At 38.2% G+C, this 72,089-nt stretch overlaps 5 protein-coding genes and 1 pseudogene across 6 annotated transcripts; 2 read left to right on the forward strand and 4 right to left on the reverse strand.

Annotated features, from left to right (window-relative positions):
* The first annotated feature begins 1,105 nt into the window (after positions 1 to 1,105).
* Positions 1,106 to 3,716, forward strand: LOC121801340 (annotated as a pseudogene).
* Positions 3,717 to 20,752: 17,036 nt separating this feature from the next.
* Positions 20,753 to 23,759, reverse strand: LOC121801377 (phospholipase A1 PLIP2, chloroplastic-like). The gene is made up of 5 exons (XM_042200857.1): positions 23,131 to 23,759; positions 22,304 to 22,825; positions 22,142 to 22,201; positions 21,547 to 21,963; positions 20,753 to 21,465 (listed from the first exon to the last, which is right to left on the reverse strand). Exons 1-5 carry the CDS (start codon positions 23,632 to 23,634, stop codon positions 20,911 to 20,913), a joined length of 2,058 nt encoding a protein of 685 aa, XP_042056791.1. The 5' UTR covers positions 23,635 to 23,759; the 3' UTR covers positions 20,753 to 20,910.
* Positions 23,760 to 27,318: 3,559 nt separating this feature from the next.
* Positions 27,319 to 29,353, reverse strand: LOC121800649 (pollen receptor-like kinase 5). Its single transcript, XM_042200173.1, has 2 exons — positions 28,729 to 29,353; positions 27,319 to 28,547 (listed from the first exon to the last, which is right to left on the reverse strand). The coding sequence occupies exons 1-2, from the start codon at positions 29,351 to 29,353 to the stop codon at positions 27,319 to 27,321; spliced, it is 1,854 nt and encodes a 617-aa protein (XP_042056107.1).
* A 1,606-nt stretch (positions 29,354 to 30,959) lies between these two features.
* Positions 30,960 to 39,145, forward strand: LOC121798557 (lon protease homolog, mitochondrial-like). Of its 2 annotated transcripts, XM_042197621.1 has the most exons (20): positions 30,960 to 31,415; positions 31,516 to 31,581; positions 32,100 to 32,276; positions 32,365 to 32,430; positions 32,661 to 32,702; positions 32,781 to 32,903; positions 33,483 to 33,581; positions 33,951 to 34,016; positions 34,108 to 34,194; positions 34,347 to 34,386; positions 34,554 to 34,725; positions 35,011 to 35,135; positions 35,701 to 35,831; positions 35,920 to 36,024; positions 36,168 to 36,281; positions 36,767 to 36,934; positions 37,594 to 37,695; positions 37,854 to 38,030; positions 38,166 to 38,687; positions 38,765 to 39,145. In XM_042197621.1, exons 1-20 carry the CDS (start codon positions 31,116 to 31,118, stop codon positions 38,936 to 38,938), a joined length of 2,856 nt encoding a protein of 951 aa, XP_042053555.1. In that variant the 5' UTR covers positions 30,960 to 31,115; the 3' UTR covers positions 38,939 to 39,145. The 2 variants fall into 2 exon arrangements, with proteins under 2 accessions (XP_042053555.1, XP_042053556.1); XM_042197622.1 differs by lacking the exon at positions 30,960 to 31,415 and having other exon boundaries at positions 31,526 to 31,571.
* Positions 39,146 to 57,235: 18,090 nt separating this feature from the next.
* LOC121798515 lies at positions 57,236 to 58,791 on the reverse strand. Its single transcript, XM_042197560.1, has one exon. It carries the CDS (start codon positions 58,539 to 58,541, stop codon positions 57,498 to 57,500), a length of 1,044 nt encoding a protein of 347 aa, XP_042053494.1. The 5' UTR covers positions 58,542 to 58,791; the 3' UTR covers positions 57,236 to 57,497.
* Positions 58,792 to 70,630: 11,839 nt separating this feature from the next.
* Positions 70,631 to 71,387, reverse strand: LOC121799485. Its single transcript, XM_042198873.1, has one exon. The coding sequence runs from the start codon at positions 71,334 to 71,336 to the stop codon at positions 70,857 to 70,859; it is 480 nt and encodes a 159-aa protein (XP_042054807.1). The 5' UTR covers positions 71,337 to 71,387; the 3' UTR covers positions 70,631 to 70,856.
* Between the last annotated feature and the right edge of the window lie 702 nt (positions 71,388 to 72,089).

The raw sequence follows: 72,089 nt of genomic DNA on the forward strand, positions 1-72,089 counted from the left end.
ACCACATAATATGAATGCATGATATACACATTGCCAATATAATTATTATGCTACACCCAAGCATTAAAATTTGCGCACACACATAAATAATGGGCGGGTCCTAATTCTTGAAAAGTAATAATAATTGATACAATACATTAACTTGCACCATATAATAATCAATTCTTTTACCTACGGAATCTAAATGATTCATTTTATTCGTTATTTATTACATTATCAACAAGGCAAAAAAAACAGAGCTACTATAAGCTCATAAATTATTGCGTGGCCGTATGATCACATAATAAATCAATGGTACAATAATTCGACATTCTTTCGTTATATCTATCTACATTTCGATGTGGATTTTTGGATCTTTTAATGTGGTTAGAAGTTGAAGTTGAAAGTTGATTAAGAATCAGGCATAATTATAGAACTAATTATTGAATTCTGAAATTTGAGGCAATGTACTGGCAATTCAATTAATAATTGTCTGTTAATCCGCAAGATCAGGGGGTTAATTGTTGGGGATTAATCCGCAAATAACTAAATATTGATTCAATTATTTAATTCAATCTACACAAATAACCCTAATCGTGTTTACTGACTCTAATTCAGTACCAAATGGATATATTTATATCATACAAAATATCAAAATAGAGGAGAAATGTAAAAAATGAAGGAGATCATCTATTACATTTGGTGCTACATCTCCTACTACATATATCCAGAGATTATTAACACAATGATAATCCATGTTTTATTTGAAGAAAACTACTCCTAAAATACACTCCTTCGTATTTGTTTACACAAAGGCATGGAGAAATATCCAATCAGTAAATAACATAAGGTGGTATATAGAAATGCCAAAATTTATCTTTTATATATATAGTATGAGGCAGAGTTTGAAATGTCTGGTAAATTTTGAGAAAATTAACAACACTGCATGGTGATGAAATTTAATAAATCCACAATTAATTCCACCATTGCATGTGAATTCCGAAACAGATTTACATTGTTGAGTCAAAATCATATATAGTGGCCTAACTTCAAATTAATACTACTAGATGTATATTCTCATTCTATAATTTCCAAACATAGAACTAAAAATACGGATTGTGTAGCTAATTAAATAAAAATCGATTTGATATAGGTTAGGAATTTTCAGAGGTTATTAATATTTCGTAGGCCATAGACTGTAGAGTAGCTAATTACCCCTGTCTCTGTCTTCGTCTCTCTCTCTCCAATTTAAGAGAGAGAGAGAGAGAATCTGATGCCAGCGATGAAGTAGAAGGCTGAAAGCTTTCTGTGTAGCTGACATTTGTTGTTAAACTCCTATCCTCCTCTTCTCTCTCTTCTTCATTTCATTTCATTTCTCTCAGATTTGCAAATTCCTCCCTCTCCATACGAGGAGGGTAAATCCTCATTAAAATGCGACTACTTTTTCACCCATATATAACCCACCCAAATCCTCACCGTTAATTCTTCCAATTCACCAATGGCTGTTGCATCTCCATCTCCCGCCACCGCCGCTGCCGAGAAGAAACACTGGTGGCTCACCAATAGAAAGGTACACATATTACATACGCCTTCATCAATTTCTCCTCTCCGCTACATTTTTTGGTATTTGATTTCGGAAATACTAATGCAGATGGTGGAGAGATACGTGAGGGAAGCCAGGATGCTGATCGCCACGCAGGAGCAGAGCGAGATCGCGGCGGCGCTCCGCCTCCTCGATGCGGCGCTTGCGGTGGCGCCGCGCATGGAGGTTGCGCTCGAGCTGAAGGCGCGGAGCCTGCTCTACCTCCGCCGCTTTAAGGAGGTGGCCGACATGCTCCAGGAATACATTCCTAGCCTCAAAATGGTGATCTCTGAAGACACATCGACCACCGGTTCATCCGATAACTCGTCGACTCAGTTGTCGAGGGAACGAGTCACGCTCCTTTCCTCCGGCGGCGCCTCCGAGCCGGCGTGTACGTGCTTCTCTGTTTCCGATTTGAAGAAGAAAGTTATTTCCGGTTTGTTTAAGAACGTGGAGGAAGCTGGCCACTGGAGGTATCAATTCATAATTGCATTTTGTATTTTTTTTATGAATCGATAATATAAAATAATACTGCTCCGTTATGAAAGGTTGATACAGTAATAGCTTCTAGATCACGCGAAACCACTGGCCGCCATTAATTAAATCTCACCAAATACACTGATCAGATGCAATAATTTATTCAAAAACCGAGTTGGTTGAGTTACAGGTTGACTCAATTTTTGATGCATTTCATCGAACAGGTACTCGGTGTTAGGCCAAGCATGCTGCCACCTAGGTTTAATGGAGGACGCATTGGTGCTCCTCCAGACCGGAAAACGCCTCGCCACGGCCGCGTTCCGCCGCGAGAGCATTTCTCTTTCCGACGACATCTTCTCCTCCATCAAGCACCCCTTCTCCGGCGAGAATCACCAGCCGGAAAGGCCTCCGAAGACCGAATTCGAGAGCATCTCGCACCTCCTCTGCCACATCAAGCTCCTCATCCGCCGCAAGACGGCCGCGATCGCCGCCTTCGACGCAGGGCTCTACTCCGAAGCCGTTAGACACTTCACGAAAATCCTTGACTGCCGCCGAGGCGCGCCGCAGGGGTTTCTGTCAGAGTGCTACGTCCACCGCGCCTCGGCCTTCCGATCGGCCGGACGAATCGCAGAGGCCATCGCCGATTGCAACAGAGCCCTAGCGCTGGAGACGTCTTGCATTGAGGCGCTGGCCATTAGAGCAGCATTGTTCGAATCGATTAGGTGCTTGCCGGATAGCCTCCACGATCTGGAGCATTTGAAATTGTTGTACAATTCGATTTTGTGTGACCGGAAATTGCCGGGGCCTGCTTGGAAGCGGCAGAAGGTTCAGTACAGAGAAATTCCAGGGAAATTGTGCTCGTTGGCTGCTAAAATCCAGCAGCTGAAGCAGAGGCTCGCCGGAGGAGAGAACGGAAATGTGGATTATTACGCGTTGATGGGATTGAGGAGAGGTTGCTCGAGATCGGAATTGGAAAGAGCTCATTTGCTGCTGATGCTGAGACACAAGCCGGAGAAATCATGTAATTTCATGGAGAAATGCGAATTCGCGGATGAGAAAGATGTGGATTCAGTGAGAGATGGGGCGAAAATGTCTGCATTGCTGCTTTACAGAATGATTCAGAGGGGTTATACTAGTTTAGTGGCAACGATTTTGGAGGATGAGGCGCAACGAAAGAAGGCGGTGGAACCTGTTCCGGTAGCTATAGGGGGGATGTTTGTGGCGGGAATAATATGGTAGCGACGACAGCATTTCAAGGTGTGTTTTGCCGGGATTTGGCGACGGTTGGAAATCTACTTTCGCAAACCGGGTTCGGTAATTGTATCCCGGTAAAATACGAGGCACTCAGTTGTTAATCAATGTGCATTGAGCACAGCCAAAACAGAATTAAAAGTCTATGCAGGACTACGTGGCAGTGGCAATGTGTTCGGACCACTGGATTTTTATTCGGAAGCAAAGATACCATGCTAGGTGATCTGTGAACAGACTATGCTAGGTGATCTCATCCAGGGGGGGGGAAGTTTTGCTACTAGCTTGTACTATGTCGTTAGATCATTTATTTATTACAATTGTGATTGCATAACAATATAATTTTGGTGTATGTATAGATGATATTATGTGAATGATGATAGAGGTAAGGTGATATGAGATGAGATGAATTTGTTGATTAGGTCTAAAATTAGTTGCATGTCGTTGTCAGTGAACATGACACGCAATTTTATAAACCTCAAAAAATGGGAGGTGGGGAATTAATGAAAGGAGTAGAGGATGGGTGAGCCATTATTACTGTTGCCAAGTGCCAGACTACACAATCATCACTGGTTTTGCATGACAGCTTTTATTTATTACTCTAACAATATCTCCTCAAAAAATAATTTCAGATTACAACGTCAACAAATTGCCAATTGCGAGCATTTGCAACGGTGGTGGACGTCCGTTCGTACCAGTGGCACGAAAGATGTCGTCTGCCGCTGCACCTTCGCCGCTGGCACGGCGCTGCTCAATGCATCGAGCACGTCCGTGCCAGCGAGCAGATGACGGGCCGGACGTGATTGGGCAAGGCATTTGAATTTTTTTTTAAAAAATCGGTTTTTAATTAAAAAAAATTGATTAAAAATAAAAAAAATATTTTCCCACTTCTCAAAAAAAATATATCCGTTTTCTACCCACTTTTAATTTTTTTCCCCCAAAAATACACATTTTCATCGATAAATACCCCCACTTTCACACCCAAAAATTCACGCCACACTACATAATTCTCATCTACATTCTCTCATTTCCATTCTCATCTACATTATCTCATCTCCATTCTCAATCTTTCTTCCACTCATACAACTTAACAATGTCCGGCCAAGGCGATCACCCTCCAGGCTCCCACGGTTGGAACCCCGATTGGTTCGGTTTACAACCGTTTCCTAGTCCAGAAATGGAATATTTGGCCCCTCCTCAAACCCAAAGTTCGGGCGTTCCAGGTGGCTACCGGCCTTACCCGATCAACGACCAAGATGCCCCCGAAGGGCTATACGGGTGGACACCCGAACCTAGAGCGAGGTCGACCGCCCTCTCCCAAACTCCGACTCTTCCTACTCGCGGTGTCCGCACATCGTACACTCCGGCGGATATGGAGCAATTGTTCAAGGCGTTCTTGTCAATCTCCGAAGATCCGGAGATTGGCACGAACCAATCCGGTGATCACTTTTGGTGGCGCATTTGTCGCCGGTACAATGAAAACCGGCCGGATGGAACAATCGAGCGCAACCAGAGTATGGTGCGCAACGCCATCTATAGAGCCAACGAAGAAATCCTAAAGTTCCAGGGGTATTACCTCCAGGAAGAGCGGTCAGCGGGGAGCGACCGGAGCGAGGTCGACATCACCAGTTCCGCCATGTCGACCTACCAATTCATGAACTACAAGGCGTTCAAGTACCTCAACATTTGGCAGGAGACGCGGTCGCATCCGAAGTATAGGGGAGGCGTAACATCCTCCTCTAGCGGCTCCTCCAAACGGTCAAGGTCGATATCCCTATCCAACGCCGGCTCCGAAGACGTGGTTAGCCAACTCGCCGGAGTTAACTTGGGTAGCCCCGACGCCAGCCCGAGCGGTTCCCAACACCGACCGCAAGGAAGGAAGAAGGCGGCGGCCAACCGCCGTCGCGCCGCAACTCCATTCGGCGATGCTCCCGAACCCGCTCCCGTTCCCGTGCCCTATGCGCCACCTCCACCCCCACCAACTCGTTGTGGGCGATTTTGGCCAAACTCAATATGGCCGATAGGTCAACTATGACCCCCTCGTAACTTCGATCGCACGAGGCCATGATATTAGGCCTCCAAAAATAATTGGGGGTAGTGCCACCGGATGAATAGTCTTCCACGAGGATATTTTTAGCTTTAATTGTGTAATTTTTAGCTTTTAGTATTTTCATTATGTAATTTTTAATTTTTAGGATTTTAATTATGTAATTTTTAATTTTTAGGATTTTAATTATGTCTTTTTTATTTTATTTGTAATTTGCAATATTATTTCGGTTTTTTTAATGAATTTTAATATTATGGAAATATTTTTATTTAAATTGAATAATAGAATGGTGGGACCTTTGTGCTCGTCTTTGCAGAAGAGCACGGCTGTGGGTGTTGTGCTCTTGCCTAAAAGCAGGCAGAAATAGTGGCGCCGGGCCCACAACCGTACTCGTTGGCAAGAGCACGGTTGTGGGTGCTCTGATGATTTTGGTGTCTCAAATGCTTTCCAAGAATGATTTGTAGTGTGTGTAACATAAATTACTACTTCAATCATATAATTATATGAAATCTAATGTGTTTACTTAGTTCTAGAATCACAGTTAAATTCATTACCATCAAAATTTCATAATTTTGCTATTGAATTACGGAAAAGTGCACATTAATTACACAAAATTATTTTTTGGACTTTCTTGTTGTGACAAGCTAATTATATTGTCCATATTCAAGCTAGGCAACCACCTTCATAAAAATGCTTTTCGCTTTTTTAAAGTGAACTGGTAAAAATATCTAGACTAAAGTCTGTTTTTTGTCCTTAACATATAGCGATTTTTTGATTTTTGTCCAAAATATTATCTTTTGAATTATTCGGTCCCTCACAAATAAAAAGGGTCACATTTGGTCCATTTTGGACGGAACCGTCAAATTTTTGACGGTTTTAATTACCGGGTCACAAATCCGTCACTAATTGGGAGAAATTGATCCGTCACTAATCCGTCACTAATCCGCTAAATCTGCTATTATTCCTAGCAATGCAATAATTCAAAGAACTCATACATCAAACATTCACCCCTTCACACAAAACCAAGAATCAAACGCTTACGATGAAAATCCACCGGTGTAAGGCCGAGAGCTGCCATTGACAAACAACAACAGAGTTAGGAACCCTCTAATCTCGATGCTGGAAGCCGCCTTCGAGTACCTGTCGCCATAAATCTTGGCCAGCAAAATCCGACTCCCTAAACCCTTGAGCACATTCGCAGCCTCAGCAAACCTCGGCATCAATTCAGCACTTCTGCCGCACCACGGCGCGTACCCCAACACCAGCACATACTCATTCTCCTCAATTGCCCTCTTCGTGGTGTCACCGTTGAGCTCAAGAACCACTCTCTGAGCTCTGCTCAGCACATCCGTTTTCTTTCTCTTCGTCGATTGCGATGAGCTCATCAATGTCGCCCAGATCATCATAAGCATCTTCGATTTCTCTCACAATTTTAAAATAGCTAATTATATCATATTTTTTTATTTTTCTTTAATCTTCCTGTTGATTGAAATGGGAGGAAATTCCTGAAGCAGCACTTCACAAACCTTCAAATCGACTATTTGTTGAAGACTCGGGTGGATTGCCCGCTCCATTTCTGCATCCGGAGTTGGGTGGGGTTGAATATATTCAAAGAAATAAAATTAGTGACGAATTAGTGACGGATTTGTGACCCGGTAATTAAAACAGTCAAAAATTTGACGGTTCCGTCCAAAATGGACCAAATGTGACCCGTTTTTATTTGTGAGGGACCGAATAATTCAAAAGATAATATTTTGAACCAAAATAAAAAAATCGCTATATGTTAAGGACCAAAAAGGGACTTTAGTCAAATATCTATAACCAAAGTCAAACTAATATTTATGCATGTGTCCAAATTAAATTACAACTAGATTTTTCTATGGAATTTTATTATGAGTAACTATTTCTTAGTTTGTGGTTGTCCACTAGATCGTTAGAATAGCCAACGTTAGGTTTGGTTTCCGCAAAGCAAGTGACCATTTGGTCATTAATTACACTTTTTTCTACAACATTTCTAATATATTTCATCATTATTTAATTACAGAATTACTAATGTGTAAGATTCATGCACCCAACAAATATAAACAGTTGAAAGACTCCTATCTTAATAAATTTAGGGTTTACAAGCTTGTTATTTGTATTTAAGGGTAAGCAACTCTTTCATTATTTGGTAGCATTTAATCATTTCCCATACCAAAAAATGGCCAATTACTTTTACGAAGTTCACTCCTTTTTTAATCTTTGCCTTTTCTGTTTGTTACATTTTAATTTTAATCTTGCATGTCTTTTTTATCTAGTCTCAATCATTAAGGTGGCGTTCTGTTGTTATGACTAATATCATGAGACTATTCATCTAGGATTAAGTTGTGAGATTATTTTAGTTGGAGAGGGGAGGCTATGTCTAATTATCATGAGACTATCCATCTAGGATTAAGTTGAAGGATTCAATCTTATGAACCAAACATGATACATATTTAATCATGAGATTTAATCTTGCCAACCGAACACCCCTAAATAGATATAGATAGTAATTGGAGTAGATAACTTGATTTAAAAGACGAGAATGTGAAATCTCAATAATCTTGAGAGTTGAGACCTTCATAAATGGAGTTATTTTGGTTTTTCTAATGAAATTTGAAAGGAGAATTAAATGCGTAATAGCAGTACATGTTGAAGTGGGAAACCTGCATTAATTACAATTGAACAAACCTGTAGCTAGATTCTTATATTAAAAAACGGAAAAAGAATAATTTATGTTTCTAAGTATAAGAGCATCCGCAGCGGTGGCGGTTGGCGCCACCGCCGTCCGTGCCAGCGGCAAGGCGAAGAACCGCCGCCGCTGCAACCGCGCCGCTGGCACGGCGCTGCTCGATGTATCGAGCACGTCCGTGCCAGCGGACGCACACGTGTCACTCTCCCATTCGCCAACGGCATAGCCGTTGGTTTCAAACAATTTTTTATTTTTTTTTAAAAAAATCGGTTTTTTATTAAAAAAACCGATAAAAAATAAAAAAAAAAAAATTTCACTTCCCCAAAAAATTATATCCGTTTATAACCGTTTTTCCCCACTTTTTAATGTTTTTTTTATTTTTTTTACCCCAAAAATACACACTTTCATCTATAAATACCCTCAATTTCACTCCCAAAAATTCACACTTTCACTACACAATTCTCATCATCATTCTCTCATCTCCATTCTCATCTTCAATCTCTCATATCCATTTTCATCTTCCTCTCACACCCTACAACACCACTATGTCCGGTAACGACGACAACCCAAGCGGCTCTCACGGTTGGAACCCCGAATGGTTCGGTTCGCAACCGTTTCCTAGTCCGGAAACGGAATATTCGGCCCCTCCTCTCACCCAAGATTCGGGCGTTCCGAGTGGCTACCGGCCATACCCAATCGACGATCAAGGTGCCTCCGATGGGCGCTACGGGTGGACACCGGAGCCTAGGCCTCGCGCCCCTTCCCAAATGCCGAATCCTCCATCTCGCGCCGGTGTCCGCACACCGTACTCACCGGCGGAGATGGAAAGATTGTTCAAGGCGTACTTGGAAATCTCCGAAGATGCGGTGGTTGGAACGAACCAATCCGGCGATCACTTTTGGTGGCGCGTCTCTAGCCGGTACAATGCACACCGGCCGCCGGGAACGATCGAGCGCAACGAGAGTATGGTGCGCAACTGCATCGGCCGAGCCAACGAAGAAATTGGCAAGTTCAACGGCTATTTCATCCAGGAGTCCCGGAATGCCGGGAGCGGCCAAAGCGAGGTCGACATCATCACCGCCTCGCTGAGCACCTACCAATCCATGAACGGTAAGTCGTTCAAATATCTTAACGTTTGGCAGGAGACGCGGACGCACCCGAAGTATAAGGGAGGCATAACATCCTCCTCTAGCGGCTCCTCCAAACGCTCACGGTCGGTAGCACTATCCGACTCCGGCTCGGAAGAAGTGGCTAGCCAACTCACCGGAGCTAACTTGGGTAGCCCCGATGCCGGACCAAGCGGTTCCCGACGCCGACCGCAAGGTAGGAAGAAGGCGGCGGCCGAACGACGTCGCGCCGCGACTCCATCTGCCCCTGCTCCCGAACCCGCACCCTATGTTCCACCTCCACCCCCGAACAACTCGTTGTGGGCCCTTTTGGCCCAACTCAATATGGCCGATAGGTCAACTATGACCCCCACGCAACTTCAAACGCACGAGTCCATGATATTGGGTCTCCAAAAACAATTGGGGTTGGTGCCGCCGGATGCGTAGTCTTCCTCGGGTTATATTAGCCAATAATTATGTAATTTTTAATTTTTAGGAGTTTAATTATGTAATTTTTAATTTTTAGTATTTTAATTATGTAATTTTTAATTTTTAGGATTTTAATTATGTCTTTTTATTTTATTTGTAATTTGTAATTTTTATTGTGGTTTTTTTAATGAATTTTAGTATTATGAAAATGTTGTTGTGTAATTGAATTTTATATTAATTGTGCTCGTCCTTGCGGAAGAGCACAGTTGTGGGTGTTGTGCTCTTGCCAGAGAGCAGGCATGAATAGTACCGCCCGGGCCCACAACCGTGCCGCTGGCAAGAGCACGGTTGTGGATGCTCTAACACCTTAAAACATTAATTCTAAGTGTCTCAAGGGAACATAAGTGGAAGCATCTTAGCTAGACAAAAGCTTAAAATAATTTGTCGGGACACTCTCTTTTGCTTTCTAAGTTATGGTTATTTTTAAAAAAAATTCAACGCAAGTAGTTACGTCTATATTTCTGTGTTCTTAACAGATTAGATTTTTTTAGTGTTATCACCACTAAATTCATGAACCAATTGAAACAAAATTATCATAAGTGCATTTTGTTTTACAGGGTTTTGATCCATACAAAATCATTCTTAATACAAAAATGCAGAACCAAGCATACAAAAGTCATTTTTTGGTCATTGTAAGCTTATTTTTACGTCATTATAGTAAGGATGACATGAAATGATCTTAACACGACCTCAAATCCAAAGTTTATAATATGACCTAAAACTGCTTTACAATGACCCTCCGTGTTTTTGTTTAATTATTGACCATTGGATTGTCAAATCTCATGGTCAGGATTTGGTCTGGATTTTGTATTGAGATCAAGTTTTGTATTGATCATTTTCCTTGTTTTACATATATATATATATATATATATATATATATATATATATATATATAGGGTTGTATTCAAATCCTTTTCCTAATTTTCCTCCTTTTTCCTTCTTCATCTCAACCGTTTATTTTGATCATCCAAAGGCCCAAAATATTCAGCCTAAATATTACATTTTAATCCAATTTTAATCGTGGAAGGGCATAATAGTGAAACAATATCTTGGTGGTTATGGAAATTTCCATGAAATCCTCAATAGAAGATCTTCCGTTTTTTCATTTTTTTCACGCGTGCAGACGCAATTTTTTCAGTCTTTCATCTTTTCAATTATTATTTTAGTATTTGGGACGTTGCAATTGTCGTCTCTCGGCTGCTGGATCCTCGGTTTTTCTGTCTTGTCACGCCGGCGTTGTTGCAATCGTTTTTTTGTCATTAATGGACGAAGGTAATTCATTTGTTGCCGACGGTGTAGAGATCTTTGTTCTCTCAAAAATGGAAGAAGGTAATTAAGCGCCGCGTTCGTTTATTTTTGTATCGATTGTGTTAATAACAATAAAGATCAGTCCGAATAGTCGGTTGTTGGTGAGCAAGTTCGATTAGTCTAATTTAATTGGATATTGTAAATGTGGAATTAATGTATTCACGTTTGTTTGTAGGTTTATGAATCCAATAGTATATGGAGATTATCCAGGAATAATGCGTTCCATTGTAAAAAATCAGTTGCCAAAATTTACAGAGGAGGAAAGCTTAATGTTAAAAGGGTCATTTGAGTTCATAGGATTAAACTATTATACAGGAAATTATGCAGCACATGTCTGCACTAGTTATTGCCTATATAATGCTCAATATGTGAACCTCAATGCATACGAATAAGATGCGCCGTGTTTCGTTATTTGGCACACGGTTATTGTTTATCCTAAGGGTTTAATTAGTTGAGGGGGTTGGGTTTAGTAGCTACGTCTAAAAAAACGGCTACATATAATGCACCAAATGAGTATGCATAATGACATCTACTGTCTGTATAATGCATAAAACGTTGGAGGACGTAATGAAGGACCTCGAGTATGCATCAATCGTTTAGGTTTTTGATGTGCCGTGTTTAGATGTTTGGAAGTCGTTACTTGTTTACCCCAAAGGTTTAATAAGCATAGGGGCGAGGGTATAGTACTTACATATATAAATCACATTTTTTTGTAATTAAAATTTTTTACCGAATAAAGTTATGAAAAGGTGCACGGTTACATATAATGCATCAACTGAAAGTGCATAATGAAATTTATTGTCTGTATAATGCATAATACGTTGGAGGAATTAATGATGGACCGCGAGTATGCCTCATGAATTTAGTGTTTTGATGTGCCGTGTTTAGATGTTTGGAACACGTTACTTGTTTACCCCAATGGTTTAATAAGCATAGGGGCTAGGGTATAGTACTTACATATATATATAACGTTTTTTTGTAATTAAAATTTTTTACCGAATAAAGGTATGAAAAGGTGCACGGTTACATATAATGCACCAACTGAAAGTGCATAATGAAATTTATTGTCTGTATAATGCATAATACGTTGGAGGAATTAATGATGGACCGCGAGTATGCCTCATGAATTTAGTGTTTTGATGTGCCGTGTTTAGATGTTTGGAACACGTTACTTGTTTACACCAAAGGTTTAATAAGCATAGGGGCTAGGGTATAGTACTTACATATAAAAATAATGTTTTTTTTGTAATTAAATTTTTTTACCGAATAAAGGTATGAAAAGGTGCACGGTTACATATAATGCACCAACTGAAAGTGCATAATGAAATTTATTGTCTGTATAATGCATAATACGTTGGAGGAATTAATGATGGACCGCGAGTATGCCTCATGAATTAATGATGGACCGCGCAGTTGGCTTTGATACTCGCAAACAAGCGATGAGGAAGGTCGATGATGTCACAACATGGTATCTCGTAGTATGCAATAGGAAAGGAAGGAAGAGGTGGACGAAGATGACCAGTTGAATGCCCGGTCTGGTTTCAGTATCAAGCGGAGGAAGTCGGACGAAGATGCCCAGTTGAATACATATAATGCATCAAATGAGTATGCATAATGATATCTACTGTTTGTATAATGCATAAAACGTTGGAGGACGTAATGAAGGACCTCGAGTATGCCTCATTCATTTAGGTTTTTGATGTGCCGTGTTTAGATGTTTGGAACACGTTACTTGTTTACCCCAAGGGTTTAATAAGCATATGGGCTTGGGTATAGTACTTACATATATAAATCACATTTTTTGTAATTAAAATTTTTTACCGAATAAAGTTATGAATTTTTTTTACGGGGGCTAGGGTGTAGTATGTTTTAAGTCTAAAAAATGTTGTCCAAATACACGAGCTGCAGTAATTCATTTCGGGTTGCACATGCATAGCGCGTAGGTATTTTTTAAAACAGACATACATAATGTACATTTTAGTGTAGTATAATGCGTAGTTTAGTTTCTATAATGCATTATTTGTAATATGGAATGAATATTTATCCTGACCCGTTTAATTTAAGTTGTGTCGTGTTTCGATATTTGGCGCACGTTTCTTGTTTTCCCTAGGGGTTTAACAAGCCTAGGGGCTAGGGTCTAGTTTGTACGACAGCAACCACGTGATGCATAAAACATGATAAATAATGCATTCAAATAGCCAAATAATATACATAATCACTCAAGTAATGAACATACAAATATTGCATTCATTCTTAAACTCATGTACAACAGCAGTCTAATGATGCATAAAACATGTTAAGTAATGCATAGAATTAGCTAAATAATGTACAAATATTGCATTCACTCTTAGACAGACACATAATGCAAAATAATTAGCAAACAATGCATCCCAAAACACCAATAATGTAAAATTTTAATTGCCTGATAGCACTTTAATGATTAATTGATTTGATCTCCAATGTAAAAAAGAAAATATAAAACTAAAAACACACGGCTTATAATGATAAAAACAACAACTCACCCATATATTCAATAAATCTACCAATGCCTAATACAGTGCAAATACCGACAACTAGTTAATCTCCATGGTAAAAAAACACCTAAAAAATTAAAACCAACCGCCTGATAATAACAAGCGCAGAAATTCACCCGTATACACAAAAATTATCATAATGCATACTATATCACTCAATCTATCAATTAACCCATGAACCTCCAACACCCTAGCCGAAACTTTCACTCGCTCCAGCCCATAATTCTCGACCCACCGTTCGAAGTTGAACTTGACAGGTGTCTCTCTCCAATACCGTGTGGCTTTAGACTGGTTTGCGGCACCTATGGTGTTATGCGCACAGGTAAGGAGTCCTTGCAAACTTGATTCTAAACATCTCTAAGTTTTTTTTCCTTTTGCGCTCAGGCCACAATCACAATCCTTCTCCTTCTCCCCGAAGTACGTCTCCATATGGCGCATGACGTACACCCCCGTCTCCATTGTTACTACGTTGTTCCTCCATGGCATTGTCACCACATGGGTACTGCAGCGTTGTACGAGCCATGCCATTTTCGGTTGTTTGCACTTGGTAAGTGCATCGGCCGTGAATTTTTCCTACAACAAATAGTAAAGGTTTGTAAGCAATCAATATAATGTTAATTTTGTTTAATACGATGCAACAAATCCGAGTAACCGCAGTACGTACCAGAAGTAGAGGGTGTGTGGCCATACTTGGCGCTGAAGGATACGTGAGGTTCTACCAAGTTGTGGTCTATTATATTCATTTTGCCATCTGGGATATCGACATAATGCACTGCATAAATCCGAAGGTGTTCGTCTGCAGTAGAGACGATCGGTCTTTCTTCCCTTGACTTGTGTCTGTTCTACATCACCTGCTGAGGTACTAGGGGCAGCCGCTGCCAACCTATCCCTCAGCTTATGTGCCAACGCTACAGGTATTAAATCATCAACCGCATCGTCGAGTTCAGCTCTTACCCGCTTCTCTGAAAGTGCACAAACACAGAAGAATACATTATGGCTAAAGATATGTACATAGTAAGGTTTACATGTTAATGCAAACAACTTAATTAATCAGATCACATGCATAATAGCATACCACATTCGCATAATGCATTAAACATCACTGATAATGCACTAAAATATTACTGATAATGCATATCAGATTACTGATAATGCATTGTAGTAATTACTAATAATGCACTAAAATATTACTGATAATGCATAACACATTGGCTTACTGAATAAGATCACATGAATGATTGCATAACACATTCGCTTAATGCATTAAACATCACTCATAATGCACTAAAATATTACTGCTAATGCATAACAGACTACTGATAATTCATTGTAGTAATGTTAACATGTTAATGCAAACAACGTAATTATTCAGATCACATGCATGATTGCATAACACATTCGCATAATGCATTAACATCACTTATAATGCACTAAAATATTACTGATAATGCATATCAGAGTACTGATAATGCATTGTTACATAATGGAAATACACACCTTTTCAAAATCCATCTCTACTGCATATTTTATTAAACATATTGCATTAAAAAAAGATCCTGCCTGAGAATATTTAACACTCCCAAGTAGCCTCTGTAATGCAAATTTCAGTAAATATAATGCATAAAATATGTCACATAATGCTTAGTTTATTTAAATTATGCTCCATTTAAAGAAAATATATTACACTTTATAACTAATACACATCATATAATGCAGACATTAACACCAAAAATTGCATGCTTATAGTTCCACAATGCTTTGAATATATCTGTAATAATGAACTCTGTCATGTATAAAGTCACCACACACCACAATATGGATAATGCGGTTTCCAAAAAAACCATATTGAATTGAATCATGCCGATGCAAATTTTACCTCCAGCCTCTGACACTTGAGATAGTGGACGTCCCCTTTTAGGCATTTCCAATCTGGGGAAAACCACAAAAACATATCATGATTCCGGAATTCATGTTTATTTAATCGTGCAAAAATGGGACTGCAAAATCAGGACCGAAAAAACCATAATCACGCCACATTAAGAAAAAACCATTACCAAAGTACAATCAATTTCAAAGATTTATGCGTCTCGGCTTACTCAATGATTCAATTTTACCAGAATGGATCTGCAAAATCACAAAAAATGGAAGGATAAATCACTGTTGAAACATACCTACTAGTAAGGAGTTGTTGTTTCGGAGTAGATGTTAACTTGGATAGTAATTTCCTCCTCAATTTTGGTCGTATAATGCTCGAACTTCATGCGGCGCTGTCGAGGGAGATTTCTAGGGTTTTGGTAGTGGAGCGAGTGGAAGGAGTTCTATGGGTTGTGGCGTAATGAATGAGGAAAGAAGAAGAATGGGATTGTTTCAAATCCCCGTGAAAGCCGCTAGTTCCCAAATATGGCGGTTCATATTCCGTCAATTGTCAATATTACCCCTGTAATGCATATAGCCCCATTGTATAATGCAACACGGAGGTTGATGATGTGAAACAATATGATCCGTCGATTCCCTAGATCTAACGGTTATTATTAAGAAGGAAAAAGGATGTAAGAGGTGAAAAGGAGAATAAGGTGCCCCTATATATATATATATATATGCTTGATTAAATTAATTAAGTTCATGGCCCTTTTAGAGAGTTCGTGGATTTTTCATTATTTAGATATAGATATCTTCGTCGATTTGAATCATTATTTAGCAAGTAATGAATTACTGTAATCATTCTTTGAGGTCTATAATTAGAAGCGACACTATTCTACATCATTATTTCATAATTTATTCAATACTGAATCATATGCTACTTTTCTTCAACTTGGGCCATCAACGAACATAATATTATTCGAATCCATTAGAAGATCACTAAAAAAATTGATCAAAAATTTATAATAAGAGACTCTCATTATCAAAATTCGAATTAATATTCGACCTTGATTTTACACGAGTTTAGTGTCTAGAATTTGATATAAAAAGTGTAAACGAGTGTCCCAACTACAAAGCAAAGCAAGTAGTAGTATATACTAATAAAAAGTGGATATTGAATAAGAGATGTATTTCAGTTAAGGCTACAATTAGTGTGGTAATTAAGCGGCTTATTCCTCAAGGTCTTGGATTTCTTTTACTATTATTCGGTTGATGATTATATTTGACTGTGAGAGCACCGTAAATCAAGGTGAAAAGGAGCACAAATCTAATACTAGTAATTAAAAATTAAGAACCTAGTTGATTTATCCAACAACCAAGAAGTTTACACGGTTCATTAACAGTGTTAATCATTCTAAAGTAGTATAAAATCCATTTATAATCATAATATTTGCTACAAGTTGGCAAATAGAGTAAATGATTTGAGATCTTAACTAATATTGCAAAGGTAAAAAAAAATGTTTTTTCTTAATTTGAGGTGAATTAAATATTCCATCATGTTTCTAGATTAAAAAATATGCACTTCCTTTGTTTCTGGTTAATAGGGACATTTCTTTTTAGCACGAAGTTTAAGAATAATGTGTTAAGAGCATCTGCAACGGTGGACGGACGACGTCAGTCCGTCCATGCCGCTAGCAAGGACGAGCTCCACCTCCGCTGCGCTCGCGCCGCTGGCACGGCGCTGCTAGATGCATCGAGCACGTCCGTGCCAGCGAGCTGCTGACGTGGCGGCACGCGATTGGGCAACGACATAGCCGTTGCCTTTGATTTTTTTTAATTAAAAATTAGTTTTTAATTTAAAAATCGATTAAAAATAAAAAAAATTCCACTTCCCAAAAAAATATATCAGTTTTTTACCGTTTTCCATCATTTTTTAATTTTTTTTTATTTTTTTCCCCCAAAAATACACATTTTCATCTATAAATACTTCACTTTCACACCCAAAAATTCACCTCACACTACACAATTCTCATCTACACTCTCTAATTTCCATTCTCATTCTCATTATCATCTTCATTCTCTCATATCCATTCTCAATCTTTCTTCCACTCCTACAACATAACAATGTCCTGCCAAGGCGATGACCCCCCGCCCTCCCACAGTTGGAACCCCGAATGGTTCGGTTCACAACCGTTTCCTAGTCCGGAAACGGAATATTCGGTCCCTCCTCAAACCCAAAGTTCGGGCATTCCGGGTAGCTACCGGTCATACCCAATCGACGACCAAGGTGCCCCCGAAGGGCGATACGGGTGGACACCGGAGCCTAGGCCGACCGCCCCCTCCCAAACTCCGACTCCTCCTACTCGCGGTGTCCGTACACGGTACACTTCGGCGGAGATGGATAAATTGTTCGCGGCGTACTTGGAAATCTCCGAAGATCCGGTGGTTGGCACGAACCAATCCGACGATCACTTTTGGTGGCACATCGCTCGCCGGTACAATGAAAACCGGCCGCCGAGAACAATCAAGCGCAACGAGAGTATGGTGCGCAACGCCATCTACCGAGCCAGCGAAGAAATTGGCAAGTTCAATGGCTATTTCCTCCAGGAAGAGCGGAATGCGGGGAGCGGCCAGAGCGAGGTCGACATCATCACTGCCGCGTTGAGCACATACCAATCCATGAACTACAAGTCGTTCAAGTACCTCAACGTTTGGTAGGAGACACGGACGCACCCGAAGTATATGGGAGGCGTAACATCCTCCTCTATCGGCTCCTCCAAACGGTCAAGGTCGGTATCCCTATCCGACGCCGGCTCCGAAGAAGTGGCTAGCCAACTCGCCGGAGCTAACTTGGGTAGCTCCGACGCCGGCCCGAGTGGTTCCCAACGCCGACCGCAAGGAAGGAAGAAGGCGGCGGCCAACCGCCGTCGAGCCGCGGCTGCAACCGCCGATGCTCCAGTTCCCGTTCCCGTTCCATATGCGCCACCTCCACCCCCCACCAACTCGTTGTGACAGCTTTTGGCCCAACGCAATATGGCCGATAGGTCCACTATGACCCCCTCACAACTTCGATCGCACGAGGCCATGATATTGGGCCTCCAAAGACAATTGAGGGTAGTGCCGCCGGATGAGTAGTTGTCCACATGGTATTTTTAGCTTTTAATTATGTAATTTTTAATTTTTAGGAGTTTAATTATGTAATTTTTTATTTTTAGGTATTTTTAGTATTTTAATTATGTAATTTTTAATTTTTAGGATTTTAATTATGTATTTTTTATTTTATTTGTAATTTGTAATATTTATTGTGGTTTTTTAATGAATTTTAATTTTATGGAAATGTTTTTGTTTAATTGAATTTTAAATTGAATTGTGCTCGTCCTTGCGGAAGAGCACAGTTGTGGGTGTTGTGCTCTTGCCAGAGAACAGACAGAAAAAGTGGGGTCGGGCCCACAACCGTGCTCGCTGGCAAGAGCACGGTTGTGGGTGCTCTAAGTGGATGGTAAATAAAGTAAAAGGATTACTTTTTGCCAAAGATAAAATAACTCAATTATATTGGAACTTCTTAAAATAGAAAAATGACTCAATTGACGTGGAACAAATGGAGTATTATAGTACTACTCCATATTTCAGTCATAGGTCGAGAATTTTCAGATTTTCAGATTTTAATACCATCTCTTTAGCTTAGAAGATGGAAGGAAAAAGTTAAGACGGATAATTTGGGATTTTGACTTGTTTGGAGTTGGAATCCTAGTGGGTACAACTGTTATACCTGTGTATGCAGTAGATTTATGTATAGTAGTACTTGCTTGCTTCTATAGGATCAATAATCTAATAATTAAGATTTAATTGTTAAGTGTTCACATATAACTATAATTTTGCAATTCCGATATAATTTTTAATACTAAGGGTTGTTTGGTTTGCTAGATTATATCTCGGTATTAAATATATGTATTGTGTTTGGTTCATGAGATTGAATCTCACAACTTAATACTAGATGAATAATTATGTGATAATTAGTTATAGCCACCCCTTCCAATTAAAATAGTCTCACAACTTAATCCTAGATAGGTTATCATTAGATAATTAGTTATCGGTAACCGAATGATACCTTAGAGTCAAAGACAAAACACAATCCTTGTAGCTTTTGAATTGATTTGCCTATAATTTAATTCCTTTAACTTATAAGAAGTAATGTTCTTAAAGAATTAATTAGTTGGTTTTCATATTTCAATCTTTGGGTTGAGATTTTTAGTCTTTAGTTGCTTCACATTTCAAAAGTATCCTATTTAGTTCAGTTAAATAGTCATTCATCTCCCTCTAAATTACATGTCATAACTTTCAATTTTGTAAATTCTATTACCTGACTCTCTGGTGATCATATGTACTCCATTTTGTAATTTCTGTAACATGATTCTCTGGTTATGAAATGTAATATTTTTTTTAAATGATTACTCTTCCTTTTAAAAGCATTTTATTATGCCTTCTGCTCTTTCAGGTAACCTAAGGATTTCTTAATATAATGGGCGATTCCCCACGAATTGTTGTTTTACTATTATGTACTCATAAAATGCTACTAGTATATAAATTAATTCCACACGTGAATATTATGCATAGGTACTAAACTTGGGGATATTACTCTATATATTCTGCGTGCTTTATTTGTCCTGCTTTTAATTATGCATGTATTTGTCTTAAAATTACATCTTATTGAAAATGTGTATATAACCCTTATATTAGATTGATTGTTATTTGTTTGACAGATTAAATAACCGCCTATGTTATTTTATCACGTAAGGCTAGATAGTTATGAGCTACAATAATGCTATCTAAATATGGAGGAGTCTCCAGCTATCATTAAAAAAATAAAAAAAAATAAAAAAAAAAAGAGAAGAAGAAAGTGAAATTTGACTAGAAAGTGGTTGAGATTGCCTAAATTCAGGGCTTTCTTATTAACTGTAAACAGATTAAACGCATATTATTGAAATCATTAGTCTACTATCAACAAAACTAGATATCGCTTTTTACATCTTATTTTAATTATTCCGAGTGTTCTAAAAATAGAGATTTTTGGGGCGATATTCATTTTAATATAAAATTGATTGGAAAAAGAAATAAGAGTAAAAAATAGTGTTTATTGTGAAAAAAAGCAAAAAAATGGGATATAGATTAATCTTGTTGGATGCTGAAATAGCAAAAACGAGACTAAAAATACTCATTCAACCATTATTGATGAAGACAGAGGGGTTTAGCTTAGCCCACTTGTCTGTCTGCCTGCCTTGTTGGATGGATAACTATTATCAATCCACTATGGTTGTTTTATTTATTTGCAAATATAGCTCAGTATTACATTTTTTTAACCACATTGCTATATCAATTAACATTTCAGTGTAGAATCTAATCTGAAGTGATAAAAACACATGAAACCACCCATTTGTATTTCATTTCCAATCCCCTCTTAACTTAAGCTCGTCTCGGCCTAAACAAAGCTTCATCATACATACAGCATGACGTATATCCATTAATCAAGAATTTCATTCATAAAGAATCGTGTTACTGTTGCTTCTCCTTCTCTAACTAATGTTGATGGACCCACAATTTCCTAGAGCAGGGAACATGAGCACCACAAACAGATGCATATGCTGCGACGCAACCAACGTGCTGAACCGTTTCAGCGACTCCCGCCCCGTCCGAACCATGCCCGAGAAATTGAACTGCCCCTGCCCTTGCCCTTGCATAACCAGCCGCCTCACAATCACACCACCACTAGGCGCCACAGCCGGCCACCATACTTTCCGACGCTCTTCCCTCCTAGCTCTCCTCACACGGTTGAGTTCATGCCCAATCACGTTTCTCACAGACTTGAGATACGAGAGCATGTCGTGGTCTCTCTGAATGCTGCCCTCGGAGCCATATGAAGACCGGTCACTCAGTATCTCGAGAGGGTGTGGCGAGTTCAGGAACACGACTTGTGCAGCGTGGACCTGCTTCTCTGCCTCGGCCATGTCTGAAGCTGAGCATGTCAGGATATACAGACCACTGCCCGGAGGAAGGAGGTCGTGGTTGGGAGAGAATTTGTCGTCTGGTTGGAGAATCAGAAGCTCGCCCATTGGCGTGTATAAAAGCTTCTGTTCACATATTGCACAAGCGAGTGATGTTATCAGTTGAAATGTGGCAAATTTCAGATAGTAGGTTAACTAACTAACTACCTGTTTATCAAGGCAGGGATGGTTGCGGAAATTCCCATTTACAGCCTTGAGAAATTCAGCAACGTGGTTCGGGTAGTTGCAAGAGAATGCTCGAGGAACAATGTCTCGATGCATTGTGATCGACCTCACATGATTCTGTGGCAGCCCAAGGTCATGAAGCAGACGATCCCCTCCACACATGATTGATGGTGCTCCATAAGTTATGACTGGAAGCAATGAAGAACGAGGCGCTCCACCTCTAATCAGCAGCATGAGATTCACAAGCACTGATAAACTCCCACCAAGAGAATGCCCCGTGAAACGGAGTTTGGCACGATCTCCATGAGTCTCGAGGTGTGAAAGAATTGCAGGTAACATATGCTCGTAGATCCCTTTTGCAGCCTCATAGATACCTCTGTGCACAAAAACGTTGAATCCCTAAACAAAAAGGTGATAACTCAAATTACTACTCCATATTTACATCAAATCATCAACCAACAAAAATAATTTTGGCAAAAAGGATTCATCTAATTCATCACACACAATATTACCACATAAATTTAACATCGAAATATTTGATTTTTTTTACGAGCTTTAAAGCAGGCTAGATAACTACCTCAAACTGAATCGGCTCGAAAAGTAGATTGGCCTTCCATGAAGCCAGTGACTCAGATCCCTGAAAGAAATGGAATATAATTTTATTGATGATTTAGCAACTTAAATATATAGGAGAGAAAACATATATGATCATATATCCTTATAGGCATATCTGTTCCACCTGTATAACAAAGAATCTTGTTGCAGTTTGATCATCATTGCAAATGAACCACTCGCACGGACATGTGAGGGTCGAGTTGAGATCATCAGCCACAGCCTGCTTTACCTCCTCCTCCGCAGCAACAACTGCTGCCATCGAATCAGTAGTTGCCATAAATGAGGCCATATCATGATTCATCATATTGACACCTGCATTGCATCCACTTGTATCTACCACGCAACTCTCACTCTGCTTCGAATTGGATGATCTCAAGCTAAGAATGACCTTTGTATGAGAATGGAAATAAGAAGCAGCCGAAGCAGCAATCTGGTAAGCTGCAGAAGAAACGCGGTTCCCTTCAGCCTCCGCCTCAACGCCTTCTGCTTCTCCGGATTCATCCCTCTCGGCATCCTCAGCTTGAGCTACTGGTTTTTGTAGGTTTTCAGCTGATTCTTTCTCTTTCTCAATCTTCAATGCCAACTCTTTCTTCTCTATGGATGAAGTCACCAGCTTTAATCCATGATTTCTCAGAAGATTCCCGGGCTGTAGCATCATTCCATATAGCAATTAGAGAAAAATCACACCATAACTATGAGCTAAAATCTACCAGGAATGCAGTTCGATTAGTGTTCTTTTCGTTTGTTTCTTCGTATCTCATCGTCTTTACTCGAACAAATTTCCAACAAAAAATGTGTAGGTTTTCAAGATCGATTGCAATTCATTAAATCCACACAAATATACTATGACCTAGAATCTTAATTCGACCAACATTGCCAAATTGAAAAATGCCTAACTGCAGTGAACCAAATTCACAGATTTAAACAAGTGAAATTTGAAGAAAATCATACCTTGATTTGAGGAATGCAATAAGCCAAGCTTCCCAAATAAGATAACTGAGCATATAATCTCGATTCCGCCAGAGAAACTTTTCGAAGCAGCTTCGAAAACGATTCCCTGTCAAATTCAATCCTCTCATCGTCAACATCGCACACATCACATTCTTCATTCTCAACCTCAACAGAATTTCCACTATTTTCTTCCAATTTCACCCTCGTTTCCGCCCCCTTTCTCAACGAATAGAAATGCAAAACCTTGGAAACCCAATTCTCATTGCCCCTCTCATCCACGGCTTCATCCTTTTCTGCCAAAACCGCGTCGCCCACTGCAATAGCCGGCTCCCACCTGATTTTGGTCCCCGACCATAGCGATCTCAGTGGCGGCAGCCGGAAAGTGAATCCCCAAGGGAAATTTCTCGACGAAACATACGGCCTATCCGCCGCCGCACTCCCGGCAGCATCAATCGGCGGTGCCGTGATTCCGTGAATCCCTGCCTTCAAACACAAAGCATCCATTGGGAAAACCGAATGTGATTATTGATTATATACAAATATATGCCTATACATATAATGTAGATGTGTTTTCAGTGTGTGCGAATGTTTATATAGCTATAGACGAAGGGCGTTGTTAGATTTTAATAACGTAAAATCTCAATAAATGTTTTGAAATTTTGCAGTCTATTCTATTCTAATCTACTATCAATTATCAATGTAGGGATAGTGACACTCTCCCGATTTTTTTTTAGTTCTTCGTCTATTTTTTATCAAATTTATTTATTTGATGTCATTCTTGAGATATTATTTATGATATTTCCAATAATAAGTAATTATTGTAACATCTAAATTACATAGCTAATAAATTTGCGGTTAAGTAGCTTTTGTACGTGCAGAAGGATATTCAAATTTGTAGTTCACCTGATAACTTGAAAAATCACACCTTATTTTTGTGTTTTTGGTTTATATTTGTTCAAAATATAATGCCGTTAATGTAAATTGAATATGGTAGAAACAACAAAATGAGATAATAAAGATATGAAGATATGTTTGCTGTATATCTAAGGTGAGTGACTCACTTTTGTCGGGTACAGAGTGGATATTGCATGAATGCCACGTCATATCTTTTTCCAGATCGAACTACGATTCTACAAGTGGGATATTATAGTATTTTTTTATTACTTTTGATTAAAATACTTGATATTTTTGTTTTTGAAATACAGCTTCTACCGCTACAATATTTTGTACTACTACTTCTAAATTCTTAATACATAGTACATTATAATTGAAGGTGTATCTTTTTTTCTTTTCTTTTTAAATAACGAATCACTCTTTGATTTTATATTGATTGTCTATACATAATCAAGCATTAAAATAAAAATTATTATTAAAAATAGATTAGATGGGACAAATATTATAAAATTTGCTCACCATTCGTGAATATTGAATGCCTTCTAGAGGATTCTAATGGTCAAATTTCATTACTCCCATTTTCCAACTAAAAACTACCGATTGACTACTAGATTAAAATTGATAATTTTTTACACTATATGAATATGTGCGCCATTAATAGATTAGTATTATCATTATGGAGTTGATCCGATAAGAATAAAACAATTTCGTGTTGAGTTCGGAATATTTGCCAATAATAGATTAGTGTCATCATCATCGACGGAGTAGGTCGGATTCTTATTTAGATTGATGAATTTTTCAAAATTACAATTTTAAGATTTGATCTTAACAAATCAAGTCGTTGTCTAATCAAAATCCTACAACAACTCAACCCACAAAATTTACGAGTCATGCGATGTGGTTCAATTACTCAATTAACTATTTATATCGACTTATTTAACTATTTAATTAAAAAAAACTATATATATGTAAGTCAATTTTGGCGTATACTATATGAGAAGATATTAGTCAGTTCTAGTGGACGGCTGCAAATACATAGTAGCGTAGGTAAAGTCTTTCTTCTCGTTCGTATTCTATATGTATTTAACAATATAAAATAATTGATTGTGAAAATGTATAAACAAATAATATCCTACAAGTTGCCTATCTATTAATATCCTACAATTGCATATCTATATGGTTTCATCTCTGAAAAAAGCTTGCGAAGTTCCAAAATGAAGGATTTCGTGTTCTTTATTTTTACCATTAACACTGAAACATATAAGTAGAATTGAGTCCAAAGCAAAATGGATTTATTTATTAATACGACACATAAAAGTTATATAAACTGCATTTGGAAAGGGGGGGCTTTATTTTAATCAGTCCATTTGTTAGATTAGATAGTATACTAATTATATACTAGTATAATTATTTTGCAAGGCTAAGTAAGCAAGCAGTGTAGTAGCTATGAGGTAGAATCGCACTTTTTCTACGCATAGTCATGTAAAAATTCATAGCTTGTTTCATCTCTAGCTAAGGATTTTGCGACCTAGATATGTATGCATTTTCTTGTAACATATAGTACTATATGATTAGGAAACCAGAAATTTGAAAGTCTAAGTCTAGTATATTATGGTATCTCATTATACGATTATCACTAGCCACAAATAACACTCCAACCGTCCATAATTGATCTCCCAAATTCTCCGTCAACCTCGGATTTCTCTCTACTCCTTTTTTTCTTTTTTTTTTTACTAAAGAAAAATGCGCACGATAAAAAAATGGCGAGCCTGAAAAGTACATCAACAAACCAAATAAAAGAAGGAAACAAACATAGCAATACCAACCCCCACAAACCACCAACACTCCCCAAAGTCACAAACTCCAAAAACCTATCTAAACAACAAAACACACCACCCAAAACCCTCAACTGCTCAATCCAAACAACAAAACCTAAAAAATAAATAAACAACCAACACAAGAACACCTAGAAAGCAATGGCGTATTGCAAATTGCAATTTATTCTTAATACATATTTATTTGCATTTCTCTTTCTTATTTACTTACTTCTAGTACTATTATCGAACAATGGCATATGAGCATATCTAGAAATTGATAGTGACTAAAAAGCAATAAAAATATTTAAATAATTAATTTTAATAAAATTATACTCCTTTCCAGTTAAGACGACACATTTCTCAGTTAACACAAAGTTTAAAAGTTGTTTGTAAGTATTAAATAGAGATTAAAAAAATAGTTGAATATTTTAATTGAAAAGTGAAAAAGTGGTTGGGTGTTTTAATCGTAGAGAGAATTACATTATTTTTTATAAAAAATAGAAATGTGTAATCTTTGCAATAAACTAAAAAGAAAAGTGTGTCATCTTAATTGTGCGGAAGGATTACAATTTAAATAAACTTCCTATCGTTTAAGGTCCACATAAGCAAAATAATAAAATCAATAAATTATTACGTATTAAAAATAAGGTAAAATTAAATTATCAATTAAGAAAATAATTATAGAAAACATGGTTATATAGTCATTACAAAAAGTGAGAAAATACTAATAACAACATTCTTGCAATTGAATAATAAAAATATGACTAAAAATTATCTATGATAATGCATATCAAAATTCATTGTCATAACTTGCATGCGCTCGTAAATTCTTAATTGACTTCTCGTAGTTCATAGTACTATGCCGTCTCACCTAAGATAACCTTTTTTTTGTTTAGACCAATTAAGGTGATCAATTACTAAAAATAAAAACATCTTTATCTCTACTTTATTTCCCTTTATTACTTTATTCACTATACTTAACACAAAATACAATTATATAAAATCTCATTCCACCCAATGAAATGGTCATCTTCCTTAAGATAGAGGGAGTACTATGTAATAGTAGTAAATATTAATATATGATCAAGCCTCAAAATTCAATTCTCGTGAAACTATTACTTATAAGAGGGAGTTATACATTTAGTTCTTGGGGAGTTATAAATTTAGTAAAAAAATATCGTCGTACACCCCTAGCAGGCTAGCATTCAACATTTTTAGGATCAAAGGTTCCCCAAGCTTTGGGGGGCAGTTTTGTACATTTGATATTTTATTCGTGAGAAGTGTTTTACAATCCAAAAGCTAGAGACCAAATGTGCAGTATACTCTATTTATAATAAAGTAATAGGACAATAGGTGGAAAATGGACCTTTAATTTTTACTAGTTGAGTTTACATAGCTTAATTGTGTCCAAATACAAAACAGTTGAAGTTGATGGTTTTAGTATAGAAACACCTATTGCATTGCATTGCATTGCATATCACTCCTGCAGCTGCTCAATCCTTTTAAGTGCCTCAGCCATATCTAACCTCTTGTCCAGCTCCTCTTGGCAGCACCGTATTCCAATCTGCAAAAGCTTTTCCATCTCCGTCTCCGCCTCCACGCCCGCCTCCATATCTTTGTCAAACACCCCCACCGCCCCTTTGGCGTTCGCTTCCTTAACGATACCTTTCACCCACCGCGCTAACTCCGCCCCATACTGGCACCCCTGCCCGAGGTGCTTGTCCACGGCCTTCCCCGTGAGCGTCTCCAGTATCAATATCCCCAAGCACCACACGTCCGATTTCCTCGACGTCTGCCCGCTCATCGCATACTCGGGGCACTTGTACGCCACCAGGGCTTGACTCACCTGCGCTGGGTTCACCATCGGGCTCAGGCTGTAGTCCATCAGCAGGGCGTTGTAGTTGCTGTCGAGCAGGACGTTGGACGATTTCAAGTGGCCGTGGGGGGCGTCTAGGCCGGGCAGCTCCGCGTGGAGGTAAGCCAGCCCCCTCACCGTCCCTTTGATGGCTTTCAACCGGCACGCCCAGTTGAGCGGCTTCGGCCACTCCTCCGGTCGTTTCCCGTCGTCGTGGAGGTGCTTCCCTAGGCTGTTTTTGCTGACGAAGTCGAAGACCAAGAGCTTCTCCTCCTTGCGGTAGAGGTAGGCTACCAAGGGTAGCAGATTGGGGTGCTTGAGACTGCCGAGTCTCTTCATGTGGTCGTGGAAGTCATCCTTGGTCAGATTGGTCATCTGCTTGAATCTCTTGACCACCAATGCCTCCCCATCCACCAGCACCGCCTTGTACGACGCCCCGAAGCTCCCGGACCCCAGCACCTCCGCAGAGGCTCTCATCAGATCCTGCAGGTCGAACTTCTGTCTGTCGTTCCTCACGAATGATAGCTTCGTTGCTTGCTGGGGCGACGCGCCTAGCGTCATAGGGCTCCTCCTCTCGCTATAGGGCGATACCATCTCCGATCTCATCATCATCATCATCATCTCCGGTGGGGTCTCCACGTCATCCTCCAGGTTCCACCGGCAACATAATATGAGAAGCAATAGGATCAGAAACAAAGCCAACAGACTGCTGATTACAATTATGGCTATTGTCGCCGGAGATAATCCTTTACGCTTAGAGGGGAAAGGTTTGGTTGGAGAGAGAGGATGAATATTCGGCTCCATGTCTGGCGGGGGCTCACACGTTGGTCCTTCGCACAACGCTATGTTTCCTGCAAAAAACCCAACACATCATATATCATCTATAGGAGATGGTTCATTTCAAAAACACTTCTTAAAGTTAGGACACAAAATCATAGTATCAGTTCACAAATACATTAATATCAGTTGGTATCACAAAACATATCAGTTTTCACTAGTAAATAACACCCCCAATAGCAAACTATATACTACCTTGGAATGAGGAGGGATCTAGCTTGCGCAGAGATGGTGGAATGGGGCCCTGCAGCTGATTTCCGGAGACATCGAAGACCTTGATATTATCAGCGTTAAAAGGCGGTATGCCACCTGAGAACTGGTTGTTGTTGAGGCCGACCTCCACCATCCTAGGCGAGGCCAGTGAAGAAGGGATGGGGCCAGTGAATTTGTTGTTGGACAGATAGACCTTCTTCAAAAAGTTCATGCCACTGAAAGCATCGTCAGGGATCCGATCGGAGAACTGGTTTCCAGAGAGATACAATGAGGTGAGGGTGGGGAGCTTCCGCCAGTCGGGCATGGGGCCTTGGAAGTTGTTATCGGTGAGGCTCAGCGTGTGCAATTGGAGGCCGGCGAGAGCGTCGACGTCAATCTGGCCCTGCAATCCCATGTTGTCGAGCTGCAAACCCCAGACGTAGCCGTTGTAGCACAACACACCCGCCCAGTTGCCAGTGTTGCCCGTGCACGGCTCCGTGGATGGGTTCCAGTCCGCCAGAGCCGGATCCGCGCTCGCTAGGGCCGTTTTGAATTTCAAGAGATCCTCCGCCGCGTTTTCTTGCCCCAGCACGGGTGATGGAGCCACCACCAGCATTACCGCAACCATGCTTATCACGTGTCCTGGCCTCCATAGTATGCAGCGCCCGTCTTGGGCATTATTCATGGTTTGAGAGTAATGTCAGATTCGTATACTTCAACTCGAACAATAGATGTTTGTGTCTAGGAAAATCAAAAGAAATGAAAAAAAGACAAGTGAAGAAGGGTGGCAGTGCCAATACAGGTGATGAAGTCAGATCTGATAAGTCAGACTCGAAGTTTAGGGAGATACTGTAGGTTTACCATCATTTTTCTTTTACTATAATTAGGCCACCCATTTGATCAACATAATTATTTTTGTATTAGTTGATTAATTGTGTTTGTCATTAAGCATAATAAATTAAATGATTTAATTGGATAGACGTAAACTATATTAATGGTAGATGGTAAAAAGAAATGTGTTATATAATGGTTATAACTTATACATATTTTAATTTGAATAATTTATTAGATTATAAATATAATAAATTAATAAATCACCCAGTTCAAGGAACTTTAAACAATTTGAGCATATGGGATAATAAAGATTGAAAAGAAAATCTAAAGTAAAAGGAATGTTTTATTGTAGCAGCATAAAAGCTAATCTAAACCTGTTGTGTTAACAGTAAAAGGGTCTTATGGATATGGTTTAAAAATTAAATAATATCAAGTATCGTCTATTGACGGTCACATTCATTTTTACGAGTATCCAAATTTTGAAATTATTTTAAATTCTTTAATTATAAAAAGTAAAAAAAAACTTTTCTTGCATGTCACAAAATTAAGTGATAATATTAAAGGTCAAATCATATTTAAAAAATTTATCAAATATATATAGTAAAGATATTTATAAAAAATATGAATATGTGATAAGTTTATAAAAAATATATACCCTTGGTATTAAGGGTATTTTCGTCCAGAAAAACTTGGATATAGTAATAAAAAAATATTTCGATTGATATTAGCTCGTAGTTAACAGACCTGAAATGATAGTTTTAAAGTTCACGGACCCAAAATGAGGGTTTGGCAAAATTTGTGGACCAAAAAAAGATAGTTCACTCTATTCTATATTCTGTCAATTAAATATTCTATAATAAATAAATATGAGTAGCTTTGTTAGCTTTGTTGGAGTTCCTACGACTATGGGACGAAATGAAGTGCCTATTAACTGTCGCTCCATAGTGCAGAAGGTTTGTGGGTTATTCCAATAGTTTGATGCAGTAACGATTCACCATGTGCATAGAGAAAGGAATTATTCGGTTGATATTTTATCACATTTTGCTTATAGACGCGACCTTTAGGTCTCAATAATTGGATATTTCATGATAGATTAGATATTTTATATTCTCGTTAGTTTGTTTTGATATTGGCATTTGCCGCTTTTTATTAAAAAAATGAGTAACTTTTTCTATTATACATTAAAAAAATGGTTTTCATTGTTAGTTTTTAACCCGATTTGCTTGATAGATTAACTTGAAATCCAAACATTTGGAGATAGAGTTAGAAAAATGTTAATCTGAAAATTTTGAATGTGATCAATCCGTAATCCAAATTCGGAAGATCTCAAATCCGATTAACCAACCCAATTTAGATCCGGCAAGTGCCCATTTAAAGAAAAATTGAAGGGTAGTTCGGTCAATTAAAAACCAGAGGGTTTATGAATGCAAGGTTTTAACCCCGCTAAACAAGAATACATCGACTTCTTCCCCAAGCTTCTCACCACTCTCTAATGGCGGTTCCCACCCTTTAATTCCAATCAGCTTGAAACCCTAATTCATTACAACTAATTATCGATGTTGAAGACTCTCACCGCCAGGTGCAGCTCGCACGTGGCGTTTGGGGCTAACGCCCGCCGCTATGTTCCCGTCGGAGAGCCTGCATCTCCGTTGCTCCGCCGCATTATCGGACAGAATAAGAGAGGCCTTTATATAATTCGGAGATTTTGCACTGATTCCACCGACGGCTCCGATCCGGACGACGCATCAGTGCGGGTCAAGTCGGGCGATGGCGATGGCGATGGCGATGAAGCCGCGGAATCAAAGTCTTCGTCCGCTATTGTGCCTACTCTTGTTAGACCTGAAGATTGTTTAACAGTTCGTTGCTCTCCAATTTCAGCTTCCATATTATTCTTCATTGACTCCTCACAATTTATCAATAACAATTTTCTTCTTCTGCTCTTTTTTACTTATGCAGGTTGTAGCCTTGCCCCTGTCACATAGGCCATTATTTCCGGGATTCTACATGCCAGTGTACGTAAAGGTGTGATTTTTCACTTGATTCTAGTATTGTGTTATAGCTTAAGTTATGTGTGTTGCTGCTTCTATATGCCAACGCACATTCTTTTGAGTTCTGACTTGTCTTTATTTTGTAAGTATTTTAATACATAGTATGTTGTAGTAGCATCATTTTCTTATGAGTTTAATGGCAAGCAGTGTGTTTTAGTTAACAATTTGTGTTGTTTCTTTTGAGTTCACTTTTTAAAACATGTTGTAAATAGCTTGAGAAACGAAGGGCCACCAAGCAGTTATGACTTCAGTTCTGAATGTTTATAGTTTCCTTTTGTGTGTCTTGTATATACCCTGGTCTTTCTCCCATTCAGTGCTTAATTGGTACCTATTCCAATTACACAACATGGTCAGAATTCTTATGTGGTAGTGTGATAAGCTTCATATGCACGGATTCTGTGGAAGATGTTGCTGAAAAATACACTATCTGGCATGTGGCTCTTCCTCTTTTTTTGTTGGTTGTGAGATAGTAGAATGTGATTGCCTTCACAGGATCCAAAGTTATTAACAGCATTAATAGAGAGTAGAAAAAGGCAAGCCCCTTATGCTGGTGCCTTCCTTGTTAAAGATGAGGAAGGGACTGAGGGTTCAGATTCAGAAAAAAATATTTATGATCTTAAAGGAAAAGATCTATTCAATCGCCTTCATGAAATTGGCACACTAGCTCAGGTAATTTCACACTTTCTGCTGAGCTATGTCATAATTTCATATCCATATAACAGATGACTTTGGATTGACCAAGTTGGTTTGATGACAGATTACAAGCATACAAGGGGATCAGGTTGTTCTCATTGGTCACCGGCGACTTCGAATCTCAGAGATGGTAGGCACAACTCTGTTGATTTTGATTTTATTATTATTCTGTTTGAAGATGGGATATTTACCCTATTACTTAATTTCTCATGCATGTTAATTACATATAGGTGTAAAATTATTGAACTGAAATAGTATTACTTAGACAAGTTGATTGTTGGCTTATATGCACTCACAAACATGCATACTAATATCTCTTTGGGCACGTGCTTCTTGTGACTAAGAGCCTTTCTTATGCAGGTCAGTGAAGATCCTCTGACGGTCAAAGTCGATCATCTTAAGGTATTGATCATATACCATCTGAGTCCCTGACTATTCTACAGAAGTGAAGTCCAGTTTATCTATTGATTCCTGTTTCAGGAAATACCATATGATAAGGATGATGACATTCTCAAGGCTACTTCTTTTGAAGTTATATCAACCCTTAGAGATGTTTTGAAAACAAGTCCACTTTGGCGAGATCATGCGCAGACTTATATTCAGGTTTGTCCACCCCACTGCTCCCCCCTCCCACAAAACCCCTCAAAGGAAGTCACCTTATTCTCTAAAAAAAGAATGGCTTGTGATTTGTTGCATCTAGTTCTTTGTATGTGTTACTTGAAAATCTTGTGAAAAAAAGACTTGCAGGCTTTAGGGGCCCAGTGTATATTAGCTCTATTAGTGTAGTAGCTTAACTCTATAGCTCCTGAAAAAGGTGAAGTTCTCACGTGCATTCCTCACATTGATCACATCTTAAATAGTACTCTATGAACTAGTTTACTCCCTGAGGACCCTGCTTTCACCAGGAAAATTCTGATACATAATACATTTGACTATTTTAGATGTAATTAGTCCACTTATTAAAAAATAAAAATTAATGTTTTCTAGAGACTTAACCTCTTATACCACGGAACTGGAAGACATTAGCCTAGCATTCTCCATCCCTTGTAATGCAGTTCAGAAATCATCATATTACAGCATAATTTCAAATTGGAGTGATGAATATTGTGTATCTAACTATGTATAGAAGTTTCCATTTATCTGTTTTACTACCAGTTCTTTTCCTTTCTGAATTTCCTACAGCATGTTGGAGATTTTACGTATCCTAGAGTGGCAGATTTTGGAGCTGCAATATCTGGTGCAAATAAGCAGCAATGCCAACAAGTGCTTGAAGAACTTGATGTAAGTAGTTTACCAATAATAGCAATAGAAAATCTTCCAATCTAATCTTAAATGGGTTTCCTATAGTGTTGTGGAAGTTGAACGCTTCCCAGAGCTTCTAGTTGGTTTATTAAGGGCCAACCATGCGTTCTTGTCCCTACGAGTATCTTGCATAAACTAAAAAAATATTTAGACCAACAATTTCAACTGAAACAGTAGACAAACTTGTTCTTGATCTTGATGTGGGTGCTCAAGGTGCTAGCAGGAAGAAACCTTGCCCCAAAAGATAACTATTTCACTCAATGCCTCTGGCCTTACATGGATGAGCTCTTTGGAGTTTACTTTTGTTATCACACAAATTTGTAACTTCAGTTCTCCTACTCTATTTAGGTGCATAAACGTCTAAAACTCACCTTGGAATTGGTGAAGAAAGAAATGGAGATTAGCAAGATACAGGTATCACACTCAGCACTATTTCTTAAATTTCTGTGATTTGTATTCTCCTATATTTGATAATTACTTTGCCCTGCTTATTGGTTGTACTCAGGAATCAATAGCCAAGGCCATTGAAGAGAAGATAAGTGGGGAGCAAAGACGCTATCTGCTTAATGAACAGCTTAAAGCTATAAAGAAGGTAATGCAATAAGTATAAATATCTGTGTGCCATGTGGTTTATTGTATACTAGTTAATTTCATGTAGCACTTCTAATTCAAACTCCACTTGGATCTGCCTCTTAGAAAGTTGTTATCTGATGTGAAATAATTATAAAATTATATACTGTTCAGGAGCTGGGATTGGAGACTGATGACAAAACTGCTCTATCTGGTTTGATATCTTGGCCCAACTTTCTTTCACTTAAGTTGTTTTTTGAAAACCCAGTTACCTTTTGCTTGATGCAAGTGTAAATGAATATTTTACTTAGATGTTACTAGCTCGTGACAAATTATGAAATTGTGACTATAGTGGGTGATTCTCTACTTATTTTCAAACAGGAAAGTTCAGAGAAAGGCTCGATCCAAAGAAGGAGAAAATCCCAGCTCTTGTTTTGCAAGTCATAGAAGAAGAACTGACAAAGTTGCAATTATTAGAAGCTAGTTCTAGTGAATTTAATGTGACTAGGAATTATCTTGATTGGTTGACTGCATTGCCTTGGGGAGAATACAGGTGTTGACAATTATTATCTTCTGTTACTATTGTTCAATTCTGTCCAAATTTCACTGCATCCTTATTTAGTTTGTTGACTACTATCTAAAGTGAAAGCTCTAAAACATATGCATGTGAAACTTTGCATGTTGAAAGCTATTTCTTTTTTTATAAAATATGCCTCTATTACAAAATAAAATAATATCTTAAGTTATATGTTTTTCTCATGAAAATTTTACTTAAAGATAAATAAATTAAGCTACATTTGTTTTTTTTCCTGATGCTTCTCTTCAATTTTCTGATCAGTGATGAGAACTTTGATGTGCTTCGTGCTCAAGAAATTTTAGACGAAGACCATTATGGGTTAACAGATGTCAAGGAAAGGATATTGGAGTTTATAGCGGTTGGGAAACTGAGAGGAACCGCACAAGGTCAGGCACTTTGCATCATCTTGTCTGTTTTGTTGGAACAAAGCTGGCATTTTTTAATTATGTTATTCCAACTTTGCTAAGTTGAACAGATTATGGTGGTATGATAATCTCCTTTTTACAATTGTCATTTGAAAGGATAATACAATTTGCATGTGAAATCATACAGAAAGGCAACTTGATTATGTGAGAAGAAGACTTGAACATCCATTGATTATTTCCAGCTCTGTTTGGCAAAGATAAAAATCTGAATTGTTGTTATGGAAATTATCTGTTAAACAAGCAGTCATTGATTTGGTTTTCTTTATAATATGATAAATTGATAATAGTGCAAATTCTATGTGATGGGAAAATGGAGACTGGAGAGTACACAAAATGGTCAGTAGGCTGGTCGCATAGTTAATTGATAGGGCATAATTTTTGTAGTATTTGGAACAAACTCTCGGTTAGACCTAAATGTTGTTTCCTGTGCAAACCAGCATCCCACCTGTTTTCCCAGATAGGCATGTGATGTGCTTCCTGCAATAAAGAGATCTTATCACTAGCTTGTTGGTTAAACTTTTTACAGGTAAAATTGTATGCCTCTCTGGTCCACCTGGAGTGGGAAAAACTAGCATTGGGCGTTCCATTGCTCGGGCCTTGAACCGTAAATTTTACAGGTTTTCGGTTGGAGGTCTTTCTGATGTTGCTGAAATCAAAGTGAGCATAGGATTTTATTGTTGGTTTGGGTAACATTTAAGCTTTACTAATTATCATATAAGTCTTTTAACACTGAGATAAATATCAGGGGCATCGCCGGACCTATATTGGTGCCATGCCTGGGAAGATGGTTCAGTGTCTTAAAAGTGTGGGAACGGCTAACCCTCTTGTTCTGATTGATGAAATTGACAAGGTATTCATGCTATATATAGGTGATTCTATTGGTGACCATATTTATTCTGTTGTTGTACCTTTATTTTTGTAAATATGGTGAAATTTACTCTTAATTATTAAGTATATTTTGAGAAACTCTCATATAAATGCATCTGCTGGCAGTTGGGAAGGGGTCATGCAGGTGATCCTGCAAGTGCAATGCTGGAACTCCTTGATCCAGAGCAGAATGCAAATTTTCTAGACCACTATCTAGATGTTCCAATTGATTTGTCCAAGGTCAGTGTCTACTGTCTAGCAAACTCATATTAATGTATAAGATTCTTTATTGCGACATTTGTGTGGTGCCATTTTCTCCTAGTGAACAGTGTACTTTATTTCTATTGACAGTATAAATATATTTTTAGCAGAAAGAATACAAACTTTTATCAGTTTCTCCTAGAAATTGCCTCTGACATTTGTATCTCGAGGAAATCATCATTGTGAAAGGTGGAAAAGTTCTAGGAGCTTCCTGTGTGCGTAGATGTTATTTCTATGTGACAAATTCCTGCTTCTTTATGATGCATACACAATCTATGATATTCGTGAGGCATCAAGAGTTGATCCATATTTGTTTAGCCAGGGTTTTCCAATAGCCTTTGTAAGGCTGTAAGACTTCATCCTTATTTTTTATGCATGTTTTGTGCTTCAGTACAGATTATCTCAGCAGATTCTAACTTTTCCCCTGCATAATGAATTATTTTGTGTATGCTTGGTTGCTGCAGGTTTTGTTTGTCTGTACAGCAAATGTCATTGAAAATATACCAAATCCCCTTTTAGATAGAATGGAGGTGATAACCATTGCTGGGTACATTACAGATGAGAAAATGCACATTGCCAGAGATTACTTGGAGAAAGCAACTAGAGACACATGTGGAATCAAGCCTGAACAAGTAATCTCCTATCTTACTGCTCTCTATAGGCATGCAGTTATACATATCATATACACTCATTAAGATGATCAGTCTCCATAATTTCGTACACTTGTGTCGGGTGAAGAACATACAATTGTCAATCATACGTTATTTAATCTAACAGTTAGCAATTTTCCAGAGTCGAGCTTCCTTTTAATAACATTGCATCCAAATAAATCTCTCATTTCTCGTGGAATCACATGCTATGGTTTTAGTTATTTATGTTTGAAAGATGTGTTTTTGTTCCAAAAAAAGAGCGTGAGAGAAGGAAATAATAAGTGCAAATTTTTTAGAAGGGTGGAGGAAAAAGAAACATAGTACAAAAAATAAAAGAAACAATCAAATCAATGTTTTTTCAGTGTTAACAGAAATAAAATGGTTGATTTCTATTGAATCTATGCGCATTGGTGGCCTGTTGTCAGCAGAATCTCAACTCTTGTGCACGATCTAAGTAATAAAATATGGTGCTCTTCAGTTCTTTTCTTTGTTTAGTGGCTTTTGGACATCAAAATGTAGTTAAACTTTGACTGCTAAATCTCGAATTGTGAAGCGAATGCATATTTTTGATATACTAATATTTAACTAAGTGCTGTCTCTGTTTGGAAATTGTTACTCATTGATTAAGGCTTATGGTTCAGGTTGAGGTCACGGATTCAGCTCTTCTTGCTCTGATTGAAAATTATTGCAGAGAAGCAGGGGTTCGGAATCTTCAAAAGCAGATTGAGAAAATATACCGAAAGGTTTGATTGTGATTTGTGATTCACATGTGTTTACCAATCAGAGTTTCAGTATGGTTCATTAGTGATGGGTTCCATAAATCGATGATATACTTTACCTTGTCTGTGTTCTCGGAGAGAATATAATTTTGTTGTTTGATTATACTCGTGTCACTGCTCAGATTGCTCTGCAACTTGTACGACAAGGAGGAAATCTGGAACCTGCAAATGTTGGAACTCAGGTCCAACTTGATGAGGATAAGGTAGATTCTGGTTCTTCGTCTAACGAATCTGTGGTTGGAGCTGAAGTATCTGAAAATGCTCAGGAAGCCGAAATTGTTGATTCCCCAGCTTATCAGGTGCAAACTTTCAGCAATGCATGCATATATGATTGGGTCGATTTGTACCATTTTATGTCTTCGTATGGTTTCAGCCTCATATTACCTAGAGTAATATGTTGATTTAGATTCATAACTTGGATGTTCTCCGAGCAGGATGATACTCTAGAAGCTGAGAAGAATGAGACCAGTGAAGCTGCTAAAAAAGTTGAAAAGGTTTTAGTTGACTCATCAAACCTTGTGGACTTTGTTGGCAAGCCTGTTTTTCATGCTGATCGCATATATGAGCAAACTCCAGTAGGAGTCGTGATGGGTCTTGCTTGGACCGCAATGGGTGGGTCCACACTGTACATAGAGACTAGTTACGTCGAGCAAGGTGAAGGTAAAGGATCCCTTAACCTCACTGGACAACTTGGAGATGTCATGAAGGAAAGCGCTCAGATAGCTCACACTGTCGCTAGAGCTATAATGCTCGAGAAGGATCCCGAGAACCAGTTCTTTGCCAACACCAAGATCCACCTTCACGTGCCAGCAGGAGCTACCCCCAAGGACGGACCAAGTGCTGGTTGCACCATGATTACCTCCATGCTATCTCTTGCCATGAATAAAGCTGTTAAGAAGGACCTTGCAATGACTGGAGAAGTCACGTTGACGAGAAAAATTCTTCCTATAGGCGGGGTATGTCCATTTCTGTGAATATTCTGAGAGAAGGTTGTTCATCTTTGTTTGCTCACATTGGTTATGCTTGATGTCAGGTGAAGGAAAAGACGATTGCTGCAAGGCGGAGCGGAGTGAAGACCATCGTGTTTCCTTCAGCGAACAGGAGGGATTTCGACGAGCTAGCAGCTAATGTGAAGGAAGGCCTGGACGTGCATTTTGTTGATGACTACTCCCAAATATATGCTTTGGGTTTCGAGGAGTCGCAATAATAAGCATTTTGTTAGTCTATACTATCATTCATTGATTGATAATCTTAGCCATGTAACAACCAATAAATTTTACAAAACAGATCCATGCTACTGTGATATCCAATTTTCCGAGACTTACAGTTTAGGCGGATGTTGTAATCTAAGAAATTGAATTCTCGGTTTTTGAAGTCCGATCCCAGTAATGAAAATGCCATGTTTTGATACTAATTTGGTGTGTGTCATGCTATTAGTAGAATATTTTATATTGATTTTAAAATAAAATGTAAGTAAAGTGAGTTAGTGCAATGTGAGACCTATTTATCATTTATGGTAAAAATGAAGTTTGAGTTTTATTATGGGACTGACCAAAATAGTAAGGTGTGACTCTTATCGTGGGACAAAGAGGGAATATAGAGTAGCTGCGATATTCATAGTATATTGTTCAATTCGTATCCTGTAAAATCTACTGAACGCCAAGAAGCGTCCGAAAAAATTGTCGAATCTAAGTTTTCAAAATTCAAATATCAAAATTGGGAGAATAAAGGTAGCACAGTACATGTAATTGATCGAATCAACCTATAAAATATTAAAATCCACGACACGTATTATACATATTGACGTGCTACATGTCTGGATAAATTATCGTAACATAATTTTCGGTATGTTGAAAATTTTAATTTAAAGAATTTTTAAAATAAAAAATTCAAAATAAATTCACTTAACATATAGTACTAATAATTTCAACCCATTAATGAATTTTATTAGGACATTAAACCAAACAATAAATAAAATTAGCTAAGCTCGACCATCTAATTCCATTTAACTCATTAAAAATTAAAAATTGACGCCCATAAAAACAAACTTAGCTCGACAATTAAGCTTAGCTCATTAAATAATACTCATCATTCCATGAAAAATAGTCTCATTTTACCAATTTGGGATATCCACAAAAATATTCCAATTTCTAAAAACGGAAAGTTTTCTCTTATACTTTACCCATTTTTTTCTCTAACACACTTTTCTTTATACCTCTCTCTTGATTTACCAATTTTGCATTAAGATCCATGTCGTTTCAAAAGTTCCTATTTTTAGGAGAAAGAAAGAGATAATTTGGGATTCGATTACATTCCATATTTTCTCCAAACACATAAAACAATTAGAAATCAGATTATTTCCCATGTCAAATAAACGGGGCCCATGGAATTTCCGGTGATTTACCCTTTAATACCACATCCGTCCTTGAAAAATAGAAACTTTTGGAATGACACGAGTTTTAATCCACAATTAGTAAAGTAAGAGTGAAGTATTGGTAAAATAAGAGAGATGAAAAGAAAAATAGGTAAAATAAGATAGATGAAGAGAAAAAATAGTGGAAGTAGTGTTAGTGGATTGTGGAGTTTACATCCTAAAGTAGAAAATTTTAAAAAATTCTATTTTTAAAGGATGACCCAAAATGAAAATAATTTCTATTTTTAAGGGACGAGATAGTATTGTATATAAGTTGTATGAAGTGGTGACATTCTCATAAATAAATGATGTTGAATCCTCCACGCAAACTGTTGAATATTTGGTGGACTCTCATTTGGGCTGGTTTTAGTTACTGGCCCATGCATTGCTGATATGGGCCTGGCCCAAGACTCATGACTTCCACTCCAGATTCAGCCACGTGTTCTCCCACTCGGATCATGGCTCTCAGCCGTCGGATTGTAGGGTGTGCTTGTTATGTGTGTGAGTCTCCTGATTCTCTATCTCATTCAATACTCTCACTCTCTCTCTTCGGACATCTCTCTCTCTCTCTCTCAGAGTTCTTTGACTCTTCTTCTTCTTCCCTTCTTCTCCGACGATTCTCTGGTGATTCTGTGTGATCTTGCACGGTTGAAAGTGCTTCAGATCTTGCTACAGTAATAGAGGAAGCAACTATTTCGGTTGCTGGAGTTGGGTGGGAACTAGGGTTTCTGTTTGGAGTGTTTCTGTGCGAGGTTGTTCTCGAACGGTGTAGATCTGAAGTGTAGGAGTCGGTTAGGCCTGGAATCTGGAGTGTGAGGTCAATCACCGGCAGATTCAGCTGTGCTCCTTTGGATCTGTGTTCTGGAGAATAGGCTTGTATCATCGGCGGGTGGCTGAGCCGTTGATTGTTGTTTTCTTTGTGATTTCGTTCGGTATTCTGCCTTTATTGTACCAGATCCGTTTGGATCTATTACCTTGTGATACTAACAAGGTTTTGTTGAGTGTGCAGGGTTATTGATGCTTGTCTTGAATTGATTAAGCACAAGGACTTAGTCTGTAATAGCTATTGTGTATCTTGACTGTAATAGCTAGATCTTTTGTACATATCAGTCGCTTGGTTGATGGTTTGACTGAGCCATCTTGTAACAAGACCAAAGAGGTCTCGGTAAATAGTGAATCCGGAATTCGTCTGATCCCTACAGTGGTATCAGAGCCACGGGGGGACGATTCCGGCACGCCGAGTCGCATTAAGGAGGTGGGCAAGTGGAACCCTCCCTCGAGTAGGGGGTTTGCTCTGGTAAATTGGCTGTGACTCTCTCTGTTTTCTTGTTTTTCCTGTTTAAAGCCACCCTAGGTTTGGGCTTTTGCTGCTGGTAGTAAACCTTGGCAAGGTTTTAGGCTTATCTGTGTTGTTTTCTCTGTGTTTACCTGCTTCCGTGTTTGATTGTTGTTTTATCTGTCTCTCTGACCCCTTATTACCTGGCCACCAAGCACATATACTGCCAAGTGACCCCCTGCGCCCTCCAAGAGTGAGTGCTTGCGATCTGGGATAGCCTTAGCCAGTGCTGCTCGTGACAGTCAGGGATTTGGGCTTGACCTGTGTGTATGGTGTATTTCTTTTTGTTCTTGAGAAAATTTTCTGTTCAGATAGCTGTTACTGCCCTCTGGGTACTTGACTTCGTGTTCTTTTGTGCTCCTTCTGTGAAAATCTGTGTTAGGCCCTAGCCTGCATGTCTCTTTTCCCTATTGTGTGCAGAGTTGTGTGTTCTTACCTTGCTCACTGTGTTTTGGCTGAATTGATGTCCAAAATGTCTCAGCCCATTGGTTTGGTTCCTTTTAATGGAAAAAATGACTTTATGATTTGGAAACAAAAATTGAAGTGTATTTTGATTCAGCAAAAGGTTTTCAAGTCTGTTGATGGTACTTTGTCTGATGATGTTTCTCCTGAAAAGCAAGATGAAATGAATGAGTTGGCTAGAGCCACTATTATTCTCAATTTATCTGACTCTGTGATTAGGAAAGTTGATCATGTTGAATCTGCCTCTGAAATGTGGAAACTCCTTGATACTCTGTTTACAGAAACTTCTATGTTCTCAAGAATGTATTTGCTTGAAAAGCTGTTTAAATTCAAACTTGATTTGTCTAAGGATATAGATGATAATGTGGATAGATTTCAGAAACTTGTGCAAGACATTAAGAGATCAGGTGATAAAACAATTGATGAATATACAAGTATTGCCCTAATGAATGCCATACCTGATTCCTATAGTGATGTAAAGGCTGCCATTAAATATGGCAGAGACTCTGCTCCTCTTGATTTAATAATTAGCTCCCTTAAATCTAAGGAATTTGATCTGAGGGAAAGGGGTTCTGACAAATCTACTGCCAATAAAGTGTTTAATGTTAGGGGTAGGTCTAATTCAAGAGGGGGATATGAATCAAATGGTGGTTCTAATAACAGATCCAACTCAAGGAAGAAATTTAGGTCCAGATCCAGTAGTAGGGACCCTAAATCCTTCAGAAAATGTTACAATTGTGGAGAAACTGGACATTATAAAAAGGAATGTACCAAGCCTAAGAAGAATAAGCCTCCTCACCATAATAATAACAGCTCTCAGATTGAAAACATTGCCAGTATGGTTAAGTATGAAACAACTGACAATGAATCTGTGTTTATGGTGCATGATTTGTTGAATATCAATGCTTCCCCTATGTGTCCTTATACTTTAAATGACTGGTTATGTGATTCTGGTTGCACTTTCCATGTAAGTCCCTTCAAGCAGGTGTTTTCTGACATGAAGCATGTTTCTAGCACTTATGTGTCAATGGCTGATGACAAGAAATGTGAAATTCTTGGTATTGGCACAGTGTGTTTAAAATTTAGTAATGGCTATGTGCTTAATTTGAAGGGTGTTAGATATGTTCCAGATCTGTGTTATAACTTGATGTCATGTAATGCTCTTGAAGCTTCTGGTCTGAGTGGGAAGTGGGGGGATGGCTGTATGAAAATCTGTAAAGGTTCTATGTGCTTATTTAAAGCTCAAAAAAGGTGTGATTTGTATGTCTGCAATGCTGTGCCTCTTACTTGTGAAAAAGCATCTGCTAATGTTGTAAAGTCTGACAAAATTTTGCTATGGCATAATAGGCTAGGCCACATGAGTGAGAAGGGTATGAATATTCTGAAAAAACATGACATTCTATCTGATTCTGATGTCTGTGGTGAATTACCTTTCTGTGATACTTGTGTGCTTGGTAAACAACATAGAGTATCTTTTCCTACACCTGTCCCTGCTAATGTGAGTAAGAATGTGCTTGAATATTTGCATATGGATGTTTGGGGACCTGCTCCTGTGTCATCTCACTCTGGTTCTGTCTACTTTCTCTCTGTGATTGATGATTTTTCAAGGAAAGTGTGGTGTTTTCTGATGAAACATAAATCTGATGTGTTTGGAAAATTTACTACTTGGAAAACCTTGATTGAAAACCAAACTGGAAAGAAAATCAAAGGAATCAGAACTGATAATGGTCTTGAATTTTGTAATAACCAATTTGATGACTTATGTGCTGGGCATGGTATTAAAAGGCATAAAACTGTTCCTTATACTCCTCAACAAAATGGAGTAGCTGAAAGAATGAATAGGACTTTACTTGAAAAGGTTAGATGCATGCTTTCTAAATCTGGTTTGTCAAAAAAATTTTGGGGTGAAGCTTTGTTGACTGCTACTTATCTGGTAAATAGGTCTCCCTCTGTGCCTTTATTGGGGCAGTGCCCTGAATATGTGTTTTATGGAAAACCTTTGAACCTTTCTCACCTAAGAGTGTTTGGCTGCTCTGCTTTTGTGCATACCAAGTCTGACAAACTTGAACCTAGGTCTAGAAAAGGTGTTCTCTTGGGTTATCCTGAGGGTGTTAAAGGGTATAGGATCTGGCTGAGAGATGAGCCTGGATTTAAGGTCATTATCAGCAGGGATGTTGTGTTCAATGAGCATGACTTTCCTTGTCTGAGGTTGACTGATCCTTCAGCTTTAGAGAGTGTGGACAGTGACCCTCCAAGTGAGGAGGAGTCCACAATTTTACCCACTGATGTGGAGCATCCAGTGGATGCTTCAAGTGAGGTGGAGCAACCTTTTTGGAACTCAGTGCCAGCCTATAGTCCTAGTGACACACCTAATGAGGGAAATCTACCTGAGGATAATGTTAACAATGTGGCTTTACCTGATGACAATGTGCATGCTAGTCCTATTAGGAGTAATGCTCATGTGCCTGCTCAGAATGTGTTAAACAGTCCTCCTGGAGTTCAAAATGTCATTAATGCACCAAATTTGAATGACTATGTGCTTGCTAGGGATAGATCCAGAAGGGTGAATGTGAATAAACCTGCTAGATATGTAGGGCTAATTGCTCTCATAAACTTGGCTTTCAATGTGCATGAATCTGATGGGGATGAGCCTCAAACCTTTAAGCAGGCTACAAAATCTAAATTCTGGGCTAAGTGGCATGATGCTATGATTGAAGAGATGAATTCTCTGAAAGTTAATATGACCTGGATCCTTGTACCCCTGCCTCTTGGTGCCTCTGTTGTTGACTGTAGATGGTTGTATAAGCTAAAGAATGAGGTGGAGGGGCTGAGGTATAAGGCCAGATTGGTGGCTAAAGGATTTACTCAACAAGAGGGGGTAGATTATACTGAAATATTTGCTCCTGTTGTTAAGTTTACTACTGTGAGGTTAATGCTTGCATTGTGTGCTCATTTTGATTGGGAATTAAAGCAAATGGATGTTAAAACTGCCTTCTTGCATGGTGATCTTGATAAACCCATATACATGAGACAGCCTGAAGGTTTTGTAGATCCAAAGTTTCCTAATCATGTGTGTTTGCTGAAAAAGGCTCTATATGGTCTAAAGCAGTCTCCTAGGCAGTGGAACATTAAGTTTAATACTTGTATGCACAATTTGGGCTTTGTGAGAAGCACTTTTGATGCTTGCTTGTATGTGAAGAACCTTGGTACTGTTCCTGTGTTTCTATTGTTGTATGTTGATGACATGCTGATCATGGGTCCTTGCTTGAACACCATAAGTGCTGTGCAAGCTGCTTTGAGCAAGAATTTTGACATGAAAGACTTAGGGGATGCTCAGAAAATTCTGGGAATTAATATTTTCAGGGATAGAAAGAATTATACTCTTGTTTTGCATCAAGAACCCTATGTGTACAAAATTCTGAAAAAATTTAACATGTATGATGCTAAGCCTGCTTCAGTGCCCTTAGCTGCTCATTTTGTGTTGAGTAAAGACCTTTGCCCTCAAACTGATCTTGAAATCAATTCCATGAAGAAAGTTCCCTATGCTAATGCTATTGGATCTGTTATGTACTTAATGGTCAGTACTAGACCTGATATTGCTTATGCTGTTTCATGCTTGAGTAGATATATGTCTAATCCTGGTCCTGTGCATTGGGAAGCTTTGAAGTGGTTGTTGAGATACTTGAAGCATACTGCAAAGTATGGTTTATGCTATTCTAAGTGTGAAGAAGGTGTTAAACTTGCTGGATATGTTGATTCTAACTATGCTAATGACAGGGATAAGAGGAAGTCCACCACTTCCTATGTTTTTACTGTGTGTAGGTCCTGCATTAGTTGGAAGTCACAACTGCAACATATTGTTGCCTTGTCTACTACTGAGTCTGAGTACATTGCTATCACTGAAGCTATGAAAGAAGCTGTGTGGCTAAAGGGAGTACTTTCTGAACTTAACTTTGTGAAAACTCCTCCTGTGGTATTCTCTGACTCTCAATCTGCTATTCAACTGTGCAAGAATCCTGTTTTCCATGATAGAACTAAGCATATTGATGTAAGATTTCATTACATTAGGGATATTGTAGAAAAAGGTGAAGTTTTTCTTTCTAAAGTACACACAGATAAGAACCCAGCTGATATGGGTACTAAATGCTTACCTCTTGAAAAACTAATTTTCTGCATTAAGTTTTTGCATTTTGATTTTGGATAAGTGCATGTCCCGGGGAAAAAAGACCTCAGTTACCTAATCCACTGTGGTAAGGGTGATGGGTGACCTGAGGCAACAAGTCCTCTTAGACTAATGGGTTTTCAACCCTCTGGTGTCTAGAGGCAACTTGGTGGTTCCCAAAAATGCCAGTGAACTTTGTTCTTTGGGGCTGAGGGGGCTACCATGTAGGCTGTGATGAATTTACACCTTAGCCGTGTGGTGCAAGCTGGTTTCCCATAATGAAGTCCAAGGTGGAGCATGTTGAATATTTGGTGGACTCTCATTTGGGCTGGTTTTAGTTACTGGCCCATGCATTGCTGATATGGGCCTGGCCCAAGACTCATGACTTCCACTCCAGATTCAGCCACGTGTTCTCCCACTCGGATCATGGCTCTCAGCCGTCGGATTGTAGGGTGTGCTTGTTATGTGTGTGAGTCTCCTGATTCTCTATCTCATTCAATACTCTCACTCTCTCTCTTCGGACATCTCTCTCTCTCTCTCTCAGAGTTCTTTGACTCTTCTTCTTCTTCCCTTCTTCTCCGACGATTCTCTGGTGATTCTGTGTGATCTTGCACGGTTGAAAGTGCTTCAGATCTTGCTACAGTAATAGAGGAAGCAACTATTTCGGTTGCTGGAGTTGGGTGGGAACTAGGGTTTCTGTTTGGAGTGTTTCTGTGCGAGGTTGTTCTCGAACGGTGTAGATCTGAAGTGTAGGAGTCGGTTAGGCCTGGAATCTGGAGTGTGAGGTCAATCACCGGCAGATTCAGCTGTGCTCCTTTGGATCTGTGTTCTGGAGAATAGGCTTGTATCATCGGCGGGTGGCTGAGCCGTTGATTGTTGTTTTCTTTGTGATTTCGTTCGGTATTCTGCCTTTATTGTACCAGATCCGTTTGGATCTATTACCTTGTGATACTAACAAGGTTTTGTTGAGTGTGCAGGGTTATTGATGCTTGTCTTGAATTGATTAAGCACAAGGACTTAGTCTGTAATAGCTATTGTGTATCTTGACTGTAATAGCTAGATCTTTTGTACATATCAGTCGCTTGGTTGATGGTTTGACTGAGCCATCTTGTAACAAGACCAAAGAGGTCTCGGTAAATAGTGAATCTGGAATTCGTCTGATCCCTACACAAACAATGCAATTAACTACTATGGTCTATGAAGACGACCACAATGTTTCAAATTTCAAACTCGAAAGTGAGTGAAAATTACAAACCCTAATAATATCTTCGAGAACAAACACTCACACAAAAGCTGATTAAAATTAAAAGCATTTATATTCTGAAGATTTTATGAGAGAGAGTTGAGTTAATTAGCTGTCTCTGAGCGAAATAGAGAGAGGTAGATGAGCATTCATGGCTTATGATTTAATACAAAGAGTAATATATTATTGCATTTATTCTTTTACACCAAATTGCACTGTTTTGATCACAGTTACTAATATTCAATTAGGATATGATATATATTCATCAATCAACCAATTAATATTAAAACATGAACTGATACATAAATATATTTGTGAATTAATATAATTATGTATTTTGACTTTTAACTCTTTAAGAAAAGTTCGACAATAAATCATTTCCGGCAGAGTATTTGATTATTTTAGTTGCAAATTACGGTATATATGTAATCAACCTAATTAGACTGGTGTGATCGAGTATTTTCGAGAAAGCATAAAACAACTGGTTTATTAGGGTGTCGCAATTAGACATGACCTGCCCATCATGGTATTTTTAATAAATAGCTGTGGTGATTGTGATTATTTCTTTGTCTCGAATTTCTAATTTAATATTTAACTGTTATATTTAGAGTCTCATTCCGCTAATTAAAGTACGTAATAATGGTGATATTCGATAAATAAAACTCTCTGTATTGAAAATACTAGTAAAATGCGATGTTTTCAGACTTTGCCCAAATTAAAATTAAAAAAAATGATGGAGAATTAATCATATAAGTTTTTGTGAGTGAGACACATCATTCATTAATAGCACGTCTGGATTAGTACTGTTCCAATTCTAGGTGACAAGTGATCAATTGCCCCGTGTAGTTAAATACATAGTATTAGTTAAATTTCGTAGCAATCAGTGACGAAACTAAGATTATTAAATAGTGCACAAACCATTAATGTAAGGTCATTTCTGTCGACAATTGAACTTAAAATTAAATACTCATATAATTATCTCGTAAAAAAGCAACCGAAAATACTATATAAATCGAATAATTTTCACCTCTTAGAGCATTGGCAATGAACGGATCCAGACATTTTGAATTGGGTGGGTGAATTTTATAATAAAATAAATATGTATCATATTAAAAAAATATTAAAAATAATACTATTTCTAAAATAATAATGCTCAAATATGAAGTCACATTAGTATATTATAAAAAAATTGTAAACTATCTACTCCCTTTGTTCCTTATTAATAGAAGCACTTCTTTTGAACACAGAGTATAATAATAGAGTGTTAAGTGGATGGTGAATAAAGTAAAAGAGATAATAAAGTAAGAGTAAGTATTACTTTTTGCCAAAAATAGAAATGACTTAATTATCTAAGAATTTACCAAAATTGAAAAAACGACTCAATTAACAAGAAATGAGGGAAGTACTATCTAAAAAACCAAAATAGAAAACTGAATATTCTGAATTCATGCCATGTATTAAAACGTTAAATACAATAAAATGCAACTATCTAAGTATCTAAAATATAAAATAGAATAATTAAAAAAAAGAAAAAAAGAAATAACATTAAAAATCTACCTAAAATATGCAGAAAGAAGAGATGAAGAAGAAAACCCAAATCAGGTCTAAGACTCTTAAGATGTGAAAAGGAAGAATTATTTGGGGGTATAGTTGTACCCCTTGCACTTAGCTGGATCTACCAGTGGCAATGGGCGACCGATCTCGAGGCTATGATCGGCCTCCATTGAGGAAAATGGGCCTATCATCGCTCCATCTCACCTCTCCTAAAAGGGTCGTTCCAACGGTCATGGCCGATCTCCATGGGACCATGATCTGCCCATCATTGCGACGATAGGGCCGATGATCGGCCTATCGAAATGATTCTTTTTAAAATTATTTTTAAATCTTCTATATGTACCTTCATACCTCATTATTTACCTTCATGACATGTAGGATGTTTCTTTTAGTTTGCTTTTTTCTTTCTATTCTTTCGATTTTCTTCTATGTTTTTTTAGTATTTTTAGTTAGTTTTTTTTCTATATTTTAAATTTCAAAATGTAGGACGTTTTTTTAAAAAAAATTGGAGTATGTTTTTTATAATTTTTTTGTCTTGAATTTAATTTTTTTACTATTTTATCTAATTTTATTTGATACTAATAATTAAAAATAAAATATAGAAATAGTATTAATTTGAAAATAAGATTGTTGTAGGAGAGGCCCTAAAATAGCCCTTTCATTGCCACTTTGAACCGTCAGAATCGGCTGGTCGGACCGGTTAAACCAAAAACCGGTTTTTATATTTAAAATATTTGTTTAGAATATGAAATTGGTGGAGATTGAACCATAGACCTCTAGGTAAGATATCAACCTCTTACCTCTCTATCACTCCACCACATGTACTTTGAATGAAATAAAACGAACATTAATTATTGTTATATATTAAACCTGGAATTTTTACTCCACACAAATTAATAATTTGTGTTTACTTTTATACTTTTAAATAATTATTAGTTGTGATATGCTTAATATTAATTATCAGTGACTAAATTTTACTTTTATTGGTATAATATATATAAATAACAGATTTTACCTAAGATTTAACATTATATATTATTAATATAGTTTATTACCCCATATTTACTAAATATTACTCCAAACTTATTAATAATTCAAGTTTAATTTTATGTATTAACTAATAATACTAATATAGTATATATTTATCCAAATTAACTAAAAATTCATGTTTAGTTTTATATATTGTCTATAACATTATTTCACCACATAAACATTTTTGAATTAATATAAATTTTATCTATTCATATATATAAAATATGTACTTTTTTAGTTACACTAATTAATAATTTATGTATTTAATTATTATTTAAATTTTGTCATTCACTTATTTTAAATACTCTTCATATTTAATTTATATACAAAGTTTAATATGTGTTTTTGTTATATATTACTATTAATTATAATTCATTACTCATTAAATTTAATATATTTTGTAAGGGTATAATTTTATATATATTAGTAAGGGAAAACGGTTCGACCAGTGATTGAACTGGTTGGACCGTGAACCAGTAACCTCGCCGGTTCACCGACCAATCCAATTTTTAAAACATTGCTTCCAGAGTCAACATGAGAAGTATGTTCTTGTACAATTCCAAATGTGAGTTTATAGAGAATAAATAAAGCAGTACAGATGTTTGTTTATTCTTAAGATAAACATTGGATATTGTTGAAAGGTGAGAGTTATAATTTGTTATAAAAAGTTAAGGTGGTAATTAGAAAATGTGTGTGTACTTATTGGGAGAGGTGGGGCTGAAGCGAAAGAGAGGGTGCCAACGTGGGGGATCCACGCCCCATCACGACAACATCTACTCCTCACTAGCTTACGTGGCCAATTCACCCACCACTAAATCTCGTATTTCCGTTTCATTTCAAAGTGTAACACACACACTCTACTTAATTCTCTCTAATCTCTATCTCTCTATATATAATACTCCAGTATTAACTCGCATCCCTTTTGCTGTCGTTGCATCTCTCTTCTCTCTAAGCACGAGAATAAATGCCATAATTTTCATTAATTTAAATTTTAAAATAATGAAATGAATGGCATGGATTTTTAATGCGAGTATGCTTGATGGGTGAATGAAGTGGTTGTTTTGTGTTGGAAATGATATTTCAATATTTCATATTGCAATCTAGATTGAAGAAGAATTTGTATGCAAGTAATTAATTTTTGTCTTTGGAGGGCCCTTTTGCGCTATCATGCATGGTGTACAACATAACAACAAGTTATGTTATTATAATTTATTCATTATACATGAATGCATTTAACTTAATGTCTACAAAAATTAAATGTTTAATAAGGGATGCTAATCAATTCTTTTCGGTGAGAGCAAAAGGAATGATTATACTATTGTACTATTAATATTAATGTTATTAACTTTACCCTTAGTGTAAGGCTGTGTTGGACCCAAACTATTTATGAATATTCCTAACATTTCTTAGTTTGGCAGCCTACACTATTTACAGACGTAGTACCCTGACCAAACATTAAACAGGAATGATGTTTGAATATATATCGTTGCATAACCTGGATTTTTTTTTCATTTTTTAAATATACACATACACTTAGTGCAGACGCAGAAATAATTTATGATAAGATCTTCATAATGTTTTTTAGTAAATATATGGAGCATATTTATATAACAATATATATCTAAAAGAAAATTTCAGTCCATGTTATAGTTGTATTTATTTTGCTAATACGGTCTCGTCGATTGGAAATATTGAAGGATTTGTTAGGTATAAATCATTGGAAAAAGATTTCCTCCGTATAGACGATTGTATTGTCATTCATCCATTCATCTTTTATTCGATTTCATAAGTCAATTTTAATATTAGTCATTGCAAAAATCTCTCTCAACATAAGTGGTAGCAATAGATAAAATAAATGACAATTCAGTGATCCGATAGACCAATGAAAACCAAACAATTTTCAGTTTTGACCATTTTCGTACCAATACATTCCTAATTGCCAAGTGCAGGGTGCAGCAAATTGATGATCACACACCACATATTTGAAGGCACATCATAATATTAGTCTCTCACTTTGGATAGAGGTATCCAATGAAGCTGTCAAATGAGCACATTATGCAACTTCCATATTTAGAGTATTTGATCAAAATACATTTGTCGCTTTGTGTCTTTGATCTTGAAAAGCTTCAAACTGAATTCAAGCATTATTATGACGATTATTCTCAAGCCCAACATGAATTGAATAATCCTAGTACATTTTTCAAATTACTAGAATCTGTGCGTGTAAAGTATTTTCTGCGTATTGATCTTTTTTATTTGATTGTCTGAAAAGATTGAAAAAAAAACAATAGTTTACATTTATGTTTGTCTTAATGACTAAAACCATAAGAAAGTGCATGTATCTTTGAATCCCCTGAACCAAATGGAACACCGATATAAAACTGTGATTTTTTAATATAGTAAAGACTATCTCATTTGGCACGTGTATGTGTGCATTCTATAGGAAAGAATATATTCCCTCCGTTTTTTAAAAATAACAATTATTTCTATTTTAGGTCGTTCCTTAAAAATAGAAACTATATAATCTTTCTATTTTAGGACATGGACCCCACACTCCACTAATTCTACTTTCACTACTTTTACTCAGCATCTTTCTTACTTTACTCATTTTTCTCTTCTTATCTCTTACTTTATCAATTCTTCTCACCTACTTTACTAATTATGCATTAAAATCTGTGCAGTTTCAAATATTTATATATATATATATAGATATATAGATATATTTTTTTAATACGGAGAGAGCAGTAATCAATAGGTATGAAAGTGCATGTCGGCATTAAAAGTGGGGCAAAATAGTCGGCAGAGAGCTATTGAAGTTATGAGTTGGCATTTTTGTGAAAACGGGACGGTTGAGGTATGATGAAATCGTTATGAAGTATGAGTAGTACAATATGTTTCCATCCAAAAATTAGTGCCAGACATTGGGCTGGGCTGGGCTGGGCTGCGCTGCTCACAAGGTTTTTCTATGCATAAGGCTCAGCCCATATATTAATCAAACCATTTGGAAAAATACGAGTAGTACATTATATTTCGGTCCTAAATATAGCTTAAAAACATGGGTGCTGGCTATAAAATATTTTCGACTCTTTACAAATATTATGTTTTTGGTTTTATTTAAATTTTTATAAATATGATTATTTCGGTTGTTCAGATAATTTAGCTTTACAATTTTTTAACTACGGGCGATTTTAGTAAAAACAAAAAATCAAATTAAATATCAAATGCTCACCCTAGTAGATAGGGTAATTATGACATTTGTATAAAAGTTAATTTTATTACTGTTGGTGCAAAAAAAGTTAGTATTAATATGTTTAATTCGTTCACATTATGATATATTATGTCACCAGACATTCTACAGAGTTAATTTTAGCATATGTGATATCCAAGAATGTACTTAAATGACAAAAAGAAAGTGTTATCATAACCTCATAATTAAAGAGTTAGAGATTTACCTCCAAATTAAAACGATTTTTGGTGATCTTCCCCAGCAATTGCGATTCATTTTTTGCCAATTTCATAACATTTTATCCTTTTTGTCGTATGTAAATAAATCTGTAATTAAACAATTACATAATTCAAATCATAACTTACTTACCTAAAATGATTGCACAATAGCAATATAAGTGAATTACGTAACTGAAATAAAATAAAAGTATGTAATTGAAAAAAAAAATCACATAGGCAAATTTTTTTGCTATTTAAACTGATAACTCGGATGCCACGTATACAAAAATTTGACATTGTTGAATGTTGGTGACGGGTCGCATTGAAATCAGGTGAAACATATTGTATCGAATATATTAAATTGAATGGTTTTGTATAAACATGAAATAATAGTGAAACTTATGTATGTATTATCTCATTTTTAGAGAGAAAAGAAAAGGTTAAAGAGAGAAGATCCAAAAAGGACATTCATTCATTGCTTTTCCGTTTTAATAGTTGAGTTTTCAGTATCAAATGCAAATCTAATCTTTACCCATGTGATTCTGCAACTCCTTGTCTCACTATCAATAATCAATCATATAATAACTCATCTCCACATAGAGTAGATATATACTCTTTTTTATTTCATTTCTCAAATTATAGACACCTATATTGTTCACGAATGCTCTTATTTATACAATCGCTGTAGGTAAAATATGAATATCGATGTTTAACATCCACATGCTAGTAACATACCAACCACTCAAATCATTGCTTATACAAATGATATTTTGTTTCCCACTAATACTTTATAGGCTAAACTATTAAAAAAACCTCATAAAATTTGGTAAAATTACAGTCAATTTGGTAACTATAAAAGTTACAAAATTAAAATTTGTTCAAAATTACCTCTAAACAAAAAAATTTAGTGAAATGTTATTAGATATAGCAATCATTACATCATATGTGAACGTTACTATCAATGAAATAAACGATATAATCTAGTCATTAGAAACACATAATTTATGTAAAATCAAATTGGGTGTTAATCCATTCTCATAGTCTTAGGAGGCTCAGAAAAATGAAAATAACGAAGTAGAAGAAAAAATTGGCAAAACAAATGACTTAATTGAGTGGTTGCCGGTTGGTATCACAGAACATGCAGTTCACATGATATATGAAATCTTTCCAAAACATGTCACTCAACACTAACAAGTTACTCCCTCCGTTCCCCAAAATTCGTCACCATTTGACTCGGCACGAGTTTTAATAAATGTAATAGAAAGTGGGTTGAAAAAGTTGGTGACATGTGGATCCTACTTTTATATATTAGTTTTATAATAAAATGTGAGTGTGAATGAGTTAGTGGAATGTAGGATCCACTACCAAAAATGGTAAAAGTGAAAGGTGACAAATTTTTAGGGACGGACGAAAAAGGAAATAAGTGACAAATTTTCAGGGACGATGGGAGTATATAGTAAAGTGATCCATTGAAACCACTTTAGAACATTCTACTCAGCCGAGTAGAATACATTTACAAATCACTTGCCCTGAGTTTGAGTCATTCACATCCAAAACACGTCACTTAGTTTCATGTATTTTTAGCTCAATTTATTACTACTTCTCCCTCCGTTCTATAGTAATAGAGTTATTTTTTTATTTTGGTACGTTCCATAGTAATAGGGTCATTTTCCATTTTAGTAAAAGTCTACACATTTTTCCAAGCCTACTTTACTCTCTCTTATTTTTTTTCTCCTTGGATCTCTCTACCTTTTTCATTTTCCACTTTATTCTCCATTTACTTAACTCACCTAACACAATTTTTCTTAATCTTCGTGCCGAAAAGAAATGTCTCCATTACTATGGAACGGAGGGAGTATTAGCTTATGGTCATATGAACTCACATTTATAATCTAAGGGCATCATTAACCCCGTCCCCATTTCAGGCCCCAAGTCCCCTCCACGTCATCATTCCTCTACAGTTGCGGCCCAGGCCCCAACTGCTGTAACCCTGCAGGTTGCGGCCCGGGCCGCAACTAATAAATGACACTATTCACAACTCCAACCTATTTAACTCGTAAACGCAATTCGTTGAACAATTGAAACCGGGAAAATGCATTGTTCATTAGAAATTAACATTACATTACTAGACGAAGCAAATTTGAAATACAAGAAACCCGGGCCACGACTACTACTTCTTCATTTGGGCGCGAAGGTAGGTGATCATCTCACGGTGCAACTCGATCTCCTCGTCCGACATCTTCGATGTATCCCTCGATGTCAACTCCGTCAGCTGGCTCATCCGCCATGAAATATTCATCTCCGACAAAGTGTCGGCCATCTTATCCAGAGACGGATTGGTCGGCGGTGGCACCATAGCGGAGTTGCTCGCAGCTGCCTTCCCCTTTGCTTTCCTCTTGGCCGCCTTTGTTCCTATCGGGCGGCTCTGAATGCTAGGAGAGGAGCAGAAGACATCGTCGTCCGTCACGTTGAGGTCGATCGCCGGACCTCCTTCGCTCGAAGAGTAGTTTCCGGAGGCAGAAACTTTGGTTCTCTTCGCCGCACCTGTTGCCGCCGGCTCGGCACCGCTGGTGTACTTCGGGCTCTTCTCGACGAGCTTCCAAACTTCGAAGTACTTGAAGGTCTTCTTCCCGTCAGTGAAGAACGCATCCTTCGCCTTCTTGACGAGGTCCGCCTCGCTGTGCCCGCTCGGCCACATACGGACTACGTTGGCCCACTTTCCGTTCCACTTGCTCATATCCGCCTGGACCCGGCCCCAATGCTTGCGCAGCTTCACGTAGCTACGCTCGATCGACCCTTCCGGACGGCCAGCGTTATATTTCTGCGCAATCCGCTCCCAAAAAGCCTTGCCGGTCTGCTGGTTGCCGATGATAGGATCCTCGGCGACATCGATGTAGTTCCTCGCAAGCCACAATGTCTCGTGCGGAGTGTACTTCTTCGGCCCATCCTCCTCCCCGACCTTCTCCTTTCCCCGCTCTTGAGCTGGCTCCATCTCACTGAGCTCGAACTCTTCGGTGTTGACCGGCGATGTAATGTCGACGTTGCTACCGACTCCCGGACTAGGTTGTGTCTGCGATGGTTGCGACGACGGTATGTACCAATTGTTCGAGTTAACGAACTCCTCCATCTCACGTTGATCGCCGTTGAACCAATCCATTGGCGCCGAAACAAAGGGTATAATAGAGTATTGAAATGGAACGCGGGATTGAAATGGATGGAACGGGACGCGGGATATGCGGCCCGGCCCGAAGAGCGATTAAAAAATTGGATTTGCGGCCCGGCCCGAAGAGCGTGTAACGCTGGGCCGGGACGCGGGATATGCGGCCCGTCACCGTGCAACCCAGTCCCGGGCCGGGACGCGGGACGCTCCCCAGGCCGGGAACGCGGCCCCGGGACGGGCCTGAGCCGTGCCGCCCTTCCGTGTAATGCATGGGACGGGCCAGGACTCACGATTTGCGGCCCGGCCCATGTCGTTACAGATGCTCTAAAATATGCAAAAATTATTTTGTTTGAAAAATATCAATAATTCTATATTACACATGCCAACATTTTTTTTCGTTGTGGATAAATGCGATGATTTTCTGACTAAACTTAAAATCATGGAACATACTATATTACTTAATTAAAAATCATAATTTTTTCAACAATTTAAAATAATTTATAAAGATAATTCATAATTTATGTATTCGAACATTTTCACATTCTACTGCGGTATAGAATGACATCACAGCCACAATCAATACACACACAGCTCGTATTAGTCATATCATAAAACTAATACTAAGTGATGAAACATTAAGATCCATAGACCCATCCGCACACCGAAACAACCCAAATACGATTTAGGTTTCACACGAGTATCAAAAAGAAAAATGACAAATGATTTAACATATTGTTCAATCATCAAACAGGACATATGATGAAAAGCTATCCACAAATCATCAAACAGGTGATCTGCCTACTCCATCAAACAAAAGCTTTCTAATTTGGAAATTAATTAACAGAAGAAAAAGAGACGAACATCAACATGAACATCAACACGAACTAGCTGGAGATCGAAATCGCTAAATAAATAATCACTGCAACAAACTATACACAAATTTACTAGTGCTGCGCGATTTCAGCGAGAAGAAATGGGGTTGAGATTTCTAGTAAATCCGCTGAAAGCGCCGTAACTCTTTGAGCTGAAACCCAAGCACCCAAGGAGCCCCGGCCGATAGGGCAAAAACGTCTTTCTCTTCATTTCCGCCGCCTGCGCTCGGCTCGCCGTGTAGTGCAGCTCGTGAGCCGACGGCGCCGCCCGCCTCCTCCACACGCCGTTCGCCGGTTTCCTCGACGCCGGTGTTTTATTCCTCTCCGGTCCGGCCTTCTCGTCGCGCGAGGACGACGGCGACAGAGAGGGCGGCGTCGTCGTCTTCTTCTCCTTCGCCGCCGAGAACGAAATCGCCGACCAGAACCTCTCCTTGCTGTGCTCTCGTCCCTCGCTTTTGCTCCGATTCAGAAGATCCTTCAGGAATATCCACTTCTTCGAGTTCCTACCTGAGGAAGACGACCGCGACGACGACGCCGAGCACGACGGCGTCGTCTCGCCGGATACATCTTCACTTCCTCTCTCCTCCACGGTTACGCCGGCGGAGGAAGAGGCACATTGCGAATCAAATCCTCCTCCGCCGCGCCACTGATCGAAACGGAGCGGCGACATGGATCTGGCTCGGCGATTCGCGCTGCGGAGCCTCGGATCTCTGCCTCTGGGGCTGGATGCACCGGCGAGATCCAACGACGGCGGAGGAAAACCATCCTGCGGCGTGGCTAGGTGCGAGGACAGTTTCATCGGCCGGATCTGACCGTTGAAGAAGAGCTCATCGGCAGAGGTCATGGAGGTGAGTCCGCCGTATCCGTTGGGGGAAAACCTGGAGGAGAACTCGAACTCGAAGGATCCGGAATCAGAGGAAAGGAAGACGGTCTCGTAATCAGCAGAGGACGGAGATTTGGATCTGGTGTTGGTGAGAATGAAATGCATGGGGCTAGCAGGGGCGCTGTAGAAGTAGCCGGAGGGGCCGTGGCCGGGGCTGGAGGGGGCGCTGACGAAGGGGGTGGAGCAGGTGCTGTCGATGTCTTCGCTGTAGCGCGGCGGGTCGACGGCGGGAATGGGCGGCGGAGGCATTGTTGTTGCAGAGAGAGAGAGAGAGTATTGAATGGAGACGTAATTATTGTGAAGCAGAAAAGCAGAGTGCGCTCAGAACAACGAGGGAGATGCAGTGTGAGCCCTGACGATGCTGCTATGTTTCTTGTTTTTTCCTTTCATTTATAAAAATCAATCACCACCCATTACTTTTTTTACTTTTTTTACTTACCTTCCCATTTAAACAAAAACCAACAAAAATGAAAGACAAACTGCAGTCATTATTATCGGATTACCTCCCGAGTCATTTCTATATATAATAACATTTTTCTTGTTATTTTACCTTTTTTTACTTTATTTTTCTATTTTATTTATTTTTTACTTTATTTTTTCTACTTTTTTTCTCTCTTACTTTTTTAATCTATTTATTTAACACACTCAACATTTCTTTCTTAAACTTCGTGTTCAAAAGTTTCATCTCAAATATGAGGGAACGAAGAGAATACTACATTTATAATGAAAATTACAATATAGATCGAGATTACTATTAGAGTCCATTTGGTATTATGATATTGAAAGTGTAATAGAATAGGATTGTGAAATTAAATTTGACGGAATTATATTTTGTTTTAATTTCAAATTTATAAATTGATATACTATATACATACACGGAGTTTATCGTATGCAAATCCACTCCTTATTGCAGAATCGCAGAACTAGACTAAATTGGGATTTTTAGATCTAGTTTTTTATGGACGGGATGCGTAAATGTATAAATTATTTCTGTCTTCATCACGTGCCTATTTTACTTCAGTCCAGGGTAAATAAGTCATAAAAGATTAGAAGAATTTAACTTCAATCCTTAATATATTACTTCATTTTAGTAGTTTTTACTTCAATACAATAGAATTATTACTTCATTCCAGTACATACAGGCTGTTTCGCGGACTAAGACGTCACAACCATCCCGTCGACACTGTGATAGTCCCGAAATTTCAGCTATGATAACAAAATGAAGTGATAGCCTAATTGAATAATGTAATAAGCACATTGAATGATCTAATAGACTATTTGAATGAAGTATACGTAGAAACATTTGAAATCCTACTAGAATGAAGTAAATACCTTCCCAATGAAGAAATAACGTTTTGAATAAAATAAAAAATCTACTGGAATGAATTATATTTTTAAAAGTGAATAAAGTAAAAACTCAATTCAATGAATTCGAATGAAGCATGTGTTGAATAATTTCAAAACCTACTGGAAGTAAGTATAAACATACTGTAGTTTCAAGGTATTACGTACCGGAATGAAGTAATGAACCTATTACAATGAAGTAAAATGGGCTTGTAATGAAAACCGAAATAATTGCGCATCTCATCAAAAAACTAGATCCAATAGCCCTAATTTAGTCTCTAGTTCGACAGTGATCATAACTATATGCACTCGTATTCAATTTTTATTTTTTCTATGCCATAATTCAATCAAAATTTGACATTGTAATTAGGAGTATTATTTATGTATATTATGCATTCAATAATATTGTGAATATAGCGTGTATTTTGTTCAGAGCCTTTGTCCTAGCGGCAATGAGCTTAGACATTATTGCATGAGGTGCCAAGTTCGAGCCCTCTTGACATCAGTTGTAATTTCCTCCTATCTATAGTATAAGAGTTTATTTATAATTTCCTCCCTTATATTGGAGTTAATTTAAAAAAAAAAGAATATAGCGTGTATTTTGTGCGTGCAAATTGTTTTGTGTGGTTGTGCTGCGTCTGCATTATGCAATATGTGCAATACATGTGTAATGTATGGTGTTATGCAATGTTATATATTGTGTGTGCGCGCAATGTATACATATGCAGTGTGTTATGTCTTCAGTCTTTAAAGTAATCTAGTTTTTACTTATTTTTTTATCTTTACCTTAAATTTTATTGTGAAACCTTATAATTAATGATATGTACATAAATTATCAATTTTTTGTTAATATTTAGAAAAACAGTAGTAAGAATTATGGATGGACAGAAAAAAGAAAGACGATAATTTAATAATGGATCAGTGACACTTAATCGTCAAGAGCGAGTGATACTAACACCAGTTTGATCCCTCCTCGTCAATATCATGACACCTTCATTATGTGTGCATGCATTGTGTGCAGTGTGCGTATTATGTGTTGTATGTGTGCTCAATGTGTGTATTGTATGTGTGTGCAATCTGTATTGAAGTGTAAATTGTGTGTTATGTGTTGCGTGTGTGCACAATGTATGTATGTGTAGGATTGTTCATTTGGATTTCTAGTATCACTAAAAATAACATATTCACTTTTTCTTACTACTTTATTCTCTAATACTTCGATCTCTTTTCGTTTCGTTGCTTTATTCTATGTCATATTTTATTCATATTCAATTTAACTTACTAAATATTACTCCCTCCGTCCGCCATTAGGGGTCTCATTCCTTGGCTGCACGGGTTTTAAGATTTGTTAAGAAAAGTAGGTGGAAAAAAAGTTTGTGGAATATTAGTCTCGCATGTATATATACTAGTTTTGAATGAAATGTGAGTGACATGAGTTAGTGAAATGTGAGAACCTATTACCATTTATAGTAAAAGTGAATCATGACTCCTATTCGCAGACAGACTAAAATGAAAAACGGGACACCTATTCGCAGATGGAGGGAATATTTTCTTATTATAAGAATAGAGGAAGCACTATATTTATTGGGTATATGCTTTACTTCTTTAGGATAGATAGAGTACAATTGTGGAAGGTGAAGAACATACAATGTTGTGTATTGTAAATACTCCATTGACCTATGAAAAATAGTTTCATTTCAAAATGAAAGCTTTCTCTAGTATTTTATGCACTTTTTCTCCTTTTTTCTCTTATTGTTTCTCTTTCCCTTTTCTATTTTATCTATTTTTTCTCCCCCTCGTATTTTATCAATTTTCTTATGAAAATTCATATTGTCTCTGCATAAAACTATTTTTTATGACCGAAGAGAGTATAATATTGGAAAAATGAAAATTTAGTTAATACGAAAATTAATAAAATGAGAATCGTTTTCATTAGACAAGGTTGTGGATCCCACGATAGGTAAAGAGCACGTGATTTTATTCGCAACACAGACTGCAACACACACAATTTTCAAGGCCCATCCGCACTTCTCGCTTCTCAATCTACCTTTCAGTGTATTGCAATTATTTCTTTAAAAAATCATATTTATCCGAAATTATGAATATAATGTTATTTAAATATTTTATTTATTTAAACAAATAAAATAGACTAAAATCCTAAATCTAAAATCAATGGAATAACCAAGGCGTTTAACTAAAATGAATAACTAAACCAATCTAATGAGATACAACCGCATGACTAATTGAGAGTGCCACAATGGGGGTGGACAAGCAATCCTCAAATATATCTCATAGTTCAGCATTATTATCCTTGTTGACACTTAAAACAAAGTCCAGTAACTAGCTTTACATTACACTAGACAAAATATAAATAGAGATTTTTGGTTCAGGTGTTTTGATTAGATATGGCGAAGCCCAATAATTCTCTGTTTGTTAGTTTCAATTGGGCCGGCAAGATACTGTGAAATAATTCTCTAAAATATCATAAACTTATATTGAACAACACAAACTACTTTGAAATACTATAAGACATTAATAGTGCATAGAATATATTATTACATTTTTTTTCATTATCTGCGAGTCAATTTTACTAGTGATACTAGAGATTAGAGCATCCACAAAGCAGCTCGTTGCGGGTGCGAACTCATCCCGTCGGGATGAGGCAGCAACAAGCTCGTGTTGCAGGCCTGGTGTCCGGGGATGCTTGGCAGCATTGACTGCATGCATTCGTAATGGAAGAATTTTCCGACAGCATGGAGGGATTGTACACAAGCGGTCACAAAGGCACTCACCCCACAATTGTACTAGAGGCGGTCGCTGACTACCGCCTAAGAATTTGTCATAGCGGTTTTTGAAGTCCCCAGATTGAACAACAATGTCAACGTACTCTACCAATCCGACATCCTCAATGATGTTTTAAAAGGTAAAGTGTCGGCTATCACCTTCACCGCTAATAACCGACAGTATAACATGGGGAACCATCTTGCCAACCGTATCTATCCGAAGTGGCCAACCTTCGTCAAGACGTTCAACAGAGCGCAAGACCCCAAACAGGCTCTTTTTGCGCAAAAGCCAGAGGCTGCTCGGAAGGATGTGGAAGAGTGTTGGGGTTCTACAAGCTCGATTCAACATTATCAAAGCCTTGGGTCGTAGTTGGTTTGTCGAATGTCTTACCGACATCGTATCCGCGTGCATGATCTTGCACAACATGATTATCGATGACGAATCGACGACGAATGACCAACTGTGGAAAATTTGTTCGACAGTGACACCTCCAGCAACTCTACCGCAAGCGGTCCGCCTCGCCTGGGAGTGTCGCCTACTATGCACGAGAAATTATTTATTCGGGTAAAGACACGCGATGCTATCGCCCACACCCAACCCCATGAAGATCTAGTCGAAGCACTTCTGGACGAAATGTTTCAACCATTAGCCGATCTCACGCATCATTTTCCACAAACCCTTCACTTTTAGAATATCAACAAATTATAATTTAAGAATTTCAATAAATTGTAATATTATGATTTCAGTTATGTATTTTTCGTATTTTTCGATTATGTAATTTTTGTGGTTTTAAAAAAAAATATGAATTTTAGTATCAAATAATATAAATTGAATTTATTGGAAAAAGAATAAAAATGAAATGATATAGTAGGACTCATGTAGTGAAGTAATGACATGGATAGGGGATGGAGGGGTGCATGCACTATCTCTTAATTCAGAGTCTCAATTAAGAGATGAAGTGAAAAGTGCTCTGGTGCCCATGAATTGTGAAAAAAATGAGATATTTAAGGGATGACTATGAGATAGCTTGTGAATGGCCTTAGGTCATCTCCAACCATTTACGCTAAACTCAAACTCATTTTTGAGTATATGTCACACAAAAAAGTAGTTTTACTCCAACCATTTATACCATAATTAAAATTTACACCATTTTTAGGTAATTGTCTCTCAAAAATTATGCAGTAACACCAAATATGGTGTTTTACATTGAAAAATCCAAAAATGGATTTGGGTTTGACGTATGATTGAAGAAATTGTCCACACCAAAAATGAGTTTTGGTGTATGATTGAACATGGTCTTAGAAATTGATATATATTATTTTACCACCAATAATATGATTGTCATGGCATATAAAGTTAGGTGTATAGTAATGAGGGCATCCACTACGTTGTTTCCCCACCGTTCCTTAAACTACTATTTGCGGGCCCCACTGTACTTTTAAACTCCATTCCTTAACTAAGGAACGGAACCTGCAACCCTCCGTTCCTTATCCGTTTCTTAACCGTTCCTTAAATTACTATTCATTCAATTTCAGTTTTTATTTTTATTTCCAACTCAATTCAATTAAAACAAACACACTTCATTAAAAAACACACAACATAAAAAAATTACAGCTTAAAATTCTAAAAAATAAAAAACACACAATTAAAATCCTAAAAAAGTAAACGTTGCATAATTTAAAATACAAATTTAAAGAAAATAAAAAACTACTCCGACGGCGCATCATCCCCCGAAGGCGGTCGAGGTGGATGGGTAGTTGGAAGGCCAAGTTGTGCTGCCATATGCACAATTCTGTTCCACCAGGCCGCGTATTTGGAGGGCGAGAAGCGGGAAGTGTCTGTTGTGTAGGAAGAATAGATGTGTAGTTGTGTGTGAAATGAGGATGAATTAGGAGTATTTATAGAGTTAAAAAAAAGGGTAAAAATTAAACGGTCATATTACCGTTAAATTTATATATATATATATATATATAAAATCAAATTTTTTTTTAAAAAAAGATTTATTGCGCCAGCACGTGACGACGCCCACTCGCGGACCGGCGAGTGGGCGTCACGCACGACGCAGGGGCGAGCCACGTCGCCGAAGCGCGTGGCGGCACAGGCCGTGTCGCGTCTCGCGACGACGGCACCCGCGACGGAACGCACCCCCGCAATGCGTCGCGCGCCGATTTTGTTCCGCCGGCACGAAACGCGGAACGCCGGCGGCTCGCGTTGCGGCTGCTCTTAGAGGCTGACCTACGTGGTATATGGGGGTTTCTTGGAACCCCCGCCCATTTGGCCATTTACTATATTACGTATATTTAGACAATACTTACTGTTAGAATTAGATCGCATAATATCGGGAGAATATTATGTGATTGATACAAAGAATATATTGTGCCTAAATTAGAGAGAGCAATTAATGTAAATTTAGGTTTACCGTATGTGTAGTTTTTCTAGCCTATAACTATGTAGTCTTTGTAACATATTATTCATTCAGAAATAAAGTAAACTTCTCCCACCAATCTAAACATGGCCTCAGAGCAGGAACGACCTTGGCTCAGAAACGTTTCATCATAGCCAAAAAAAAAAACCCAAATCTCTACCTTTTGTCCAGCCCAGAAACCTACACCAAAATATGTCAGAAACCGAAGACAAGAAGGATAATCCGGAGCAGATCGTGAGTCTAAGAAATAGCAAAAGCGTCACAGTAGCATTCAAATTGAATGGAAAGAATTACCTCGTTTGGTCAAGGCTGATCAAAGTAAAGATAGGAGGCCGAGGAGCCTACTCGCACATCCGAAACGACCCCCCTGAACCGGGAAGTAAGGGGTTCGACGAGTGGGAGAAGAATGATCTAGTGGTGTTTTCATGGATCGTTGACAACATTGAAAACGATATTGTAGCAGATTTCGCCCATCATCTCACTGCCAAGGCTCTATGGAACAGCCTTGCAGTGACATTCGAAAACAAAGCCGACAAGTACCTCATCTACGACCTGGAAGAGAAGGCAATAAACATCAAACAAGGAAACCTCGATCTGGAGACTTATTACCGTAGGATCCATGGGCTATGGATCAACATTGACAGAAGCCAGAAGCAGCCGATTAGTTGCTGTGATAAGGGAATCGATCAGTTTCGAATCCATTCGAATGAGAAGCGATTGATCAAATTTCTGACCGGGTTGAATCAGGAATACGATTCGATTCGAAGAGACATCTTGAAGGAGGAACCGACCCCATCAGTGGAGGCAGCCTACGGATGGGTGAAGACGGAGGCGGCTCGACGTCGAATCATGCCACCGGCATCGCCGTCACCCACCGAAGAAGCCAACGACAACAATGCCGATTTGTTATTTGGGGGTGAAATCAGACACGGATTCGCAGCAATCGGACAAAGCTCAGTTACCCAGAACCAGCGACCATCGAACCGCGGCGCACCACCGCGCTCCTCCGCCACCAACCGATCGGGAAATCAGTGCCTCGACACCTCTAAATTGTGGTGTTCCCATTGCGGAAAACAGAAGCATACGTGGGAAACGTGCTTCAAAAGATTGGGGTATCCGGAGTGGTGGGAAGAACGACAAAAGACAAGGGCGGCTCAGGTAAAATTCGTCGTCGGAGTAAAAGGTGATGGAGCTCAGCGGCGAATTGATGCCGGAAATAATGGGGAACCGACTGGACCAGGGGTGGGGGCGCGTCAGGAGAGTCACCCGACTGGCGGCAACATAAGGGGCGCCGGCAATTTCGCCGGGAGGATGGAGTCGTCGACAGAGAAGTCGGCGCAAGGAGGAGGTAACGGGTTTGGCCTTGTGCCAAACCCTAATCTTATAAAATGCTATTATAATATTTTACCCCACCAGAATCTAAATTATCAAAAAAGACCCCATCTCTTTAAAATTTGACCCCCTGATTCCCAGAAACTTCAAATTGAACCCCAAACTGTTCAGAAATTTCATACTTACCCCAATTATATGTCTGAGAATCAATTTGCACCCCTACTAGAAGTTTCCGCTGCATTTCATGTACATAATATCTCTGATAAACACTCAACGGGCTGGATATTTGATTGTGGGGCAACTGATACCATGACCCTGGATAAGCGCGACTTTATTGACTTTGATGAGGACACGAAATCCTATATTAAAACTGCAAATGGGGAATTGATTAATGTTGAAGGATCGGGCACAATTGAAATATCTCCTACACTTCGGCTTATGAACTGTTTATATGTTCCTACTTTATCTCAGAGACTGATGTCTATTAGTCATGTGACGAAGGAATTGAATTGCACACTTCTGATGCATCCCGACTTTTGTATTTTACAGGATACTCAGACGAGGAGGATTCTTGGGCGTGGCACTGAGAAACGGGGGCTCTATTATGTGGACGAGATAGCTCACCATGGCAGTGCGATGCTGGCACACGGATCCACACAACAGGAAACTTGGCTCTGGCACCGAAGACTAGGACACCCTTCTCCTGGTTACTTTAAATTGCTTTACCCGAACCTTTCGATTCCGTCTAATTTTTCGTGTGAAACTTGTGTTTTGGCCAAGAGCCATAGACAGTCTTTTAAACCTACAAATACTCGTGTGAAATCCATGTTTTCTTTGGTACATTCTGATGTTTGGGGTCCTGCACCTACTATTGGTGGGAATGGTTTTAGATATTTTGTGATTATTGTTGGATGATTGCAATAGAATGACATGGATTTATTTTTTGAAACACAAGTCTGATGTTTTTGATAAATTTGTCTCGTTCTTTAAACTTGTCCAAACACAATATCATACCACTATCCAAACCCTTAGGTCAGATAATGGGAGGGAATTTGTGAACAGTACTATGACCCAATTTTTGTTAGAACAAAGGCGTGATTCATCAAACCTCTTGTGCATATACACCCAAACAAAATGGGGTAGTTCAACGGAAGAATCGAATAATTCTAGAGATGACCCGAGCCATAATGATTGAATCCAAAGTCCCTACATTTTTTTGGCCAGAAGCAGTTGCTATGTGTATTTACCTGATCAATCGCCTCCCAACTAAAACACTAAACATGAAAACCCCTCTTGATACCCTCTCCAAACAAGCCAAAATACCTGAACACCTAAACCTTCAGCCGAAAGTCTTTGGTTGTACTGTCTATACTCATATCCCAAAACATGAACGAACCAAACTCTCACCTTGTGCAACTAAATGTGTCTTTGTGGGGTACGGGGTGAACCAAAAAGATTACAGATGTTATAACCCTTCCACTCGAAAAATCACCACCACCATGAACTGCAATTTCCTTGAAACCGAGTTCTTTTATCACACCCACCTTAGTAGTCAGGGGGAGAGTGGTCCAAGTAACTCCGAGGACTATCTAAGTTGGGTTGTGCCATTGCCAAGCTCCTCGAGTGAGGATTCAACATACCCAGTGGAGGTCACTATCATCGAGCACGTCTCACCACAAGAACCGTCTCATCCGCCCCCAAACGATCCTCTTCCGACGATATCCGAGGTAAGTCCAAGTCCTAATCCAAATGTTGTTATTACTGACCCGGTTGATACAGATCTCCAAGGGGAGGATAACACAGTGGATGGAGACACCGGGAGATACGTGCTTCCTTTCCGAAGTACAAGAGGGATCCCGGCCAAAAGGTATTCCCCCGAAAAAATAGGGAAGAAAAGTCATTATGGGGTGGCGAACTTCGCGCTAGGAAATTTGACTAAAATGGCTCGAGCTTTTGAAGCTGCACTGTACGAAGAAGAAGATATCCCTCAAACAGCTGAGGATGCAATGAAGCATAAGAAGTGGAGGGAAGCGATGCTTGTTGAGATGAAAGCCCTGATGAAGAATAGTACGTGGGTTAAAAGCAAGTTACCTGAAGGAGCTAGAACTGTCGGATGCAGATGGGTATTCACGATAAAAAGGAGACCAGATGGGACAATAGAGAGATACAAGGCACGACTTGTAGCGAAAGGATACACTCAGATGTATGGTGTGGACTATGCTGAAACATTATCCCCGGTGGCTAAGATTAATACTGTACGTGTATTGTTTTCGATTGCGGCTAATAAGGATTGGCCGCTTCACCAGTTCGATGTGACAAATGCATTCCTGCACGGAGAGTTACCTAAACCAGTGTTCATGGAACCACCACCTGGGTTCACCGAAGACTTCCTTGATGGGGAAGTATGTCAGCTCAAGAAGACACTGTATGTATTGAAGCAATCACCTCGAGCATGGTTTGGGAGATTTGCAGAAGTGATGAAGAAATACGAGTACGAACAGAGTAACTCAGATCATACTTTGTTTATCAAGAAGAGAGGGGAAAAAATCACATGCCTGATTATATATGTAGACGACCTGATCATTACTGGAAATGATGAGGAGGAGATAGCCGAACTAAGGAAAAACTTGTTCCATGAGTTTGAGATGAAGGATCTTGGTCTTCTCAAGTACTTCTTGGGGATAGAGGTGCTAAGGTCAAAGAAATGGATCTTCATAAATCAGAGGAAATATATACTTGACTTGTTGGCCGAGATAGGCATGATTGATTGCAAACCAGCAGACACTCCGATGATACAAAATCATGGATTACAGATAAAGGAAGGCGCAAAGTTGACCGATAGGAGGAGATATCAGAGACTGGTCGGTAAGCTTATCCACCTCTCCCATACACGACCGGATATTGCATATGCAGTTGGAGTAGTGAGTCAATTTATGCACTCCCCACAAGAGGAGCATTGGGAAGTTGTGTTGAGGATTGTCAGATACTTGAAGGGAACAGCTGAGCATGGACTTATGTTCGAGAAGCATGGTCACATGGAGATACACGGCTTCACTGATGCAGATTGGGCAGGGAATCTGAATGATCGAAGGTCTACCGTCGGGTACTTTACCTTTGTAGGAGGTAACCTTGTGACATGGAGAAGTAAGAAGCAAAAGGTAGTAGCACTGTCTAGTGCAGAGGCAGAGTTCCGCGGCATCAAGAGTGGACTGACAGAGGTGCTATGGCTGCGGAGACTTATGACCGAGTTGGATCTCCGTTCCGAACTTCCTTGTAGATTATTTTGTGACAACAAGGCGGCCATCAATATCTCTGAAAACCCGGTACAACATGACAGGACAAAACACGTGGAAGTAGATAGGCACTTCATAAAGGAGAATCTTGCAGCAAAGGTGGTGGAAATGCCTTATGTCAAGTCCGAAGATCAACTAGCAGATATATTGACAAAGGCAGTAAATTCGAAGTCATTTCGAGAAGTATTGGGCAAGCTAAGCATTGGGAATCCCATCACTTAGCTTGAGGGGGAGTGTTAGAATGAGATCGCATAATATCGGGAGAATATTATGTGATTGATACCAAGAATATATTGTGCCTAAATTAGAGAGAGCAATTAATGTAAATTTAGGTTTACCATATGTGTATTTTTTCTAGCCTATAACTATGTAGTCTTTGTAACATATTATTCATTCATAAATAAAGAAAACTTCTCCCACCAATCTAAACACTTATCAAGTAATTCGTTATCTCAGATAGGCTGTTGGTATGGGCATGTAGCTAGTTGATCTCGTGGTTGAATCCTCTTTTTAATTCTAATTTTGGGCCCTTTATAGGATTTCTATCTTTTTAAATTGTGAGCAATTTTTTCTCCTAGACATCAAAACAAAAACAAAGCAAAAAATATAGGCTGGGACAAAAGACGTAAAATCAAATACTACAAACTAAACAGAATTATTAAATATTAAATGTGCTGTATTGGAGTATATATTATTCCCTCCGTCCAAAAGAATATGTATTTTTGGGACGACACGAGTTTTAATGTAAAATTAGTAACGTAAGAGAGATGTACAGAGAAAAAGTAATTGAAGTATTGTTAGTGGAGAATGAGTCCCACCTTATCAGAGAGAAAAGACTTTCCAAAATTAGAAAGTGCATATTCTTGTGGGACGGACTAAAAATGAAAGAATCATATTCTTATGGGACAGAGAGAGCACTACCTTACTGTGGTAGCCATGATAACTTTTAAATACGAAGCCCACATAAGAGGAGAAAATTGCAGCTCGAACTATTTATCTCTCTCGGAGCTCCGTAATGTATCGGGTTGCTTCTAGAATCTTCGACACTAAAAATATGTGATATTTTTAATAGTAATTTGGAACCCCAATATAAAAATCATGCGTTTGCAAGTAATAATTGAAATAATAAATCATCAGCGAGGTTAATTTAGCCACATGAATACATGATAACTTTATATGTTACAAAATGAGCAGAAATATTTTAGTATTTCAAAACATATACTATTACAAATATTGAATTTCATAATACTCTCCGTATATGCTATACAGAAAAACAAGAAAAGAATTCCAGTACTTATTTCCTGCAAAACGTATATCTACAAAAATACGACAAAAGAATCCAAAAATTGGCAAATTATATAATGGAAACAGCACAACTCCAATAGATCATCAATTCGTAGATCTTTTTTCATGATACTGCAAATACGATATTTGCCTCTGAAGCTTCATCTGCTTATAAAAATTGGCTATAAATTCCTCCGCCTTCAAATCAACTTCTTCGTCACATTCCTCGCCAATTCCGATCACTTTTTCTTCCTCCTCCTCGGCATAAATCTCGTCATCGTCAAAGTCGAAATCGTAATCGAAGTCCACTTGGGGCTTGATGCATGGAATCATGAATCGAAGCGAGGCAGGGCGGTGCATCTTGACGTGTATCACCGGAGTGTCGTCGAACGACAGCTCACGCTCGCCGTAGACGAGCGGCGTCCCGTGGTGGTGAGAGTGGCGGAGCTTCCTGATCCCCTTCTGAAGGAGCCGCATGTTTATAGCCATCCGGTTTCTGAATGCGCCGCCCCTCCGGGCCCACAGCAGAGCTAGCCGGAGCACGTCCCATGCCCTCCGGCTTCTCATTGAATTCTTTCTTGACATTCCTTCCAATAGCTCTTTTTAGTGTGTGTAAATTAGAGTGTGATTGTTTTGTGATAGATAGATATCATGTGATGCCAAACTGTGGTGTTATTTATAGAGAAGATGCCCATTGGAATTTAGTTAACGTTACGCGGTCTCAACTCAACGATGGAAAGAGAAGCTTCATTTTATTTCATTTTTGTTTTATATATTTTCAAATTTAAGGGTGGTTGTGATTTGTGAATTGTGATGTGTTGTGTGGAAAAAGGTAAAATGGGCGGCGCGAAATCTGGTTGTCGACGCGTCTATACGCGGCCATAATTATGTTCTCCCTAAATTGCCCCTGCCTTCAGTAGCTTATTATGGAAATTAAGCAACAATTGACTATAAAATAATACTAATAAAATATTCATAAAAGTCAAATTTAATTGCACCTGTACTCAAACATTGAATTCATTGCAATTTTAGGTAGTATATTATACTATGGCTAATTAGTTTGCTTGGACAAGAAAATTAAATTACCAATTGTCATGTATAATTAATTCTACTAATAATGTTAATAATAATATATCTACTTTCTTACAACGATACAGATAATTAGTAAATTAGAGAATTAAGAAGAGAAAACCGATTAATTTTTTAGAAATGCAGCTTTGGATGCAGGTAAATATCGGTGGCTGATTAAGAAGAGGAAAAATGCAATAATCCAGCTAAGCATAATTTGTTAATTCTACATTGGTTCCTATCACGTATACACCATAGTTTAAAAATCAT

Source organism: Salvia splendens, chromosome 4 (genome assembly GCF_004379255.2).
Source record: "Salvia splendens isolate huo1 chromosome 4, SspV2, whole genome shotgun sequence".
Lineage (NCBI taxonomy): Eukaryota > Viridiplantae > Streptophyta > Magnoliopsida > Lamiales > Lamiaceae > Salvia > Salvia splendens.

Coding starts and splice junctions, on each gene's coding strand:
- LOC121801377 (XM_042200857.1), bottom strand. CDS start 23,634: ATGGATGCTTTGTGTTTGAAGGCAGGGATTCACGGAATCACGGCACCG. Junction 22,202..22,303: donor CAAGATTCTTTGTTATACAG/GTGGAACAGATA, acceptor CATTTCTTTCAG/GGATCTGAGTCACTGGCTTC. Junction 21,466..21,546: donor ATCCCTGCCTTGATAAACAG/GTAGTTAGTTAG, acceptor ATATGTGAACAG/AAGCTTTTATACACGCCAAT.
- LOC121798515 (XM_042197560.1), bottom strand. CDS start 58,541: ATGCCTCCGCCGCCCATTCCCGCCGTCGACCCGCCGCGCTACAGCGAA.
- LOC121798557 (XM_042197621.1), top strand. CDS start 31,116: ATGTTGAAGACTCTCACCGCCAGGTGCAGCTCGCACGTGGCGTTTGGG. Junction 36,025..36,167: donor TGATTGATGAAATTGACAAG/GTATTCATGCTA, acceptor ATCTGCTGGCAG/TTGGGAAGGGGTCATGCAGG. Junction 36,935..37,593: donor GTGGAATCAAGCCTGAACAA/GTAATCTCCTAT, acceptor CTTATGGTTCAG/GTTGAGGTCACGGATTCAGC.
- LOC121800649 (XM_042200173.1), bottom strand. CDS start 29,353: ATGGTTGCGGTAATGCTGGTGGTGGCTCCATCACCCGTGCTGGGGCAA. Junction 28,548..28,728: donor AGATCCCTCCTCATTCCAAG/GTAGTATATAGT, acceptor GGTTTTTTGCAG/GAAACATAGCGTTGTGCGAA.
- LOC121799485 (XM_042198873.1), bottom strand. CDS start 71,336: ATGTCAAGAAAGAATTCAATGAGAAGCCGGAGGGCATGGGACGTGCTC.